Below are 72089 nucleotides of genomic sequence, written 5' to 3'. Positions count from 1 at the left end.
GTTCTCTCGCCCCCAAGCCTCTAAGAATTCATAACCCCAGCCCTTTCCCTTCATGCCCCTGGCATGCAGGATAGCAGCTGATTCCGGCAGTTGCTACATTGCGCTGGATTCAGTGTTCCATTAGCTGTTTAAACAATTCTTTAGATTAAATCCTCTCTCTTAAAACAACTTCCTAGTTTCTGTTTTCCTGATGGAGACCCCGACTGAGAGAATGGTTCAGTGGACGTCTTCCCATACCAATACTCCCCTTCTTCTGCTGAGAGAAGCAGTTACCTGTCCCTGTTTTATAGCAGCCACTTGGTTTGAGTTCCGTTGAGCCCAGATTTCAGTTCCAGGATGATCTGCTTGATCCTGTTAGCATGTCTCATCCCCTAGCTGCAGTTCTTGGCTCAGGAAAGAGGCCTGTGTCCCAACTGGGGACAGAGAGAGTGCCGCCAGGATGGTGTGCTCTGAGGTCTCCAGGGCCACGGGGAGAGACAGGCACTGCTGGGGGCGGGTGCAGCACAGGGGGCAGAGGGCAAGGCTGACGCAGCCGGGTGCAGAGCACGGAGTGGGAGAAAAACCCGGTGCTTGGTCTCCAGGCTGAGCCTCGGAGCGAGTGCAAGCTCTGGCCTCTCCAGCCTTTGTTTAAGTAAGTTGGGTCAGATTTTCTGCTACTTGCAATCAAAAGAATCCTAAGCCTGGGGCGCAGAAAGGAGACCAGTGTTCACTCAGCACACAGCATATGCCCGGCTCTGGGCTGGGCACTTTTGTAGCAGCTGTGTTGTGTAGCCCTCCTTGGCTTACTGTTTCCCTATTACACATGTGGACACTGAGTCACAGAGAGGGGAAGTACTGTGCTCAAAGTCGCAGAGAAAGTGAGTGGCAGAGCCTACATATTTTTTTTCAGGCAACGTTTTGTGATGAGGATAATCATCAACTGTGGTTTGTCTGGCGCAAAGCTGTCCACACGCTCGGCGACGTGGAGGGGCAGGTATTTGAGGAGGGAAGAGTAGAAAAGGAGATTTCATACAGAAAGTCCCAGTCATCCTGACAGAATATTTTCACTGACTTTATTGAGGCCTAATTTATATAACATATATCGCACAGCTCACCCCAAGTTGTCTAGTCCGTTGAGTTTTGACCAGTGTATACACGTTTGTGCATCTGCCGTAACCATCAAGGTATAGACTATTTCCAGTGTCCTAAATAATTTCCCTGTGCCCCTTTTCAGACAGGTCCCCACCCCGACAACCACTAATCTCCTTTCCGTAACTATCCATCAGCTCAGCCTTTTCTAGAATGCCGAATAACTGGGATCATCGCAGCCTGCCGTCTTTCATGTCTGGTTGGCTCTGCTCAGCGCCAGGGCTGTGAGAGTCACCCGTGCTGTCGCACGACTCAGGACAGCTCTCCTTTTCATTGCCCAGTCGTGTTCCGCTGCAGAAATATGCTGCAGCTTCGTGTCCATGGAACAGACAGGATTTTTGAAACCAGCTTCCTGGGAGGCACTTCTTGGGAGTGGGGCTTTTGATCAAGAGGTTTTGGGGTCTGGCACGGTCATTTCTGGGTTGTCCTAAGGATGACTTTGGGGAGGTGAGGCCTGAGGTGGTGGTGGATGGGGTGGGTCTGCTCAGGCAGAAGTGGCCTCTGCAATTTCTCCTCACCTCAGTCCAGTGGCTTCTTTAGACCATCTCGTCTCAGCTTCTGCTTTGTCATTTTTCAGTGCAATCCTGACAATGGACTCGTGAGGTGGGATTGCAGAGAGGACCCAGGGCAAGGATGATCTTGCTGAGTCAGTCAACATCGTGTGGCAGGGCTAAAGCGAGGACCCAGGTTTCTCTCTCCAGGTGCATGACTTTCCCTCTTGTTCCTTTCTCACTGTCCCCTGCAACATTCCTACTTGCACAGGACAAAGTCCCTAATGTGACTGAGCTCAGCTTGTGAGTCAATCCTTGACATTCTTGGCATGGACACTCACTTAAGGAAAAATGCCTTGGATTTGCTTTGGGTGGACAGGGAGGGAGGAGAAAATCATGATGCATTCTTTGAATTACGTCGGAGAAAAGAGGGATTTTTTTTTTTTTTTAAGAACAACTCACGACATATAAAAAAGGGATTTCATCAAAGGGTCTTGAATTAAAAAAAAATCTGTGAGCAGATTTTCTGTTTTATAGCTAAGACACTCAAATATTTTAGCACTAGTAGTATTTTGCTTTGTTTAAAGATGCTGATAGTTAATTTGCATATAGCTGGATAAAAAGTCTGGCTCTTTCAGGGCAATTTCTAGCAGATCTGAAAGCAGCTAGACCCTCTTAACCAAAATACTGCCTGCCAGGTGTGTATTTGGCTTTTTAGATATGTTTGTATGCTGCAAAGGCCAAAATATGTTTCACTCATTTAGGGCAAATGTTGCAGTGCAGTGTGCCAGAGCTTGGAAACACATTTGGATCTACATTCTGTTTCCCAGCTGAATAGCTGACACGTGTCCTTATGGTTCAGTGTACTCTGGCCAGCATCATGTCACTCAGGTTCTCTATTGCAGACGACAGAGGTCCCTCCTTCTAGGGAAAACAGAAGGGAATTTGTTTAAGGATATTAGATAGTTTGCAAACCTCCAGAGAGTTTGGGGAACCAGGCACAATGCAGTTGGGAGAAACAGTCAATCACATCTTAGGACTGTTTATTATAGCAAAAACAGTGCTGCCATTACCACCTGCCCTTCGGCACCTGTGGTTCTGGGGACTCAGCCACAGAGCTGTCCAGGTGAGCCTCTCATCTGCCGGCGGCCCTACCTTCCATTGTTCACTACCGTGTCTGGATCTAGCAATGCATCGGCAGGCTGAAACCAGGTCACACACCTGTTCCCCACTGCAACGTGCATTTTAGCTTTTCATCCCAATAGCACCGTGACGCGAGCTGGGGGCGGCTTGCAAAGGGTGCTGAGGGAGCCGGCTTTCAGTGTCTGCCACAGATTCTCACAGGAATTTGGCAGAGACCATGACATTGGAGGATCAGAGCCAGAGTCAATGTTGCCTCATTGAAGGCAAATGTTCAACGTATGATTTTGAGCCTCTGTTTCCAAATTTGTGAAATACGGCTAAAAATCCTGCATTACAGAGCATGGTGAGTTGCTCGGATCTCCCTGCAGGAGAGAACTTGGCTGTTTCAGTGGGCAGAGTGCACTTAGCTGATAGCCTGTAGCCATCAGAGCCTTTCGGATCCGCCCTCACTTCTGAGCAGAGGCCACGCTCTTTCTAGGCCCCTGTAGCCAGTGCCCAGGCATGGTGGGAATACCAGGACTTCTCTATTTCCACCCAGCGCAGATGCTTGTGATGGGCGTCTTCGCTCCGGAGCTCCCCATCACGCTGGGCGGGCTGTGTCTCCTGCCCCATCTTCACCACTGTCCTCTCCTTGCCCAGTCCTGCGTCCTCGCCTTTCACCCACAGGCACTGCCACCAATAATCCCCTCATATTCCTAATTCTGTCTCAGCATCTGCCTCCCACGGCCCCAACAGCCACGTGGGGCTTTTGTGAGGATGAAATGAGGCAATAATCCATGAAAACGTTGAGCAGAGTGCTGAAACATGATTTCAGTAATTTCCTCTTTGATTCCTCTTTCTATTTTATTTTATGTCTAATCCAATAGAAAATTCCTTCAAAGGATGTATGTTGAATTCGTCTGCTTTTTTACCACCCCCAATGCTACCAGCCCGGTCCAGGGTACCATTGCTTCTGGCCTTGCGGTAGTTTGCTAGGGCTACCGCAGTACTATAGAGTACCATGAGCTGTGGCTTAAGCAATGGCCTTAAGTTCTGGAGGCTGGAAGTCCAAGGTCAAGGCATCAGGTGTCGAGGTGTCGGTAGGACTGGCTCTTTCTCAGGGCTGTGAGAGATAATCGCTCCACGCCTCTCACCTGGCTGCTGGGGTTTGCTGGTCGTCTCCGGCCTTGGCTTGCACGAGCTTTACCCCGTGCCCACGCTCGTCATCACATGTGTTCCCCCTGAGTGTGTGTGTCCCAATTTCCCCTTTTTGTAAGGAAACCAGTTACATGGATCAAGGGCCCACCTTCCTCCAGTATGACCTCATCTGAACTTAGTTAATGCTATATGAAACAATCTTATTCCCATATGAGGTCACATTCTGAGGTATTGGGGGTTGGCACCTCAGCATATGATTTTTGGGGACACCTTTCAACCCATACCAGGCCTGAGCAAAGCAAAGCTTCTTGCTGGTCTTCCTGCTTCCCTCCCTGCTTTACCAGGCAGAACTCAGGGCACGCTTTTACACACTGGAACCTGACCATGCTGCTCCCCTGCTCGGGCTCCTCAGTGGCTTCCCGTCACGTGGGCTACCCTCCAGCCTCCCGCTGCGCCCTCCACGTCCCTGTGCTCAGGCCCGGATGCTTCTCCTCTCTCAGCACGCTTGCTGACTCTTTCCTCACATGTGCCGAGTTCTTTCCCTCCTCAGGGCAAGGGCGCTGGCTGTTTGGCCCTGTCCGGAAATCTCTCTTTTCTGGTCCTTACCTGACTGGCTCCTTCTCTTCATTCAGGTCTCGGCTCAAAAGTCACTTCCTAGGCCGGGCGCGGTGGCTCACGCCTGTAATCCTAGCACTCTGGGAGGCCGAGGCGGGTGGATTGCTCAAGGTCAGGAGTTCGAGACCAGCCTGAGCGAGACCCCGTCTCTACTAAAAAAATAGAAAGACATTATATGGACAACTAAAAATCTATATAGAAAAAATTAGCCGGGCATAGTGGCGCATGCCTGTAGTCCCAGCTACTTGGGAGGCTGAGGCAGTAGGATCGCTTAAGCCCAGGAGTCTGAGGTTGCTGTGAGCTAAGCTGACGCCACGGCACTCACTCTAGCCTGGGCAACAAAGTGAGACTCTGTCTCAACAAAAAAAAAAAAAAAAAAAAAAAAAAAGTCACTTCCTTAAAGAGGTCTCTGCTGACCTCCCCTCCCCACTGACCTCCCCTCCCCACCCCGCAAGTTAAGAAGGTATATCAGTCAGGATTGGTTGCATTATGCTGTGCTAAAAAATGGTCCCCAAATCTCAGTGACTTACAACAATGACGTGTCTATCAATGGTCACCTGAGGCTCCGGTCCATGAAGGCTCCACTCTGGGACCCAGGCTGACGGACAGCCTTCGCCCCAGGCATTGCTGGACTCAGGGTAGAGGGGAGATGGGGGGAGCCGTAAGCCAAGTTTTAAGGCTTCTCCTGGCAATAACAAACGTCACTTCCACCCGCATTTTATCGGCCGAAACACGTCACACGGCCACTCCTGAGTTCCACAGGGGGAGGATGTATACAGTTCCCACGAGGAGTATAAGGTACACACCCCATAGGGAGGGTGAAGTCCCACGGCCAGAGCTGAAGTCAATGAACTGGAGAAGTAGAATTTTCTCAAGGAAAGGCAGCAAGTATTTTGAATAATAATATAATCTACCAGAAAGATCATCCCCAGCCTTTAATATTTTCCCTATTTCCTCTTGTCTGCTTTCTTTCATAGCAAGTATTACAATTGTAAATTGTAAATACATTTACATTTATTTAGAAACAGTGTGTGTGCGTGTGTGTGAATACATCATTGAATGAATGAATACGTGAACTTGAAGGATCGTGGAACGGGCTCAGGCTTTGTAATCAGACAGAATTAGGTGTGAGTCCCAGCCCTGCCTTTTATTAGCATGTGACCTTGGCAAGTTACCAATATTACTGTGCTCCCGTCTCTTCATATTTAAAATGAGGATGACAAAACTTTCATCAGAGACGGCCCATAGAGGGCACTACCAAAACACGGGTTTCCTTCTCACTGTGTTACTTTCAGTTATCACGATTCTTTTGGTGTGTGTTTCATTGTAGCACGTATGTGCAATAATATGACATTTATTATGTTGCAGCAAATACAAAACAACATTTTTACACTGGCTTTGATACAGAAATCCCCCCATGTGGGATGGCTGTGTTTTGCAGTGATTTAACCAAATTAAGACATTTTTAAAATTTGTAAATGAATTAATTTAAAGTAAACTAATTTAATTTAGTGATCTCTTGCTCTGTCCCTGAGTCTCGTATGCTTTAATGAATATATTGAATTTGGCTTTTAAACATGACATCTGTTGATATGTTGACTGCTTTCTTTCAATTTATGAATTTGTTTTTCCTGCCTTTAAGTAGTTTATATATATATATATATGTATTTATAATGATAATGAGTCCTCGTCTCCAGTCAATAAATGTGACTTGGAGAGTTCCCTCTGGCTCTGATACGCAGGGCATCAACATCCTTCCTCCAACGTGTGCAGTGTGGTCTTTGGAGTCAGGCAGGCCTGGATGAGACCTTGGCTCCATCATCGTGTTTGTTCTGTGACTTCGGACAAATTCCTTCCCCTCTTTGAGCCTCCATTTTGTTTTTGGGTAAAATGGAGATTATGATTGTACAATTCCCTCACCCAGGCAGGATGGGTGCAGACTGCTATGTCGTGTCTAAGAATCAGGACCAGTGCAAGCTGGTGGCTTTTACTGGCCCATGGGCTGTGGGGCGTGTCACATCGCAGGGGTGAAAGGGGGGAAGGAATATTGGAGAGAAACCAAAACAAAACCGTGATGGGACTGTCAAAGAAATCTTCAGTCTGAAGGGCCTGCACAGACAGGGTGGCCCTGGGGGAAAGTGTCAGGCACAGGGGACAACAGAGTGCATAGGGATGTCCAGCAAATGCAGCTATTCTTTGTTCAGCAGAATAAATTCGAGATGGTCCCTGGTAGGAAGACAGCTGTAGCTGCTTTTGGTAGAATGCCAGCGTTTCAGTTCTCGCTCTTCGGCAAGAAGAAGCCCCCCTGGATGACTTAGGCTGAGGAGGACTTGCGCGTGAGGATGCGGGGCGCTCCTGGCTGACACGGGAGAGCTGAGCCACCGGCCCTACACGGAGGGTCTGGGAAGCACAGGGCCTTCAACAGCACGAGCTGACAGATCACCACCCCGGGCGGAGGCTGCCCTCTGATGGCTCAGCTCCCACCTCCTTTTCTTTTCACTGGGGTAAAATAATATAAAATTTGCCATGTGAACCATCTTTAAGTGTGCAGTTCAGTGGCACCACGTGCATTCTCGCTGGTGTGCAGCCATCGCCACCGTCCTCCTGCGGAACTCTGCACCTTTGCAAAGCTGAAATTCTGTGCCTTCAAAACAAAAACTTTAGACAATGAAACAGTTTAATTGAGCAAAGAAAGTTCAAAGTGACCGTGGCGCTGGTGTGTGGGTGGAGAGGATTTATGGGCAGAAAAAGGGAAGTGCTGTGCAGAGTACAGAAGTGAGGTAGGGGAACAGCGGGGTGCTGACAGCTCGGGGTCTGCCTGATTTGAATACGGTTGGAACTGTTGGCTGCCTGTGGCCGAAACTCAGTGATCACTACAAGAGTAGGTGACAGTCTGTTTACTCATCCAGTTAGGGGACAGTTTACTGCGAATGGAGAAAACTTTAGGCCAAATTTAGAACATGTAAGGAGGCAGCTTTAGCTTTAGGTTACACTTAAAGCTACTGTTAATTTAATAGTAACCATTAAACAATAACTCCCCCTCCCCCAGCCCCTGAAACCCTCATTCTACTCTCTGTTTCTGTGAATTTGACTACTTTAGGAACCCCATATAAGGAGAGTCATACAGTATTTGTCCTTTTTGTGACTGGCTTATTTTACTTAGATACTGTCTGCAAGGTTCATCCACATTGTGGTGTGTGTCAGAGTTTTCTTTCCCTTCTAAGGCTGAATAATATTCCTTTTTTTTTAGAGACAGGGTCTCCCTCTGTCACCCAGGAGAGAGTGTGCAATGGCATGATCACAGCTCACTGCAGCCTCAGACTCTTGGGCACAAGCCATCCTCCTGCCTCAGCCTCCCAAGTAGCTGGGACTACAGGTGCGAGCCCCCATGCCTGGCTAATATTCTACTGTATGCATATATCACATTTTGTTTATTCATTCATCCATCAGTGGACACTTGAGTTGCTTCAACTTGGCTATCGTTAAAGCAAGTTAATCTGGAGTCCATTGGGCTGAGAACCCAGCACCCTGGTTTCTATGTAAGCAAACTGAAACCCCACTCAGCGTGAATGGTCATAGCCTAGGAAAATAAAACTTAAGCTTAACCATTCAGTAACTGCTAACTAACCTCTAACTAGAGACTTTACCAGTCAGACACCTCCAACTAGTCTCTGACTAGAGATTTCCCACCAGACCAAATGTTTTCTCTGCCTTGCTTTCATGAACGACTTATGAAAGCGTTCCCCTCCTGCCCTCTTGGTGGAGCCCAAACCACGTGTAGTTTGGCACTGCCCACTATGTGAATCACTGTCTGCCTAAATAAACTCTTTACAGTTTTAACGTGCCTAAGTTTGTCTTTTAACACGATTGTGAATAATACTGTCATGAACACGGGTGTATGAATATCTGTTTAAGTTCTTGCTTTCAATTCTTTCAGTTACGTATCTAAAAATGGAATGACTGGATCATATGGCAATTCTATTTTCATTTTTTTTGAGGAACTTCTGTACTGTTTTCCATGGTGGCTGCACCATTTTACATTCCCACCAGCATTGTGAGGATTTCAATTTCTCCACATCCTCACTGACACTTGCTATTCTGTGCTTCTTTGACAGTAGCCATTGTAGTGAGTGTGAGGTGGTATTTCATTGTGGTTTTGTGTGCATTTCCCTAATGACTGTGATATTGAGCATCTTTTCCTGTGCTCATTGGCCATTTGTGTACCTTCTTTAGAGAAATGTCTTTTCAAGTCCTTTGCTCAGTTTTTTTTTTTTTTTTTTTTTTTTAACAGCCATCCCCTTTTAGCCCCGGGGGGACTTTTTTTTTTTTAAATTTTTTTTTTATTCTTATTTCAGCATATTGTGGGGGTACAACATTTAGGTTACGTATACTGCCCTTGCCCCCCCACCCCACTGAGTCAGAGCTTCAAACGTGTCCATCCCCTAGACAGTGCGCATTGCACTCATTATGTATGTACACACCCATGGCCTCCCGCACCCACATCTGCCCGACACCCGATCAATGTTATTCCTAAATGTGCTCTTAGGTGATGATCAGTGACACCAATTTGATGGTGAGTACATGTGGTGCTTATTTTTCCATTCTTGGGATACTTCACTTAGTAGAATGGGTTCCAGCTCTTTCCAGGAAAACACAAGAGGTGCTATATCACCATTGTTTCTTATTGCTGAGTAGAACTCCATGGCATACATATATCACATTTTATTAATCCACTCATGTATTGATATTGCCCAGTTTTTAATTGTTCTTGTTTTTGTTGTTGAGTTGTAGGAGTTCTTTATATATTCAGGATATTAATTCCTTATCAGGTATTTGATTTGCAAATATTTTCTCCCTTTCTATAGGTTGCCTTTTCATTGTGTTGATAATGCCCTTTGGTGCACAAAAGTTTTAAATTTTGATGAAGTCTAATTTCTCTTTTTTCTTTTGTTGCCTGTGTTTTTAGTGTCATAGCAAAGAAATCATTGCCAGATCCAATGCCACGAAGCTTTCTCCTTATGTTTTATAATTTTAGCTCTTCCATTTAGGTCTTTGGTCTATTTTAAGATCGTTTTTATAGTGTGTGAAGAGGGTCTAACTTCATTCTGCAGCATGTAGACATCCAGTTTCCTCCGCACCGTTGTTGAAAAGACAGCTCTGTCCCCTCTTGTCCGGTGTCTCCACTGAAATTTCAGATGCCTGAGGGAGAGTTGGAACCGAGTACCATGGGTCCTGTGCCTGCCTCATGCGGTCAGGGGAGTGGAGGCCCATGATGGGCAGCCACCAGAACTACGTGTCCTGGGGGAGGAAGATGCAGGTGAACAAAAAAGAAATGCCCTCTACAGCCAGGGACGGATTGTAAGTGCGAGCAATCACTGTTTGGAGATGAGGAGCCTGCCAGGTTCATTGGTTTATTTACCTTCTCGTAGCAGAGAGAAGAGATGAGGTTGGATTCCGAGTCTCCTCTATCAACCTCCCACGTATGATAGATGCTGATTTGAATACTCTTCCTAGTGATGATCGTTAGGCATGGACGGTCTTGAGAGATTAAAAGCACATTCTTCAGAGGAGACCCTGAGCCCAGCAGCTCCAGAGAGACTTTTACAGACAACTTCTTAAAGCCTCTTATTTTTGGCTTCTAAATTGGGAACCGCTTTATTCTTAAAATGTTTCCTGCTTCCAACTTTACCTAATTTTTTTTTGCCAAAAGGCTGTACCATTCAGGATTTCATTTCCAAGTGCAGCTGCATCAGCTCTTATCCTTTCTTTTCTTACATTTAAGAGGGTTTCTTTTGCAAGGTTGCACAGAGAATTCCTTTTGCTGGAATTGATCCATAGTTCAAGGTCTAAAGAAATTTAAGACCTAATAAAAAAGCTATATAAAGAAGTAAGAGAACCTAAAGAAAGGAACAAGTGGTGTATAATATTTGCTACCATATCCAGTAACCTCAGGTGGGAACACAGAGGAGGCCATTACGGTGCTGCTTATCTCACTTTACAAAGTTGCTCTGAAAATTAGAGACACATAGTCCATGACCTGACAACTTGTGTCCTTGGCATGTGCCCTGAGGAAGGCTGGGAGGAGGCTGGGGAGGCTGGGTGTGGCAATCCACGGGGGAAGCGTTGAGACCTGGATTAGAACAGTAGCTGTAGAAATGGTGCAAGGGGACCAGATGTCTCCACAAATCCCAGGAGAAGGATGGGCAGGAGTGCATAACTTTGCATGTGGGGCCAGAGGGGGAAGAAACATACCAGGCTTCCACTGTTGTGTCTGGGGGTGACAACGTGTTTTTCACCAAGGGACGACTCACAAGAGGAGGAAGATGGTAAGTTTAATAAAGGATGTTATCAGGATGACCCAATGGAGATGTTGGATGGACAGTTTCAGGGAGGTTGGGGAGGGGGCAGAGATTGGGGCCACGATGACTTGTGGGAGGCATGGAGAGGAAAGCTTTATCCAAGGCCCCCTGAATTCTGTCTGTGGTTGGCCATGCGCTGGGCTCTCCTTGAAATTTTCCATCTCTTGCAAGTTAGAGCCACTAACATATGTGGGGCTGCTGCTTCTGGTTTCTTGGCTTCATGAACACAGTAAGGTCTGTTGGGTAACCTTCAGACCCCATAAATCTCTGAATAAAAGCACACTGACCTGTAAAATCCAAGTGGTTGGATTTTTAGAAGGGCCCTCTTCTTTTTTTTTTTTCCCCCAACCCTGCAACCTTCTGTCTCCCCATCCTTGCTCATCTTCTCTCTCCACGGCACTCCGCATTCTCTGGGTCTTTGTATACATTATTCCCTCTGCCACACATACTTTTCCCTCCTTCTTCATCTATATACATCCTGCTCTTGCTTTAAGATCACATTTGGTGTTATCTCCTCTGTGACGTCTCTGTTGGTCCTCCTATCCACCCTCTGACGCTGGCCTGGGCCCCTCCATTCTTTGCAGGTGCAGCTAATCGGGCAGATCTCAGGGTCCCAAATGTGGGGATTTGGTGCCTGCTGGTGCTGAGGATTCCAAGTGAGACAGCAGGGGTTGCCCACGGGAAACAGGTAATACACTGGGTTGCTCATTTAATCTATGAGACAAGTTTGTTATGGGGAATGAAGTGTGTAAGTGAAATAAGTCACTAGGAAGACCCATCATTGTACAAATTATGTAAGGTCATCTGTTAGCTTGGAAAAAATTTTAGATTTTTTTGTGCTTAATTTTTCCCCTTGCTGGCCAAGCAAGCAAAAATGGTGGCTCTAGTTGATTTAAATCCAAATAAAACACAGAATGTATTTCCTCCTCCCCTCTTCTTCCTTCTCTAACTCCTCCCCCTCCCCCTCTTCTTCTGATCAGATAGAGCTCTCCGGTTGTAACAGAAATTCACTATGGCTAATTTAAGCAAAAGGAAACTCACCTGAAAGGGTGGTGCTGAATGAAGGGGAGGCTGTAGAATCAGGCTTGGGAATGGACAGGGAACAGAGCACCCAGGGATTCTGGGAGCAAGAGTTACACGAATGGTCTCCCAGCAGAAGCATTCTGGTCGGGGTGATGCTGGTGGGATAAATGCCAGTTCGTGCGAATACTTTCAATTTCTCTGTCCTTCTGCTTAAGATTCAAATCTCATGGAGGAAGTTTCCAGTCAACGTCTCTCGGGTCATGTGTCTACCTACCTCCTTAGCTAGAGAGGGGCAGGTCACCTTATCAGACCCCCAGAACAAATTCAAGCAAGAACAAGTAATTCCCCCCAAAGAATCTGAGTTGTTTTCTCTAGAGAAGGTGAAAGGGACGCCAAGCTGGCAAAACCCAATGAATGTATGCTTGACTAACAGCCTTTGCTAAGACAAAATGTGATGCAAGGTAACATTTCCCGATCTGTGCTTACTTACTGGATATTTCTAAGACATGATCTCATTTAATCTTCTCAACAACTTTGCATGGTAAATAGCAGTATTTGCATTTTCAGGGGTGGAAAAAGGAGGCTGGAAGGTGAAGAAACTTGGCGAAGGCCCCATGGCTCAATATTAATGGGACCAAGATTCAAACCCAGGTCTGTGTGACCCAGTGTTCCTTCCACTGCAGCCCCATGCTGGGTTTCGGAAAGGGGTGGCCAAAGCTGGGGGTAAGAGTGAGCAGTGACGATGGTCTAGGGAGGGTGATGACTGAAGCAATAGCAGCGGCGGGCTGACAGGGAAGCCCTTCGTGCATTGACGGTCCTCTCCGGGGTCCTCCAATCACATATTGCCTCGTGGGCCCAAATAGACAGATTAGCAGCTTTTGTTTCTCCACAGAACATTGATTTGCAGCCTCAGGAACCTACTTCAGCACTTTTTTCTCTGTACAGACTTCCCCCTGGGCTTTGTGCTTTCTGTAAACGGCCTAAGGAAGACTCCACCGTGACTTCAGTAGAGTCTATGTTTACATAGTATAAACAATGTTTGTGATGCAGCCTATGTTTTTTCTTAGCTTGGGTTATGATTTGGCTAGTAAGTGCATTCATTTTTTTTCCAACAAAATTGAAACTCATGGCAATTCTATACTGTGTTGTGTTAAAGATATCTATCATTTAGCACTGGAATATAAACTCGATGAGGACAGGCAGGATTCTTTTGGTCACTGCTATAATCCTAGCACCTAGAACAGCACCTGGCCAATAATAGGCACTGAAAAGAAATGCATGATGGCATTCACGACCACTCCATTCCTTCTCAAAGAACTGGCTCTTCCCTCAAGCCCAGGCTGAGCCAAATGGACTCCCTATGTCTCCCAAGACAGAGGGATTTAGATGGGGAAGGTGAGAATACTGGAGCCATGATGACAGGTGGGACTGGGCCAGATTTGGTGCTGTGGCAGGCCAGAGCCATGAGCTGGTGGCAGCTTTGGGGTACAAAAAGCCAGAAGAGAACCAGTACTGCTGCATCAGTCTCCATTTCCCACCCCAAGTTTCCTTGTCTGCATAGATTCCTTTGCCGTTTTAAGTTCAAAATCTAAAAAGTTGAGACTAAAATCTAAAAGTTGAGATTTCTTGATCTCTGTTTCCAGACAGATGGAGTGACAGGAATTGGATTTACCATCCCACCTGAAACAACCAATAAAATGAACAAAATACATGAGATAATGTTTTTCAAGATACTGGACACCAGGCAACAAAGGACAGTGATCCCCAAAAGATGGGAAACCAGCTAAGCCCTACAATCACCAGGCTTACTGCCCCAGGGGAATGTCCAGGCCATGGTGCAGGGAGGGAGGAAACAGGTGGAGTGTGGCAGACACCCTGAGTTGAGGAAACAGAACTGCAAGTCCAGGGAGAGACTGAGGTAGCTAGAGGTCGAACAGATACTGGAGACGGCTACACACAGACACACACACACACACACACACACACACACACAGAGGAAGAGAGCTCCAGAGATCTTCGGAGAGCTCCCTTTGCGTATTCAGTGGAGAACTAACCAGTACCTATGTGTGAGGAGATACAAGTGTGAGAATTAGAAGAAATAGTGTCTGGCACTCACACAGCCCCATGAACAGTGCTTGCTGCCACCAGCCGGACAGGAAAACCTCACACTTCACGGGCCACTGGGTGGAGCTCACTGACACAGGATCTTGCCTCAGTCACACAGAGTAGCCCCAGATTAAACAATGCTCTGGTTCTACTAACAAATCTTACAGGCGGGATTCAGGTCCTTTTGCGGTCCCATGAGCATGGCGATTGGGTTTTCACACTCACGTTAGATGGGCCTCCCTCAGACTTTTGCTCTGCTGTTGGAACATCACTTGTCTGACATGAGAAGAAAGAAAAAAAAAAGGGAGAAAAAAGAAAGAAAAGAAAAGGAAAAAGAGAAAAGGAAAAAATAAAATAAAATAAAATAAGGGGGAAAAAGAAAAGAAAAAGAAAAAAAAAGCGAGACCTGAACCTGAAAACATTAAACTGTTTCGAAGTAACTCAAATGTGTTCAAGAGCGAAGCTCCAGAATATTTTTAAGACTATTAGAAAACTAGCACCCAGGGAGATAAAATTTACAATGTGTGGCATCCAATAAAAAATTAGCAGGCATGAAAAGAATTAGACAAATACAACTCAATAATGAGTAGAAAAATCAACTGAAGTGAGAGAGAGGTTTGAATTAGCAAAAAAGGACATTAAAAGTTACACGTATATTTCTCCTTCTCAGAAAGTTAAGTGGATGTAAAAGTTAAGTGGGCGATGTAAAAGGACACAAAACAAACTTTCAGAGAGGAAAACTACAAAATGTAACATAAATGGGATTAACACTGATTGGGATTAACAAGAAGTTAGACATTGCAGAAGAAAAATATTAAATATATAGCAATAGAAACTACCCAAAATACAATACAGGAGAAAAGAGAGAAGAGAATAAGCATCCGTGAGCTGGAGGCCGACTGCAGCAGTTTAATACATTCTGTAATTAAAGCATCAAAAGGAGAGAAGAAAGGGAAAAAGAGAAAAAAATATTTGAAGGAACAATGGCCAAAATTTTCCATATTTGACAAAAAAAAAAAAAAATAAGCCTACAGATCCAAAAAAATGCAATAAATTCCAGGCACACTAAAGGTTTAAAAACAAACTAATCTAAGGTAGATCTTCATTGAATGACTTGAAACCAGTGATAAAGGAAAAAATCTTAAAAGCAGCCAGAGGGGAAAAAAAGACATGCTATGTACAGAGGCACAAAGATAAGGATAATAGCAGATACCTCACTGGAAACAACGTAAAAAGAAGATGATAGGCCAACATCTGAGAACATTAAAACGAAAAACTGTTAATCAATGACGGCAAAATGAAGACTTTTTTAGAGACACAAAAGCTGAAAGAATCAGCCACCAGCAGAGCTGCACTACAGGTAAAGGTGGCCCTTCCAGCAGAAAGCTGATTCTAGATGGAAATGTGGATCTACATAAAAGAAGGAAGAGCATCAGAGGTGACACCTGGCAAATACATGTTTACTTCTTATTACTTAGAGTTCTTTAAAAGGTAACTGACTTTTTAAGAAGACATGGAGGGATGCTATTGTGATTTTACTAACTGTACATGGAATGGTATAATATCACCTGAAGATAGACTGTGAAAAAGATGTATGATATATATACACACATGCACATATATACAGTATGATGTAAACTCTAAAGCAGCCATGAAAGTAACAAATAATTATAGAAAATAAGCCGATAATAGAGATAAAATGGAATTATAAAAACTATTCAGTTAAGCCTATAAAAGGCAGAAAAAGAGGAAAAGATAAAAAGGGAAGAACAGATGCAGTAACAGAAAACACAATATGCATGTGATACTTCTAACCACTACCAAAAGGAGTATTTGCTGGTTTTTAAATTTTAAAGTATTGACTTTTGAATTGTATAATAACTGTAGGAGAGGTAAATATGACATGGGATTAGGAATTTCAGAGAAGTTATATTTATTGCTTGAAACAAGCATTCTAATTACTTAGTCAAGGTCAGCCAAGCTTTATCTCTTAAAATCAGCTTTAATAATCCTAAAGCCTCTTAAATATATTGTTGACAGTTTAGTTGTTTTATTTATTCTTTTATGAGATTAAGCTCCCCCTTAGATAGCATGCCTTTGTATTCATTGCCTTTTACATACTCCAAATAAAAATTTGTTGAAAAGCATCATTTTAACCTCCCCCTCCTTGCAGTGCATAAATCACAGTAGAGTTTAAAAGACATACCAATTTGGGAAACAAAGGTGCTTTTGTGTTTGGGTTTACATTCCCAGCATGATCTAATGCTAATACCTGCTTGCATTTATACTAGTGTTCTTGCTGTTTGTGGGGGAGATTTTTATAGAACAAAACGGAAGGCTTTGTTTCACCTTAGCTTCAAGATAGAAAAATCAGAAAAACTCCAAACCTCCAGCCAAACTCTAAGTTCCTCTGAAATTCACACTCTGTGCCAAGTGAAACTCCCAGATTTGAGCTACATTTTACTCTTTCCTGTTTGCTCAGCAAAGGATGTTCATAAGCGGGTGGCTTAAGTCTGTTAGCAGGGGGTCTCAGCTGTCTGTCTTAGAGTTACAGAATCATAGAGAAATTGGCCCAACTCTCTTGTTTTGCTGGTGACAGGAAACAAAATTACCTCCCTATTCACCTGTTAGTCACAGGTTCTTCTCTCTTTCTCCACCTGTTCAGGAGGATTTTCTCTTTGCTGCTTTGGTTTCTGGGCCTTTTTTGCATGATGTGATGTCTTAGTCCACTTTCTGCTACTATAACAAAATGCCACAGACTAAGCTGAAAAAAATAAAAGTTGATTTGGTTCATGTTTCTGGAGGTTGGGAAGTCAGAGATGAGGGGCTGTAGCTGGTGAGGGTCTTCTTGCTGCCATAACATGGCAGGAAACAGAGGAAATGGGGTGGGTTAGGAAAGGTAATTTATTATATTACCAGGAGCCCACTCCAGCAATAACTAGCCCACTCAGAAGATAGCGGCATTAACCCATTCCTGAGAGCAGAGCTCTTTGGCCTAATCACCTCTCTAAGGTCCCACCTCATAATATCATTACAATGGCAATTCAATTTCAACATGAGCTTTGACAGAGACGTTCAAAGCACAACATGTGGGTAAGGAGGAAATCTGATGTTCTGACATTGAAAATGGCAGAAATTTACTTGTGGGTGAGAAAAACCTCTTAACCACTACAAAAGTGTTATATGTTGATATGATCACTTAGATCCATCAGGTAAATGAGTTGAAAGAAAAAGACAAAGGTCAATATGGGCTAATTCGAAAAAATTTAGGGGATTTTTCAAGCAAAGTAAGTTTTTTTTTTTTTTTTTTTTTTGAGCAGCTGCTGAGCTTGAGAGAAATAAGGACATGAAGAAATTTGTTATGAATGGCATTTCCTTGCAACAAGGTTTTGGTTAATATTCGAATTTTATATCAAATATTTTTTGACTGTTGAGCTGGTGTTTCCTTGAGTGTGATGACACCTGAGACCCAGGTGTTGTGATGTGGTTGTCATCCTTGTTTTAATTTCAAGAGCCATGGGCGTTGTTGGCTGTAGGAACTGGGGGCACTTCTCAAAGGCAGTCATTGGACAGAAATTTTACTCTCAAATCAGCCTCATCCTCACCTGCAGTCCCTGCTACCTCAATCTTGGGGTGGGGGTTAGTGTGTTCTTTTGGGGTTTCTTCCCCCAGTGACCGAGAAGTAGTTTTCCCCCAATATGGGCTATCCCAGGGAGGAAAAGGATCCCACCCTTTCCTGCTTTCCAAGGTTATTGCTGGATTTCCCTCCCTTGTTTATTTCTGGGTAATTGCAGTGGAAAATGGCAGACAGGGACAATTAGAATGCAAGGTGTTAAAACATTCAGCCTCACATGATTGTCTTAAACCAGAAACATATCCTTTAATTTGTGTTTATTAGTATAAAAGGAAAGAAAGGAAGATGAAACAAAGTCAAGAAGCTGGGAGTGCCTTGAGGAAAATGATCTGGAAGCCATTACGCATGGCTTAAGGTTCTACAGGAATATGGTTCTTGGGGCATGTGTGCTGCAAAAACTGTCAGTCTGCGAGACACTGTGTGTGACAGGGAGGCCATGGGTGGGAGGAGAGAGCTGTGGGCAGAGGCACAGTAAGGTCTATGTCAGCAATGTGGTCCTTGCATCTAAAACCAACGTGCAGCTTGTACGCCAATTAGAGGGAATTATTATTTAGGTTCTGGGTTTTAACAGAGAAAATTCTTGCTCCTGTTGTGGTGCATGGAGATTAGACTATTGGCTTTTAAATGAACCCCTGGGGGTTCCTGCCTTGGAGGGCTGACTAGCTCCCAAGTTTGGTGCCAGTCCCCTGCAAACATCTTCGCATTTAGTGTTCATGACAATCCTGTTATGTCATCACCGTTTTGCAGAGGAAGAAACCAAGCTCAGAGAGGAGAGAGGGCACATGCAGCCCACAGTGGTAGGGTGGGGACAGGAAACCAGGCAGTGTGACTTCAGAGCCCTGTGCTTATTCTCTTCCCACCTTTGTAAGGCACAGGAAGGCAGGCGATTTCTTCATTTAAGGACAATTAGTACAAAGTCTGAGCCGCAGACATTGCCTGGCCCTGGGGCACCAGGGAGGGGCTGGGGGGGTCCTTCACCAAGCCCTCCTGACTCCGGAGGGCTCTTGCCTGTAATTTAGCCCAATAAATAATTATTTTGTGGGCTCCGGAGCTGGAGGTGGTAAGTTGGGCGGGAGTCGGGCAGCCGGCCAGCACTCTCATTAGCCGTGTGACTTTGCAGGTCGCCCACCTTGCTGAGCCTCATATTCCACATGGCGAAGTGCAGATGAGCCGGCCTGCGAGCAAGGACTGTTTTAAGGGGGTGAACGACGTGAGGCGTAAGCCTGGGACACAGGGGCTGCTCAGCAAGGTCCAGGCCTCTCTGCTCCCTTTGAGAGTAAGGCTTGCACCTTGCTTACCTCCTGGCCCCAGTGCTTGGCGCGCACTGGGCACACGGGAGGAAATACCGGTTCAATGAATGCAATGCCAGCCAGAGGAATTTTTCACCCTTGTCAGTTTTTCAGGGTATTTCGAGCAGAGAAGTGCTGAGTGAGATAGATTCTGTCTCCTCTTTCCCAGGCTCTGGCGGTCCTGGACAGGGAGGAGTGAGTCGGGGCGCGGGTACCTGGTGGCTACCGGAGCCGGTGCGAGTGAGGTCGGCACCAGGGAGGCGCAGCCCCGCGCGGGAAGCCGCGGCCGCCGGCAGAGGGCGCCCCGGGCCCACGGAGCGCGGCGCTGGAGCTGGGGCGCTCGCCCGGCGAGGGGCACGGGCTGCAGTCCCGGGTGACCGCGGCCCGGGACGCGCCCGTCACCCGGGTGGAGCGCGAAGTGAGCGCCCCTGGGCACAGCGGCGCGCCCTGGGCCAGACCACCGCTGCACAGCGCCCTGCTTGCTAGCGGTGAGTACGGGCGCCCGCGGGGCACGTCGCATCCCGGTTGGGGGTACTTGGAAACAGCGCGGGTCGGACGCGGGCCGGCTGTTCTAGTGATTGGTGTGTGAGAGTGGGGAGGGTCCCCTCTCGTTTAGGACTTTGGGTCCGGCTGGGGGTTTACCCGAAGAGGCGCTGGATGTCGGGGCGAGCTTGCTTACGGGCGACTCAGGCTTACTTGAGGTCCCACCATCGGGGTCGCCTCGCGGGCCCTGCGCGCGCAGTCCAGGGTTGGGGGGTCGGCGAGGTAACCAGCGAGGCGGGCGCTCACCTGGGCGTCTCCCCCCCTCCCCCGCAGCACCATCCTGGGGAACCACGTGCGGCTGTCGCCCGCAACTCTGCTTGTGAAGCGAGGCCCGCCCCCAGGGCAGGGGAGGGGACACGAGGGCGGGGTGCGCTGTGCCCCGCGGGAGCCGGGCCGGCCCGAGCGCCCGCCGGTGCCAGCTACGCTCTCTGCCTCGCGCTCTCACAGGCTGCTGAGAGGTAGCGGGCAGTGCTGCAGGGAGGAGGGGGCTCTGCCCTGAGGGCCGAAGGCCACCCCAGGGGTGCCCAGGCACTCGGCTCCTGGAGAAAGGAAGCAAAGAAAATAGGCTACCCAAGTAACTGGTCCTGGGAGTGATCTCTCCTAAGAAAGCTCCGAGTGCCCGGGCGTCCTTTGCCTGGGTCTCCGCTTTGAACCATCTCTGGCAGTTGGAGGCAGCAGGGCAGCGCCGCCTCCCTGGGGGCCTGGCCCGGGATCCTTTTCCCAAACCCGCCCGGGCGGTTTTTGCGCGAGCCGAACCGGCTGCGCGGCTGGCTGGCCTCAGGCGTACCTCCTGAGCGTGGTGGAGCCGCTGCTCTGGCGAAGTCCGCATTCTGAGCTCCAGGGGCTATGAGAGAGACAACCCCAAGGCAAGGTAGGTGGCCCGGACAGGCTTGTCCAGCAAATTACTGGGTTGGGCTTGATGTGAGTGAAGATGCGATTTGCTCAAGTCTAGGCGAACGACCCTGTGCTTTCCCTTTGCTTTTTAGGGCGTTTGGAGAGCTGCTGAGGAGCCAGGGGCTTGGAGGAGCGAGGCATGTATTTTCAGCTGCGTCTGAAAAGGGGAGAATTCCCTGTCACCATCAGGGAAGCAGCAGCCCTGAAATGTGATTGCAATTGACTAGCAGGACAGAGGCCTGGGAGTCTCTGGATTGATGGCTTAGAATATGCTAAAAAGCCAATATTTTTCTTGGGGAATTCAGGGGCCAGCTGGTGCCTCCTGTGACCTGGAGCAAGGGAGTCAGAAGACGGTTGTAGAAAGCAAGAGAGACCTTTCTCGGGACTGACTTAGACTACCAACAGGAGGCTCGTGCCACACAATTCCTGTGGTCCTCTCATGGAGTGCTGGTGAGGTCCTCCACCCAGGGGAGCAGTCCGGGCTGTGCAAGGGGCTTCCTGGTGAGGGAGAACTCCCGGAAGTCTGGCTGACCCCTAATCCCTGCTTTGGACTTGAGGGTGTCAGAGCCCTGCATGTGCTTTCCCTCAGGAAGATGAGGACTCTGAACACCTCCACCATGGACCGGGCCGGGCTGGTGGTGCAGAGGGACTTCTCCTTCCGCATCCTCACTGCCTGTTTCCTGTCGCTGCTCATCCTGTCCACTCTCCTGGGGAACACACTGGTCTGTGCTGCTGTTATTAGGTTCCGACACCTGCGTTCCAAGGTGACCAACTTCTTTGTTATATCCTTGGCTGTGTCGGATCTCTTAGTGGCTGTCTTGGTCATGCCCTGGAAAGCAGTGGCTGAGATTGCTGGCTTCTGGCCCTTTGGGTCCTTCTGTAACATCTGGGTGGCCTTTGACATCATGTGCTCCACTGCATCCATTCTCAACCTCTGTGTGATCAGTGTGGACAGGTATTGGGCTATCTCTAGCCCCTTTCGGTATGAGAGGAAGATGACCCCCAAGGCAGCCTTCATCCTGATCAGTGTGGCGTGGACCTTGTCTGTCCTCATCTCCTTCATCCCAGTGCAGCTCAGCTGGCACAAGGCAAAACCCACCAGTCCCTCTGATGGGAATGCCACATCCCTGGGTGAGACCATAGACAACTGTGATTCCAGCCTGAGCAGGACATATGCCATTTCATCCTCCGTAATAAGCTTTTACATCCCTGTGGCCATCATGCTTGTCACCTACACCAGGATCTACAGGATCGCCCAGAAACAAATACGGCGCATCTCTGCCTTGGAGAGGGCAGCAGTCCATGCCAAGAATTGCCAGACCACCACAGGTAATGGGAAACCTGTCGAGTGTTCTCAACCTGAAAGTTCTTTTAAGATGTCCTTCAAAAGGGAAACCAAAGTTCTGAAGACGCTGTCGGTGATCATGGGGGTGTTTGTGTGCTGTTGGCTGCCTTTCTTCATCTTGAACTGCATTTTGCCCTTCTGTGGGTCCGGGGAGACCCAGCCCTTCTGCATCGATTCCATCACCTTTGACGTGTTTGTGTGGTTTGGGTGGGCCAATTCCTCCTTGAACCCCATCATTTATGCCTTTAATGCTGATTTTCGGAAGGCATTTTCGACCCTCTTAGGATGCTACAGACTTTGCCCTACAACGAATAATGCCATAGAGACGGTTAGCATCAATAACAACGGGGCTGTAGTGTTTTCCAGCCATCATGAGCCACGAGGCTCCATCTCCAAGGAGTGCAATCTGGTTTACCTGATCCCACATGCCGTAGGCTCCTCCGAGGACCTGAAAAAGGAGGAGGCAGGTGGAATAGCCAAACCCTTGGAGAAGCTGTCCCCGGCCCTATCAGTCATATTGGACTATGACACTGACGTCTCTCTAGAGAAGATCCAACCCATCACACAGAATGGACAGCACCCAACCTGAGCTCCTGGATGACTCCTGCCTCACATGCTCACCCCCAAACCGAGAAGAGATTTGTCTGGGGCTTGCTGTTAAGAAACTAAGGTATGGTGAGACTCTGGGGTGTCAGGAGAGCCTTCGGCTGCTTTCCAACACACAACTATTTGCAAATACATTCTAGTGGATTTTTTGTGTTGTTCATAGTCAAGCAAACAGGGACACTACAAATGTGGGAAGCTACAAGGGACATGTCTTTGGCTCCTAAATTGTTTTTAGAAATTTATTCTTATCTTAGGACTTTAAAGATAGGGCAAAGAATCAGCAATGAACAGCTTCACTTGAAAATCAAACCTCTCCAGGAAGGAAATGAGAAGGGTTGAGTTTGCTGTATACAAGCAGGTGCTAACACTATTCCAAGCAAAGTTTTCAGATTGTAAAGGTAGGTGCATGCCTTCATAAATTATTTCTAAAGAGTAATTGAGGCTTCCAGTAGGAATGGGAATTTTTTTTCAGAATTGACAGATGCTTTGTTGATATTGGTTTTATTTATTTCTTGTATCATATGGATATTTTTAATTTATTATAATAAATATATATTTATCATATTTAATAGATAAACTAATGAGTTATCTGAGACCTTACGGCCACATTTTTGTCCATGTAACGAGCACTTTATAAGCCAATGAAACAAACACACGGCCTCTGAGAGATTTTAGATGATCGTGTGTAACTTCTAGAAACATAGCAAAGACTGATCCCTTAAAATTTACTGACACAAACAAATATGAGGTGAGAATTGATGAAGCTGTGAATGCTTTTTCTTTCTAAAAAGATTTTGAAAAATTTTAAAAAGGTTGGTTAATATGAAGTTCAAAACTTTTTAAATGGCAACGACTTTCCCAGAGGAATTTGCAGTTCTGTAAATATCTTAAATAAAAGCCAGCTAAAAAGAGTCCAACTTTAAATTTATGATCTTAGGTGGCAATGAAAAGTATATGCAACTTTGTATTTATGTAAAATAATTGGCCCTCCTCTGTCGTTTCTCATTTCATGTGTCAGATAGCTTTTCTGAACCAAGCAAATGGCTTTGCTGGATAGAGATGTGGGTCGTAGCAGCCCCACTGACGGGCAGAGCTCAAACCCTGCACCTCCATCTCACCAGGTCAAAACAAGCCACTCAGTGGGGCTACTTTTTGTAGTGCTTTAATCTGGACTTAGAACTGATTTTTTTAAAAAAGTCTTCAAATGCTAGTGGCATATTAATTAATGAATAGTGCCTCACTAGCATCCTTGAGTAAGACACTTCTCTTGGTGGAAGAAACAGGAGAACCCTTCTCTTTGGGTGTGTTAAGCACCCCAAAGCCATCAGCATCTCTTTTGACAAATGCTATTCCTTTCTCTGTGCTTTGGATTCAAGTTCCTGTGTCATTGCCCAGACTGTAAAAAGTAGTATAAGCCTCCTTTGTAAGCCTCCTTTGCCAGATGCTAACTCTCCTGGGGCATTTCAAGAGTTTCTTTGAAATGTCTACAAAATATTCTTCTTGATAAGCAACTTAGTTAACATTCAGATGAAATCAGTAAAAAGAAAAAAAAAATCTGAAAAATATCTCCTGCATCAGGTCTGTGTTATTTATGTATTGTGAATGTTTTCTTAATTTTATTGGCTGTATGCTTTCTTACATATAATAAAAATATTTTGTGAACTCAAATCAACCCTGAATGAGCTCTGTTGCATTTACTAAATGTGTTTTAAAAACTAGGGTGTTTCAGATCTGTAAGAAAGAAAACATGGGGATTTTCAAGTATACATTCCTTTTTTTTAAAAAATGGAAATTTCTTCTGTTGTGTATGCCATGGGCTGCCTTTGACTATTTAAACAGAAAATGTTTTCTGATTTGGGCTATATACTCTCTTTTCTCTTCTGTCTTAACATTTTTTTTTTGAAAAAGAAATCTTTCTTCACTTGAGGAATTACTCTACTCTTCATTTCATGATTTGAAAACTTTCTAATGTCTCTGCTTTTTCTTTCAAAGAACCTATTTCAAATAAAATAAAAATTTCAGAAAAGACTGTGGCTTGCTGTGGGGTTGTGGGACTTACAGCTGATGGCAGCTATTGTACATGTGGTGTTCATTTAAAAAATCAAATAAAACAGGATTTTTTTTTTCTTGGAGAGAATCTGCAGGTTGTGCTGCTGGGCTTATCAAAATGTCCAGCAAGGCACATCCTAGGTCCTGTGGAAGCTACTTAGTTAATGTACTGTACCAAGTCATTTTTTTCTCACCCTGGTGAAAGAGAATGACTGAACAGCAGGTGATGGAGAAATTAAGGGTGAAGTTTATAACTTGGAAGATCACACAACAGATGGTGTCTTTTTAAACTCCATATTTGCCTTCCCTGGGCTGTGGCATATAATGAACATATCTAGAACGAGCACCCATGAAGCATGATGCCTTTTCTTTCTGTTTCGTAACTTTCTGGATATCTTTATTCTTTGAAGTCTAATTTTGTTCACAAATTGGAATCTCAGCAACACAAGCTACAATGCTCAGTCAGGTTTGTCATTGCCTTACTAATAAAACATGACACAAAACTTTTGCCATTTGTTTTAGTGGCAAAAGAATAAAAAATGAATGATATGTCTAGAAATTGTATTAAATAATTGTAAAATTCAATACACTTTGAATGAGACTGTACTTCGGGATTCCTGGCATATTGGATTGATAAAAGGGGTCTTATGGAATGTTAATTTTACTGAATCTTTCAGAGAATTTGATATTACAACTATAAAAGCAAAATTACAATGAGACTTTCATTTCATTTTTAACTATAGTAATGAGCCTTAATAATGCTAAATATATGTGAAACACTGTACAAAGAGACAATTTAAAAGAGATGTTCTTTTCTCTTCTCCATCTGAGAAGGTACCTTTCCCAATCAAATATATACACAGCTTACTGGTGACTGACATAGCAGAAATCCTGTGGGAGGGGACTGGGCACTGGGCTCCAATCAGTAGCTTCTGGGTTTATTTAGGAAAGTCACTGCTTTCTCTTGGGACCTAAGCAAGTCGTACTCTCTGAGTCTCAGTTGTCCTGGTCCATTAAATGGGAAGAGCAAAACCTCTGCATCAATTTCATCAGTGGAGGGGTCACCCCCCAAAGCGAATCTATGTGTCATCGAACTTCAGCCACTCTCTGAAGTCTCCACTCTCTGGGTCCGCGTCATGCTTTCTCCCCAGGCCTGCTCCAGGGCCACCTCAGCCCATTTCCCCCACTTCCCCAAGAGCCGCTCCACAACCGGGGGCCTGCTTGGAATGCAGACAGCTCAGGCTTTGTTTCAGAGAGAGGAAGGCTCACATTGCAGCTAAGGCTTTCAGCTTGTGTGAGCATAAACAAATGTCTTTACCTCTCGTCTGTGAAATGGAAACAAACATGCAGGTTCTTGTGAGGGTTAAAATGAAGCTAATGTCTGTAAGAGCACTGAGCAAGGAGATGTGGGGCTCACCGATCCTTGGCAAGATCTCTAGTTTGAAGGGGTAATCAGTTAATATTTGTTGCATTAGTAACAATGGATTTGCTACTTATTTGACTGTCGCATGTTTGATTGAAGCAAATGGAAATGACTTATAGAGGACATGTGGTTTGAGATGGTCCCAGACACCATTGTCTTTTGCTGCGGTTATCTGGCATTCTCGAAGCAAGTGGCTTTTTATATCTGTGTTGTTAAAACAATTGCCTTAAGTTACCACTAGATATTGCCTAAAAACATCTGTCCACATATTTTATTCTATAATATCTCCTTGTCTTATGTAATTTGTTTCAGGAATAATGGGTCGGTGGCCTGCCAGCTCTGGGCTGTTAAATTTAGCACCAGGTGCTCTGCACGATCTGGTTGCTGTGGTCAGTGGAAGGAGGGAAGCCGGTGGGCGACGAGAGTGCAGTGCTATGTGGATCAGGTGCACCTGTACGGCTTTGTTTGGGATTTCCTGGACAGAAAAGATGACAAACCAACCTGTTTATTTTGTGGAGGGTTGAGAGGCTGGTGAGCATTATACCACAGACAAAACCTCTATAATTTTGTTACCAGGCCAATCTATTACATTGCCTTCTGTCGCATTAAGTAACTGCCATGTGATATATAGAATTTAAAAAGCAGCATTTGGATTTTAGTCTGTTACATCATTCAAGATTTGGGAGTTGTAATTTAAATAGTATTAGAAGCTCAAGAGTAATCTCTGATTTAAAAGGGTTTAACTTTCTAATCACTATGAGAACATGTACAAAACCAGTTGGAATTTTTCTCGTGCTTACAGAATAGAGACTGTACCAGCTCTCAGAATTGGCAAGTGCTTCCAGCTATTGACAAGACCTTCGGAGCTGCGTCCCCAGAAGTGAGACAACCTCTCATGCTTCTGCTGGCAGAAGGGCTGGCAGAGTGGCAGTGGTGGCAGGACCTAGGAAGACGGAATTGTATGGCAGGATGTTTCATCTCATTTTAAAAAAGGACAGGCTACTTCACAGAAATAAGGGATTTTTGGTGTGTCTACAATAAGGGATGTTATATGGGATGCGTTCTAAGATATTTTCTGCCTTGAAAATATGATGTATGGAACCCATGACAGGTAAAATATGACTCTGATAGGTTCCCCCGATAGGTTTCCTGAACCCCCATTCTCTTCGCTAGTGGAATGCCATCAGATTGATATTCTTAAAATGCAAATTTGATGGCTTATGCCCTTGTTTAACATTCTTCAATGGCTCCCAATTACTTTCAGGAAGAAAAAATCAAGCTCATTCAAAGGCCTTCATGATCTGGCCCCTGGTGGCCTCTGCAGGCTTATCTATTCCCAGTGCCTCACCAGCACTGTCCTGTGGGCATTCTGGATTTTGAACACTTTTTGGTGTCCTTTCTCGTTTTCATGCCTTTGCACATACTGTTCTCTCTGCCTGAAACACCCTTCCCTGTTGCTTGTGCCCGCTCCTGCTCACCCTTTAAGATGCAGCCAGGCACAGTTGCCAGGGCCTTCCTTGGCACTGTCTTCCTGCCTTTGTGCCCTTCTTTCTTTCCAAGCTGCCATGAAGTAATCTCCTTCTTTTCTTATCATTTTCCCTGGATTATGAACGTACTGAGAGCAAAAGCTGTTTTACTTTTTCTTCCCTCTCTTTATACATCCCTAAGTGTCCAGGACACTGCCTGGCATTTAAGAGCTCTCATTAAATCTTTGTTGAATGAATGAAAGAATGAATAAGTCAAAATAGGGAACGTTGGAGTCACAATTTTAGTGCAGTCTGTTTGGGGGATGCTTGATTATTTGTGGAGGTCTGCTAGGCTCTCTCTAAAGTCGCTGGGTAGAATCTCCACATGACTTTGAGGCCTGCAGTTTTCTGGAGTGTGATGTGGTTGTGTAGAGGTAATTGCGTATACATGCCCCCACACATACACACACATACGCATACATGTATGTACACACACGTGTGTGTGTATATATAATTTGATACAATTTGCATTTAATAACCTTCCAAGAGCACCTTTTAGGATTCACAACATGTGCTGGATGCCAGGGACACAGAAACAGATTGGACACTCTCCTAGTCTTAGAGGAGGAAGACAAATAAACCATCATCAAAAAACATTTGGAAAGTCTGATGTAGAGAAAAGGAAATTTTTTTCTCCAGGTAATGCCAATAATTCCATTTTATCGAGCCTCAGAAACCACGTGCTGGCCTTGTGCCAAGTGGCATCCATTCACTATCTCATTCCGTTCTCGGAGCCATCCTACGAGGTAGGCACAGTTATCCTTATCCCCATCTTACAGATCAAAATAATTAATAGAGAGGGCACGTAATGGGTCCAAGGTCACACAGCTGGTAAATGATGGGGGCAGGTTTGAATCTAGGACTCTATGACTTCAGAACCTATTCTTTTTCAAGTGATCCTCCCGCCTCAGCCTCCTAGCCAGAACATATTCTTTTCATCATAAATCTGTTGTTTACTAGGAAATAGCCCTCACCAAACAAGGACTGCTTAAGGGGGTTCCAAATACTTCAAATATTGATGCATGAAAGAAAATACTTTTTGACATTTTCAAGCATAGACCCAAAGTAGAGAGAATGATACAATAAACTCCTGTGCACCCATCCCATGACCCAGCTTTGAACTTTAGCAAGATTATGGTTGAAAGTCTTTGAAAGGGCTAAGTGAGCAATGGCAACAGGAAGCATGTGTCTTTGGGCAGAGTAAAGTTCAAGCTAAGAAGAGTTTTAAAACATTTGCATTTCAAAAACATGACTTTGTGGAGTTCAAAGATAAGGGAACAGGGAGATTGCTCATTCAAAGGCTTAAATATGCTTATGTTTGTAGATCACTTTGATCTGGACACACAGTTTATTTCAGCAAGCATTTGCGTATACCTGCCTGCTGCTCAGCTTTGGGAGGGGGATGGGGTGACAGGAGGACAAGGTAGACTGGGGAGAGAGTGCTGTGGTGGGGCATGGTACCTGGGCACAGGGTGGGAAGGAGGTGGCATTGGAGGTGGGCTTGAAGGGTGGACCAGGCTCTGACAGGCGGAAAGAGACAGGAGTGCAGAGATCAATTTTCTGGATATAGGACGTGGTATCCAGATGAATTTAAACTTCTTAGAAGATTCGGTCCAAATGGGGCCCACAGGCTGTCACGTCAGTTGCTTTGGGGTGGTCTCCTCCTCTGCAGGAACCTCTTTTCAGTACACCTGGATAATTAACCAGACGGTCACATGATACCCACTGGAGTGAGCGTACCCCTTCCTTCCTCACACCCTCTCCAGCTGTGCTCCCCTGTCTACTGCTCTCAAGTACACTCTACTCTGGTGGCACCTCTTTGTTTTTCTTCCAGTTGGGACACTCTTCCTCCTTGTCATCCTCATCTGAGGCTCAACTCAGGTGTGAGCCTCAGGTGGAACCCATCCCTGGCCCTTCCCTTCACGGTCTGGCAGCCCCCTGTGGGGCATCCATCCTGTCTCGTGCTGTCTGGGTCCCTGTTCTCCAGTGAGTGAGGGAGCCCTTGGAGGGCACAGGGGGTCCTTTTCAACACTGTATTTCCAGTGCCCAGCATAGCCCGGCATACAGTAGGCACCCAAGGTAATATTTCAGTTCATTACATGAATGAGTGAATTCATAACTTTACAAAAGGTTTAGGTAGGTGCTTGTGCACATGCCTTAATTTTCACCATGTGGTTGACTCTCTGTTGAGATTATAAGGGCTGATCTACTCTGCTAAGTTAGGTTTCTCCATCACTGACACAATCACAGGAAAGTAATTGAGATAGTATTCAGATGGCAAACGAGGGCTCTCTCTCACGTGGATGTGCCTGGATAGCAATCAACTCTTTTACCCAGGAGAGAGAGGAAATGTCAACCAAATGTCACAAATGTGTTCCCAGATTATCTAGCCACATGCCTGCTGTTTCGAGACTGAGTTTTTAGGACAGATGTATTTAGCATTATAAACATGTTGACTGTAATTAAGATAATGGTCAGCCCCATTTGTAAGATGCTTCTGTAATGCACACTGCTGTTTGCTGTTAAACGGGGGGAGAGAGGGGTGCTATACACAATTCTGCCAAAACAGCTGTGGGTTTTTGCCAGGTTGGTGGTGGGGCCATTGTAAAACAGCATGCTCCTGACTGGCATAGGGGAGGATTAAAGAGGATCCACTCCAGGGACAATAAAGTGATGGCTCTAGCATGTTTAAAAAGCCTGGTCATAATACTTTCAAGACAAGATCAAACAGTAATGCCATTTTTAGAAAGCATTCATTGGCACCGATATTGAAATAAAAGCTTATTTGCTTGCTCATGGGGCTGTAAAATTTAGAATGTCACACTTGGATGAAGCTCCATCCAATAGCAGAACCTCTGGTTTGGGGACAAGAAACAGATGCTTTCCTGCCCTGTTTACAGTGGTGCAAATTGATATGGCTAAATGGAAAAGGGGAATTTGGCAGGAACAACCAAACTTTAAAGCATGGACACAATTTAACCCAGCAATTCCACTTACACAAATCTGCTTTACACACATCCTCACTTATGTGCTCAGAGATGCATGTGTAAAGGATGCAGGCTACAGCCAATAGGAGACAACTTAAATGTCCAGTAATAGGTTGGATTGCCTGCTGCACAGATGTCTTCTCAGCCAATACACTGAGACAACAGGGGTTGCAGCAGAGAAAGAGTTTAATGTCACACGGTGCCAAGTGAGAAGATAGAATTTTTTCAAATCTGCCTCTCCAAGAATTTGGAGACTAGAGTTTTTAAGGATGGTTTGGGGACCAGAGAGCTAGGGAATCAGTACTGCTGATAGGTTGGGGTGGGGTTGAAGTCATAGGGGTGTAGAACTTGTCTTCTTGTGCTGAGTCAGTTCCTGGGAGGGGGGAACAAGACTAGTTGAGTCAGTTCCATAGTATGGGCCACTGGTCTGGTTGGGTCAGTTGTCCCACTGGAATACAGGGTCTGGACAATATCTCAAAGACGAGCCTTAGGTCTCACGAGGGTGATGTTACCTATGGGAGCAATTAAGAAAGCTAAGACTCTTACGCTCATCAGTTCTGTGACTCCTGAGTAGTAAGCAATTATAGGAAAGCAAGCTAGGGAACAATGGCTGGTTATTTTTCTAGCTACACCTATACCTTTGCAGAGTTCGGGCTCCTACCACAGTTTCCACCTTGTGGATATTTAATTTTTCAAAGGGAGGTTTCATGAATAACTAAAATGTGAGATGTCTGTAGTACATGGTGGTTAAAAAGAAGATGTCCGTAGTATGTGGTTGTTATAAAGAAAAGTAGATCCATAAGCACTGTTATGGAAGGATTTTCATTATATATTATGAAGGGAAAAAACAAGGTTGACACACAATATGGACAATATGATTCCTTTTATTTAAAAATGTATAAGAAGTATGTATTTTTTAATGTAAATACATAGAAAAAGATGTAGGAAAATGCCCACCCACTTGAATTGAAACAAGTAAGCAAATGAACAAACAAACAAATAAATAAATGTGGGGGAATAGACAAACCTCCCATGCAGAAGAATTCCAAATAATCAAGGTAGGTCAATTGCATTCCTTAAGTGTGGGCTGCACACAATGACTGTGCACCTCTGTGTCTCTTTGGGGAAGAGAATGAGCTTTGGGGAGAACCAGGGGAATGGGGAAGGCTTTCGTATTTTACTTTGTATATTTCTTGGTTTTTACAAGAAGCTTGTGTTTATGTATTTTACATGTGTAATTAAAACCAGATTTTAAAAGAAGCATGCTAAACTGGGTGTTAGGCTGGAAAAGCTCTAGCTGTGGTTGCTTTGCTGGTGGGGGGTGAGGGTGGCGGATGTAGGCATGACCTTGAAAGACTGTACGGTAGTTTAGAGCCTTATGTTTTCCTGAGCTCATCTGGGAACATCTCTGGCTCGATCATCAGTGCCTGGTTTGGCTGAGGCTGGGCGAGCTTGGGGACTGGCTTGCAGATGCTCAGCTGGTCAGCAGAGCAGAGCGGGGACACGGGGCAGAGCACAGGGCCTGCCTAGCTCCAAAGCCCCTCCCCTGAAAGCCCGAGGCATGACCTTCACCACTACATGGGGGTCGTGGTTTCTTCACACAAAGGGTCTTTGTTTACTGAGCTTCCATAGAGTCCATATTTGGAATACTTTTTTGATCAAATGCATCTCATTTAGAAAATAATACACAGGGTGGCCTTTTTATAGGTTAAAGCATTTTCTCTTCAGCTTTTGGGAAATGATAAAAGCACTCACAGGTGGTCCTTGGGGACCACAGCTTGGGGGTCACCAGCGAGAGCCAGTCTGAAATCACTGAAGCCAACACAGAGCGACCCTCTCAGCCTGCCCTGGTTTGAGGCTGTTACAGACCTCGCCTGTTCCTGCTTTTGGTGCCCCAAAGCCCATCAGGTCAAACGTGTGAGAATGCTCCCACCTCCCTGCCAAAACAGAAGGATTTTGACATGTTGTTTGTGAAATTGTTCTTAATTTCAATTTTGCAGTTACTTTGTTATTCTCTGGAGTCGATACATTTTTCCCCTATCAAGTCTTAAACATTTTTGGGTACTTTTGAAAAGCTCAGAGCCCAGGAGACTTCTAGCACGTTGGCTCTGAACAAACCACAGCAAGAATTTTCTCTAAGTTTTGAGGACAAAGGTGCCAAGTGCTCTTAGGCACGGCAAGAGTGCCCAGCACCGTTTTCCCTGTTGGATTCTCTCCTGTTCTCTAGCTGTTGAGTCACTGCTCACAGGCGAGGCCTCTTCTAGAACGCAGCGTGCACTGTGATAGAAGCCACTTCTGATTATTTCCAAATTGAAAAACACTCCCGCGTTTATCCCTAGGTTTAACCTTTCGGGAGGTTTTCAAATTCTATTTTTCTCGTCACTGACATAGATAGTAAAGGTTTCAGTAATATTTTTATGTTAAATGCTCTCATAGGCTCATTTTAGAAGGTTCCAGAGGATAGCAATGAAGGCTTCAAGTGGTAAATCCAAGGTTTGAGGATAAAATCATTTAGGGCAGTGTTGAAGGAAAAGACAGCTTTCATTATCTGATGTTTTGTTCTAAGAGGAGGAAGAAATTTAAGTTTGAAGCATAAGATTCTGTAACCAGTGAGAGACCAGAAGAATAAGCCTAATGCAGAAGGGTCTCCGGGCCAGATGCTAATGGCGGATAGTGAATACTTAGCTTACTCTGCGTGGGAGATGTGTCTGCTCTCCCATGTTTGCTGGTTTGTTTATTCATTATTTATTTATATCTGTGTGGATCACGGACACTTGTTTTCCTGCGAGTTATAATCCAATGCTACATTATTTTGTTGCTCAAATTGTTTCACCTTTGCCTGTTGGGAGCTCTGTTAGTTGGCAGTCAGTTGTAGAAAGAGGTTGTTAAATCAAGGCTGTAAAGTGATTTCAAACACAAGTTCCCATAGGAGGGATCTTTGGGGACTCTTTACAGCATCAGTTCGTGAATGGCTGGTGACTTTGGAGAGGCCACGTTTGCAGTCACGGGCCCTCTGCTCAGACTCCCTCTAACTTTACAGTGACAGGCAGTAAAGACTCAGCCAACAGCTTGATTATTCTTGTTCTTCTCCCTGACAGTCATTAAACTACTGATGCACATTTAACAGAGATTCCAAATTCAACAGAAGAAGGAGGTGGGTATGGAGGAGGAGAGAGCTTGTGGTTTGTGGAGAAATAAGGGCTACCATCTCACATCGTTAAAAGCAAATTTTATTTTAGAATAGTTTTATATAGACAGAAAAATTGCAAAGATGGTACCAAGTTCCCATATATACCACACCCAGTTTCCTCTATTATTAACATCTTACATTAGTCTGGTCTCAGTTAGTGAACTAATCTTGACAGATTATTATTAACTAAAATCCATACTTTGTTCGATTTCTTCAGTTTTCCCCTGAAGTCCCTTTTCCATTCCAGGATGCCATCCAGCATACCCTGTTACGTTTAGTCACCATGTATTCTCAGGCTCCTCTGGGCTGTGACAATTTCTCAGACTTTACTTATTTTTGAAGACCTGACAGTTTCGAGGTGCACTGGTCAGCTGTTTTGTAGACTGTCCCTCTATTGTGATTGTCTGATATTTTTCTCATAGTTAGACTGATGTTGTAGAGTTTTGACGTGAAGAGCACAGAGGTAAAGTGTCATTTTTATCACATTGTATCAAGGGCATATGCTGTCAACATGACTGATTACCTTGATCATCTGGCTGAGGCAGTGTGTCAGAGTTCTCTACTGTAAAGTTACCCCCAGACTAATTTCCACACCTAATTTCCATGTCATTATGTGCAGCTTAAGGAGTGATCATTTACATGAGTTATTTGAAATTATTGTGCATGGGAGATGTGTTTATTCTCCCATGTTTGTTTGTTTGTTTATTCAATTATTTATTTGTATCTGGATGGATCATGAATACCTGTCTTACTTTGAGTTATATATAATCTAGTACTGCATTATTTTGTTGCCTATTGGGAGCTCTGTTAGTTGGCTCCTGTGTCCCTTTGAATACACATTTCATTGTGGGTTTCTTTTTCCCCCTACTTTCTGTCACTGTAAGTTGCTCCAGGCTCATCTTGTAGGTTTCCTGCCCCAGCCCTAGAATTAGCCATTTCTCCAGGGAACTCTGGTTCCTTTTGTTGAAGAATAGACTCAGAAACCAAGATCTGGGTGTTTGGGTGTGCTCATTGCTACCAAAGTGTCATTGCTTCTAGGTCCTTTTAGCTGACAGAGCACGGAAATATACTAACCCACGTAGATACAAATGTCTGTAACTATTTTTATGTGTAATCATTTGAATCTTGATGCCTCCAGCTTGAATCCATCACCACGTGGGCCTTTCTAGTATCTCATCTCCTTGCTTATCTGCAACTCCTGTTTTAACCATGAGGGGCCTGGCTCCTACTGTCAATCATCCATTTACTGAAATTTTATTGTTTCATCCCAGTATACATGTATGGTGGTTTCAGAATTGTTAACTCATACCCCAGTGGGAATCAACTGTATCAAGTATTTAGGTGCAATTTTTTTCCCGTTACTCTTATAGACTCCATCATTTCCAAAGTTGCTTAGGTCACTCTTTTTTCACCACTGCCTTTGATGAAGTTATTGCATATATTTATGATATAGTTAGACCTTTTTTGTCATAGTCTGTGTTCCATCCTGGGATCCTCTGTCCTTCCAAATGATTTTTTTTTAAAATCCACACATTAAAGTAGACTCCTTGTGCTGTGAAGTTCAGTGGGATTTGAGAAATACATAATGTCATGTATCCAGCATTACAGTGTCATGTAGAATAGTTTCACTGCCCTAAAAAACCTCCTGTGCTTTGTCTATTCAATCTCCCCACTGCCAAGCCCCTGGCAACCACTAATCTGTTTATTTTTTTCCGCAATGTCATATAAATGGATTCATACAGTATGTTTTTAGACTGGCTTCTTTCACTTAGTAATACGCATTTAAGATTCATCCATGTCTCTGTGTGGCTTTCTCATTTCTTTTCATTGCTCAGTGGTATTACATTATATGGTTGTATCACAGTTTGTTTATTCATTCACCTATGGAAGTGCATCTTGGTTCCTTACAGTTTTTGTTGATTATTTAAAAAGCTGCTATAAATATTTGCACACAAAGTTTGTGTAGATATAACTTTTTAAACCAGTTGGGTAAATATGTAGGAGTGCCATTTCTAGATCATATGGTAGTACTGTTTAGTTTTGTAAAAATCCACCAAATTGGCTTCCGAAGTGCTTGTACCATTTTCCATTCCCACCAGCAATAAATAAGAGTTCTTGTTTCTTCACATCCTCCCCAGAAATCTATATTGGCATTTGTGTAGTAGTGTCTCGTTGTTTTCACTTGCAGTTCCCTAATGACAAATGATGTTGAAATCCTTCTTATACTTATTGGTCATCTGTATATCTTCCTTGGTGAAGTGTCTGTTCAGATCTTTGCTCATTTAAATATTGGGCAAAAAATTTCTTGTTGTTGAGTTTCAGGTGCTGTTTGTATATTTTGGATACAATTTATTTATTAAATATATGTTTTGCAAACATTTTCTCCTAGTCTGTGCCTTGTCTTTTAATTCTCTTAACAGTGCTTTCACAGAGCAGAAGTTTCTAATTTTAATAAAGCCCAACTTATCCATGTTTTTTTCTTCATGGATTGAACTTTTGATGTTCTATCTAAAAATGCACCACCAAAACCAATGGCATATATATTTTCTCCTATGTTTTCTCATAGATATTTTATAGTTTTACATTTCACATTGCTCTATGATCCACTTGAGTTAATTTTTGTGTAAGATGTAAGGTCTGTATCTAGGTTTATTTGTTTACATCTAGACATCTAATTATTCCAGCATCATTTGTTGAAAAGACAAATGAAACAAATTGTTTTTACTTCTTTGTCAAAGATCAGTTGACTACATTTACATGGGTCTATTTCTGTGGTCTTTATTCTGTTCCATTGATTTATGTCTGTTCTTTTTACCAATATCACATTCTTTTGTTTATTGTATTCTATAGTTAAGTCTTGAAATTGGGTAGTGTGAGTCCTTTAGCTTTATTCTTTTTAAAAATTATTTTGGCTATTCTAGTTCCCTGTATTTCCATAAAAACTTTGGAATTAGTTTGTTGATATCTAAAAAATGGCTTTCTGGGATTTTGATTTTGATTACATTGAATCTATAGAGCAAGTAGGGAAGAACTGGCATCTCAACAATATTGAATCTTTAAATCCTTCAACATGGAATATCTCACTATTTATTTATGTCTTTGTTTTCTTTCATCACTGCTTTGTAGTTTTCTACATATGTACTCAGTACACATTTTATTAGATTTATAACTATTTCATTTTTTGTGTTATTGTAAATAAAATTTAAAAAATTAAATTCTAGTTATTCATTGCTGGCATATAGGAAAGTAACTGACTTTTGTATATTGCCCCTGTATCTTGTAATCTTGCTATACTGACTTTAGTTCCAGAAGTTTTTTTTGTGTGTATGTGGATTCTGTGAGGTTTCTTAAATAGACAATCATATCATCTATGTAAAATGTCAGTTTTATTTCTTTCTTTCCAATCTGTATACTTTGTATTTACTTTTCTTATTGCATTATCTAGAATTTCTAGCATGATGTCAAATAGGAGTGGTGAAAGAGGAAATATTTTCCTTGTTCCTTATCTTAGGGGGAAAGCATCTAGTTTCCCACCATTAAATATGATGTTTTTGAATGTGTAAATAGCCTTGCATATCTGGAATAAATACCACATAGTCATCCTGTAAAATTCTTTCTATGTATTGTTGGATTTAATTTGCTAGCTAGCATATTGTTGAGTATTTTTGTGCCTATGTTCATGAGAGATATTGGCCTACAGTTTTCCTTTCTTATAATGTCTTCTAATGTCTTTATCTGGTTTTGGTATTGGGGTAATGCTGGCCTCATAGAATAGGTTAGAGATTTTTCCCTCTGCTTCCATTTCCTGGAAGAGACTATATGGAATTGATATTATTTCTTCCTTAAATCCCTAAATGTTTGGTAGAAATCACCTGTGAAATTCCCTGGGCCTGGTGCTTTCTTTTTGGAAGATTATTAATTATTGATTTGACTTTTTGGTAAATATAGGAATATTCAGGTTATTTTTTTCTCTTTGTGTGAGTTTGATAGTTTGTGTCTTTCAAGAAACTGTCTTTCATTTCATCTAGGTTATCAAACTTTTTGGGCATAGAGCAGTTCATAGTATTCCTTTATTATCCTTTTGATGTCCATGGACTCTGTTGTAAAGATCTTTGTTTTTTTTTTTTCAGGTCTGATATTATAAATTGTGTTTTCTCTCTTTTTTCTTAATTTGTCAATGTTTATCAAGTTTATTGATCCTTTCTAAGAACCAGCTTAATGTTTAAAAAAGTTAATTTGTTGATTTTCTTTATTGTTTTTCTGTTTTCAATTTTATTTACTTCTGCTCTAATTTTTTTAGTATTGTTTTCTTTAGACTTAATTTACTCTTGCTTTTCTAGTTTCTTAAGGTGGAAGCCTAGGTTATTGATTTTAGATCTTTCTTTTTCTTATATGCACTTAATGTTACAAATTTACCTTGAAGTATTATTTTTGCTGTATCCTACCTATTTTGATAATCATATTTTCATTTGGTTTGAAATAAGTTTGAACTTTGCTTGAGATTTCTTCTTTGACTCATGATACTCAGAAATGTGCTGTTTAATTTATAAATGTTTGGGGGCTTTTTATTATTGATTTCTAGTTTAATTCTATTGTGGTCTGAGAACATAATTTTTATGTTTGTTTATATCTGTTTAAATTTGTTAAAATGTGTCCTATGGCCCTGAATGTGGTCTATCTTGGTGAATGTTTTCTGTGAGTTTGAGAAGAGTGTGCATTCTATTCTTGTTTGATGGAGTATTCTGAAAGTAAAAACAGGCTAAGTGGCATAAACAGATTCAGAGCCAGGTCTGTCTGTCTTGGCGCAGTAATTTCACGTTGCCTTGCACCTGTAAGTCAGGCTTTGCCCAGCAGAATTTTCGTAGGTTATTTGCAAACCTTTTACCAACCACATGGGTTAGGGTACTACAGATAAACAAACTGAGACTTCCAAAAGTAAAATTACTTGTCTGAGGTCTTTCTGCTTTTAAGTGTCATGTCCCAGGACTGACAGCAGTGTTCCTCCTCTTTCTACCAAATACCATCACACCAAATTGCTCAGGTTCTAAAATGATTGATTAATTGGAGTTTTATGGAAGAAGAGCTAGTCCTCTTTTTCAATCTAGCTGAATTAATCAGTGTAGGAGGAAGCAAGACTTATACAGGTGAAAAGAAAAGTCATCTTTAACATGAACAAAAGGAATGTAGGAGGAACTAGGCAAGAATGGATTAGTAATGAGGTATGGGCTAAAGAATGTGACATTTGAAGTCAATGGCAATTAGTAAAGAAGTATTAGTTTCAAAGAAAATTAAGTAGTTTGAAGTAGGGGGAGAGAGCTGAAGTTTACTGCCGCTTTTATGTGTCAGGCACTGTGCTGGGCACTTTTGCATCCATTTCCTCATTTAATACCCAGAACAAGCCTATGAAATGTCCCCACAGCCCCGGTTCTCCCTCCTCCCAGGAAGAAAGAAGAGGGGGATCCCAGGAAATAAAGTGGTAGGAAATTTGGAAAGAATTATGAAATGATAACTGGGTATCTTGGACTGAGGGAGATGCGCTGTTATCAGTCTTTAGGAAGACATAAGGCAAGAGACTGGGCATTCCAACTACCAGTCACTGGGGCAGGGAGTGGATGGGGGCTGGGATGGGGGAGGGCAGGACTTCCTCTAGATCAGAAAGGGTGTGTGTGGAGGTCAAGCTGAGTTCTGAGGGTGGATGATCCCCTTGGTCTATGAGGCACCACTGGGCCCAATGCCCTGACCCACCCACCTCCTTGTAAAAGCTTTCCAATAATTTAGGGCAGGACCAGTTCTAGGCATAACACATGGTGTGATAACTGAATTCTTAATCACATAGACTCCCTGGATCATAAATGATGCATGGAAGTGTGGGTGTGTGGTATGTGTTGAGAGAATTGAGTCCCCAGAGAGCTTCACTATGGAAGGTAGAAGTTTGGTGCAGCAACCACAACTGAGCAAGACACTTGGGAAGAGGAGATTGTTTATCCCCCACTCTCTTGCCCTCTTAATTCCACACCTGGAGAAAATAGTACGTGTACTATTCAGCAATGGGGACGCACATCCCAGGCAGACATAGTCTTGATGGTGTTATGAATTCTCAGAGTTGCAGTAGTGTGGCCCCATCAGCCACAAAAGCTAGGTAGCCTAAGTTGCCCAGGGCAACAATTGAGCCAAGCAGGGCTTTATGTGCTCTGTGCTTATGATGATGACTCTCAGGCCTGTCTCTTTAGACTGCATTGACCCTGCAGGTACTTGGGACCACTCTAGGAGAGAAAGGAGACATTCTCCTGATAGGCAGCATGTTAGTCTGTTTTGGGTGCTATGATTAAATATCATAGACTAGATTGCTATGAATAGCATAAATTTATTTGTCACAGTTCTGGAGGCTCGGAAGTCCAAGACCAAGCAGATTCAGTGTGGGAGTCTGTTTCCTAGTTCATAAACTGCGCTTTCTCGCTGTGTCCTCACAGCTGCGCCCTCGTGGCAGAAAGGGAAAGGCAGTTCTCTGGGGCTTCTTTCACAAGGGCACTAATTTCATGAGCTCTCATGGTCTAATCACCTCTCAAAGACCCCACTTCCTAAAACCATCCCATTGGTGATTGGGTTTCAACATACGAATTTTGGGAGAACACAAACATTCAGACAATAACAGGTAGGATGGGATATTGGAATTGTCTCACTTGATATGAAAACATATGTGTATATATATATAAAAATATCTCAAGCTAGAAAAGTTGGATGTCTCAGCTATACAAATAACAAGTCCATTTTTCTTGGATGCAAATTGAGAAATTTCTCATGATTAATCCTTTTCCCATTGTGGGGGGGGGGCGGGGGGGAGGGGGTGGTGGGCACAGAGGGTAAATGATAAATGTTGAGACCTGTCAGATGACTTTTATGTTCCTCTAGCACCTAGTACAGAACTCAATCAGCAATTCAGCTTGGCATTATTTTAAAGATTTTGGAGGTTTTGCTAGAAAGGACAAAGACTATGATCTATGTACATATTTGCTGATGGGTGGGTGAGTGGGTGAATAGGTGGATAGATGGACGGGTGGGTGGATGGATAGATGGGAGGATGGAACAGTGTCATTAGAATTTCTGAGCCTGAGTTTTAGTAGCAGCATTGGGCACAACCAGGCTATTGTGTGTGTCTAGCTGTCAGCAACCCGTTCACACTGTGCTATGGTGATAGCACTTCTGAATTTTTCCCTGTGGGGCATTATTCACCTGGTCTATGAAACTTGAAGGCAAATGTGGGCACAGTACCTGTCAGCCGGAGGTGAGGGGGTGCAGAAGAGGGACCACAGGCTACCCTTAGCTAGACCAGGGCTAGATTCAATTCTTCCAGCCACTTCCCCAGGCACGGTCACTTTATTGCTCTGAGCCTCAGTTTCCTCATCTCCCAGAAGAAGATGAGAGCCTCTATCTCACAGAGTGGGTGTGAGGATTAAAAATACAGAAGCAATAATTATGGTTAATTCTTAAAGAGAGAGAGAGCTCTTACCATGCGCCAAGACCTGCTTTTCCCACTCCGCATACACCGACTCACAATGTCCAATGAGGTAGGTGCTCTTACAGCCCTCATTGCACACAGGAGAAACTGAGGCACAGAGAGGTTAAGAGACCTGGCCAAGGCTGCCAGCTAGTAGGGTAGATCTAGGCTTCAAACCCAGACAGGCTGTTCCAGAGTGTGTACGTTTAGCCCTTCAGCTGTGCATCCTTTCGAAGGCTAAGTGCTTGGCACAGCCCCTGCCACGTGGTGGGCCTTCAGTACAGTGGCAGTGCTTTTCCTTTTGGTTCATTGGTTGCTCTGAGATGGCCGTGGTGGCCTGTCCCATGTGGCCAGAGCTGACAGGAGACTGGAGAGATAGCTGGGGAGCTCAGTCTTGGCCAGCCATGCAAAGCCGCTCAACAAGGGCTTTTCTTTTGATGCTGTAAGCCTAATTCTTAACAAGTGAAAGACATGGATTTTAAGACCCTTAGTCTTTTTATAGAACAAGAAGCACATTTACTTCCAAATGTGTTTTAAGACAATTCTGTGAACTCCTCTGCAATTTTGGTGCACAGGCACTTTAGAACAAAGTGATAAGATTGCTTTTTTAAAAGCATGCCAAGGGTTACACTTACTACAACTGTTACTATTATTTTTATTATTTGTTGTGTGTATATAGGTGGGGTAATGGGTCACTGGTCAACTTTAGATTCTTTCCTGCTGTAATTCAGGCTGATATATGATTATGAGAAGATCGCTCAGCCATACAGAGTCAGAAATAGAAAGTGCGATCAATCCAGGCAGGCATGACGCTGCCAGGACGGAGTGGGCAGCGCGTCCCCACGATTACGACCATTGTCTTGGGCTGCTGCGTGCAAACCTTGCTTCCACTCCTTGCCGTGTGACCCTAGTTAGTCATTGCCCCTGTCTGAGCCTCAGCCCCTTTGCCTGAAAAATGGCAATGGTTTTGCAGATAGTTGCGGTAGTGATTAAACAAGATCATTCTATTACTATAGAGCTGAAGCGCTGGATAAACGTGGGGAATATTGCTCATTTGTGGAAAGCCTGGGGCTTCGGTCACACAGATCAGGCACTTCCTTGCTGAGTCTTTATTTTCTCTTCTTCAAAATTGGGATAGTAATACCCATATAACAAGATCTTTCTTTTAAGGGTTCAATGAAATTAATACATTAATGTGCATAAAATGTTTGGCACAGTGCCCGGGACACAGTAAGGGTTCGCCCAGTTTTAGTGATTATAGTTTGGTGAAGATAGGACATGGAAAGAAATAAAGAAATGCCTCATACTACCGAGTCCTCAATTGAGTGTTCTTTGTATTTCTTCTTGCGCGTTTGTGTTTACGTTTTTTGTGTGTGTGTGCTTGAGCATGGTTAAGGACAAATTTCCATGCTGAGAACTGATGAGTCGCAGAATCAAGTTAGTCCTTACGGCACTTGAAAACACCACGAAACATGTTCCCCTTCTGGAGGCCACGCGCACTCCTGGCTGACTCCGGCCCGATTCTCTGCCCTCCAGATATTGTGAGCACTTGCCAGGTAGTTCAGCAGGTCACCTAGGAAGAGGTGCTTGTTCTTAGTCAGAGGGATGCAGTTCCTGGGTAATGGGACCCTTCCCTGATGTAGGATGTGCTGTCAACACCTGCAGTTCCCACTGGGCTGGATGTCGGCTAGCAGGGGAATGTGGAAGAAACACTTTAGGTTCCTTTTCTTTCTTCTACCCAAGGGGAAGTCATTTGAATGTTCCTACCTGGGCCATGCATGCACCACATCTCGCCTGGGGTACCGCACATCTTCCTCACGGGTCTGCTGGCCTCTAGTCTCATTCTTTGCAGTTGTGGTTCACGTTACAGTCATGTCCACAGTTTACAGACCCCATCTGATCATGGCAATTCCCCGCTGAAAACCTACCACTGCTTCCCATCGCTCTCAGGATGGGGTCCTGGCTGCTTTGCACAATTAACAGACTTTCCCTGGGTTGGTCTCAGTTTGTCTTCAGGTCATGTTCTTGCATGCCCTACTGTGCTGCAATCATCTGGCATTTGCTTATCCCACTAATCTGTGTTCATCTCATGAGTAAAAACTGTCTGATTCCTCTATGAACCCCTGGTAACTGGCAAATGGATGGTGCTCAGTAACTGTTGTCTAGACACAGTTCACCCTAGTGTTTAAGAAGTCAGCTATGGAGTTAGGGAGATCTGAGCTTGACTCTTAGATTCACCACTTTATTGATCCACAGCTTAGTGTGAGTGGCTAAGATGGCTTAGTTCCTTAGCTTAGAAGTCTTAGTTTCACAGTCTGTGTGAAGAGGCAATGGCACTTAACTCATGGGAATATTGCGAGAATTAGATGAAAGATTGCAAAGGGCTTGGCAGAAGGACTGGCGTGTATTAAGAACTTAGATATTAGTTTTTATTATTGATAAATGCTTGTTGAATACCTGTAATAGCATGATCTATGGAAAAACATAATCATAATATAAATCATAAAAGGAACACTGAGTAATAGTTTTTTGATTCTAGAAACCCCAGGGACACAGGATGGAAGATGCTGTCCATCCAAGAAGGTGTGCTGGTGGTGGTTGGTGTCTTTTCCTCTCTGTGTTTGCTTTCTGTTGTGCCAGCATCATCCTGAGACTATTCTGTTTTTAGTTGTAGTTGCAGTAGGGCTGTCAGAATCTTCTGGGATTTGATGATCATGTCAAGGGAGAGGGACAGGGTGGCCCTTAGAAGCTCTCCCAGAAGAATGAAACCTTGCTTTCTTAAAGCCACCAGCTCACATCTTTCACAATCTCACTGGCCCTGAATGAATCACATGCCCATCAATGAACCAAGGGACAGTGGTCAGGGAATGAGGTTGTGCTAACTGGTGTGGCTTGAGCCACCTGTCCCATCCCCAGAACCAAGGCACGTGGTCTGTAGTGATGGAACAAGAAAACCCAAGTATTGAGAGAGAGGACAGGGTGCTGGGAATCAAGCTATTTTCTGAGTGTTTGGAAGAATCAGCAGCTCGCACTCTTCCTGGGCAGATTTCACACAATGGCAGACATGTCTCTATACTTTTACTGCCTTTTCAGCCAGGTATTTTAAAAACTACTTTTCAGTATCTTTTGTTTCACCAATCGCCACCACTAACAGCACAATGAAAGAAGTATAATAATAATGTTCTCATTTTTGGAGGTGCCTACTATTTGCATTACTAGATACTGTCCAGTTTTAATTCTCTGAAGATGTTCTTTCCAATAACGCTCTAAGTGTTACTAGATCCTCTTTATAGATCAAGGATGCAAACTGAAGCTCAGAGAGGTCAATTAAAGGTTTTCAAATTCACACAGAAATTGGTGGCAGATCCAGGATTTGATCCAGACTGGTCTGATTCCAAAGCTCACGTTTGTTCCAAGACTCCATGCCACCTTCTTATTCCAGAAGCAAGGTAGACTTGCTTAATATGCTCTTCTTCTCTTCCTGGAAACCATCCAAAGCAATAAGGAGAACAGAAAACAAAAATTCACACTTCTTTTTCAGTAAAGCTAGGAGACAGACAGAAAAATGTTTTGTAAGGGCTGCCAAGAGCACACAGGAGCTGTGTGAGAGCAAGTAGCCAACAGCAGAGAAGAGAGCTCAGTAAAGCATTGGACCAACAGATAAACTTCCTGAAGCTGAGGGAACCATTTTGGAGGAGAAGAGTTATATCTTTTGATTGAAAAAGAGGGTAAGTTGAGAGGTGGATGAAGTCCCGGGAAACTTGATTAAGTTCAGAGAAATGAGGAGGCTGGAAATGCCAGTCCTCTTTTGCTACGTAACAAACACCCTCAAACCCAAGAAACATTGATTCTTGCTCGTGTGTCTCCAGGGTGGCTGAGGTTGGTGTATCTAGGTTGGCCTAAGGTGGGTTTGACCCCAGTGTGAGAGCTGGGTGCTGGTCTGCTCCACATGCATCTCAACCTCCTTAAATCAATGGCTACTTGAGGCATGTTCTTCTCATGATGAAAAGCAAGGGTCTAGAAAATATACTCAACTGCACAAGCACATTTCATGCCTTTCTTTGATCACAGCCACTAAGAGCTCATTAGTGGAAGCAAGTTGTGTGGTCAAGTCCAAAGTCAAGGGAAAAGGAAGTGCAATCCGTCCAATGGTAAGGCCATGGCAAAAGTGTAAACATGAAATTACTGCACAGGATGAAGAAGTGAGAATAAAAATTCAACCTGCCACACCAAGTTATAACTAGGAGCATGTTAGACAATCCACATTGTAAGAAGCTGTCTCACTGTGTAGCAAGTGAAGAGAAGAGAGCCTCTGAGTTGTGAAAACTGACTTGATTATAATTCACCCTGGCCTCTCTCTACCTACAGAAACCTTGTCAAATACTTGGCCCAGACAATCCTGATGCATTTAAAAATAAGTGATAAGAACCAACTATTATTAGTGCTGTATTTTTACAAAAGTAAGAAAAGAGAAAAGGAGCAGCAAAATTTATGAATAAAAAACATTCAGTAGTAAAATGGCCTTGGAACAGATTAAAATTGTGAACAAACATTCTACCATGAATTACACATCACAATGAAGCAATAACCTCTAAGAATAACCATTGTGCAGTAGCTCAGCGATGAGACTGCAAGGCAGCAGAAGATGAAATTCATCTCACAAAACTTAGAAAACAAGGAGAAGAAAAAATAAAACTATGATAAAAATGAAGACAAAATTTCAAGAGCACAAATGTTAATAAGCACTACAGGCCGGGCGCGGTGGCTCACGCCTGTAATCCTAGCACTCTGGGAGGCCGAGGCGGGTGGATCGCTCAAGGTCAGGAGTTCGAGACCAGCCTGAGCAATGAGCGAGATCCCGTCTCTACTAAAAATAGAAAGAAATTATCTGGCCAACTAAAATATATATAGAAAAAAAAAAAAATTAGCCGGGCATGGTGGCGCATGCCTGTAGTCCCAGCTACTCGGGAGGCTGAGGCAGTAGGATTGCTTAAGCCCAGGCGTTTGAGGTTGCTGTGAGCTAGGCTGACGCCACGGCACTCACTCTAGCCTGGGCAACAAAGCGACACTCTGTCTCAAAAAAAAAAAAAAAAAAAAATAACCACTACAACAATCACAATAAAAACATAGAAAATAGAAATGAGAAAGGTGAACAAAATGAAATGTCAGTAAAGAGAGAGCTGAGGATTAGATAGCAATAGATTCAGAAGATAGGCAAAGGAGATTAAATATCTGCATAATTGGCCATTTTCAACGGGAAAACAAACAAAAAATGAAACAGAACAAATATTAAAGGTATCAATCAAGAAAACTTTTCTAAAATAAATAACACTTGAATCTACCTATTACAAAGAACACATTGTGTGCTTGAGAAAGTTGATCCCGAACTAGTTTATTCTAATAAAGTTAGTTGCCTCTGAAGATAAAGATTCCTGATACTCTCCTTAATACAGAACTTTATTTCCTGTGTCCCCAGCTGGCTTCAGATTTCTCCAGAACAACATTCAATTCCAGACTACAATAGGACAACGCTTAAACAATATTTAAGAAAAGAGCATGAATCAACAATTTTATACCCAGTCAAAAGTTCTTTAAATAGAAAAGCTATAGAAATATAGTTCTAAAAACACAAGAGCTCAGAGAATGCATTCTTATGAGCCCTCCTTGAGGAAGATAAAAACAGCAAACTTTAGCTGACCAAGACATTTTTCAAGGAGCTATGTACAAGGACTGGCAGTGAGCACTTAATACATATTTGATAGCATAAATAGAATAAGACTAATGTTAATGTGGGTATTCAATTGGCAGCATAGAACATAAATGTTATTTATTGTAAAAATTATAGAAATGAAAGAACTTACAAAAACTGGGGGAGGACAAGGTAAAAAAATATATAAGGAAAAGAAAATACATTGATTATTTTATATAACAGCTGCGAGTAAAAAGATACTATTTAACATTGACAAAGCAGTAAAAATGCAAACCATGATGGCCAGCTTTTGCTATATAACAACCACCCAACCTCACAAGCCAGTGGTTTGCAGAAGCATCAACAATAACATTCATTCTTACACTCCTCTGTCCTCAGTTTGACTGAGGTTTGGGCTGATCTGAAGTAGAACTGTCCGGTAGCCCTGCTTAAGGCTGTGAGCCTCCCAGATTTGCTCCAGCCTATGGGTTCAGTTCAGATCTCTACTGATGCTCTACTAATGTCCAGGTGAAAGGGCAGCAGCTACCCATAGGGAGATCTTATGGTATACCACAGGGGCGTAACAGGCCTAGCCAGTCCATGAACCACAACTGCAGGCCTCTGCTCACATTGTGTCTGCTAAAATCCAAAGCAAGTCACATGTCTAAACTCATGATCAGTGGGGTGGGAATAATATAATGCCCTGGAGTGAGGAATTTAAGACAATAAACCAACCTATCATGGTATATTAAAGTACAAATATAAACAGTAAAAGAGATAATATTGACTAAAATTCGATGATAAAGAACTAAGAGATAAATAAAAGAAATAGAGGACTAGGGGTATTATGTAAAATTACAATTTGCCAGTTAATCAGTAGAATAAAATGTGAACCTTTCTAAATATCAAAAGAACTATCTGCAGGAAGCAAAGAAAATAGATCACAAAGCAAAGAAAACCCAATAATATGTCAGAACTCGGCCCAACATATTGGTCATGTTATGAAAGGTAAAGGGCTAAACTCACTGTGGTAAGAAGAATAATGCATCTCCTTCCACCCTATCCCAAAGATGTATATGACTCAATCCCTGGAAACTGTGAATTTGTTATGTTTTGGAAGTGTTGCAGATGAAATTGAAGTTGCTAATCAGCTAATCTTAAAATAGAAGGTTGTCCTGGATTATCTGTGCAATCACAAGAATTTTTTAAAGAGGCAGAGGGAGATTTGACTCTAGAAGAGGAGTTTACAGTGATGCAATCTGAGGGGGACTAATCCCACCATTGCTAGCTTTGAAGATGGAGAAAAGGACCACAAGAAAAGAAACATGGATAGCCTCTGGAAGCTGGAAAAGGCAAGGAATCAGATTCTCCCCTAGAACCTCCAGAAGAAACACAGACAGGTTAGCATGTTGATTTTAGCTCAGTAACATGAATTTTGGATTTTTGACCTCCAGAAATATAGGATATTGAATTTATGTTGTTTTAAGCCATTAAATTTGTGATAATTTGTTACAGCAGCAATAGGAAACTAATACACTCAATTATTAATAGAAGAATAAATTCAGGTTGGGTCACAAATGAAAATTTGTGATGTTTATAAGACACATAAAATTGAGGAATTCAATAAACTGAGAAACAAACAATGGACAAAAAGTGCAACTTCCAATGGTAAGCTAAATAAAAGTATCAGCATTGACTGAAGTGAAAACTACAAGAATTACCGGGAGAAAAAACCAGATACATAACAGAAGTACAGTAATATTAAGGAACTTTAATTCAACTTTCTTAGTTAATGACAGACCAAGTAGACCTAAGTATTATAATTAATTGGGAATGCAGATATAATTAGCATATAGAAAACTTTGTACCTTGAAAACAGTGAATAGAGTTTCTTTACATGTGCCTATGGAGGAGGTGCAAAATTTGACTGCATATTAGCCCACAAAGAAAATCCCAATAAACTTCCAAAAGTAGAATAGTACAGGCAACATTCCTTAATTTTAATGCAGTAAAGATAAGAATTAAAAACAAAATCAGAAGAAAAACTCATATCTTCAGAGCAAAAACAACCAAACCAAAAAACAAACAAACAAACAAACAAAAAAACCACCAAACTCTCTTAAGAAAAAGAAAAAATTTCAAGCAAAATTAGATCATGTAAGGAAAATAATAAGAAAGAAAACTCTGTGTATCAGAACCTACAAATATTGTTAGAAGAAAATCCATGGCTTAAAAGACAATAAATAAGAAGAGATAAACACAAATTAAGCAACCATCTTAAGTTATAGTAGGAATAAAAAAAAATCAAAAGAAAACAAAAGAAGCAAAAATAATATCATAAAAGAGGGGGGTATTACTAAAAACTTCAGAGATTGTAAAAGTTAATAAGAGAATACTATAAACAACTCTATGCACATAAATTTGGCAATTTAGTAAAATAAGCCAATTTCTTGAAAGTTATAAACTACCAAAAGTCACTGAAGAAAAATGTAGATAACCTGAATTTCCCTAAGTCTATTTTTAAAATTGAATTTGTAGATAAAATCCTTCCAAGAAAGAAATTTTCAGGTCCAGGTGATCTCATTGATCAGTCCTACACAAACGTTTAAAGAAGAAATAACACCAATTCTATACAACCTCTTCCAGAAAAGAGAAGAGGAGGGGATGCTTCCCAATTCACTTTGTGAGGTTTACATTATCCTGATTCCAAAATCAGACAAAGACAATATGGGAAAAGAAAACTACAGACAAATATCTCTCATGAGCACTAATGTAGAAGTTCTTAAGAAAATATAAACAAATCAAACTCAGCAACAGATAAGATCAGACTGAGGTCTAAGGTCAGAACCAAACTAAGTAACTAAGGCAGAACTAAATGAAATCAATAATAATTTTACAGAAGATTAATGAAACAAAAACTTAGATCTTTGAAAAGATAAACAAAATTGATAGACCTCTTGCTAGTTTAACTAGAAATAGAAAAGACTCAAATAAGCTCAATCAGAAATGAAAAAGGAGATATTACCACTGATACCACAGAAATACAAAATATCATCTCTGAATACTGTAAAAATCTCTACATATATAAACATGAAAATGTTGAGGAAATGGACAAATTCTTGGAAACATTCAACCTCCCAAGGCTCAATCAGGAAGAAATAGAACTCCTGAACAGACCAATTCTGAGCAACAAAATTAAAGCTGCAATCAAAAATCTTCCAACAAAAAAGTCCCAGATCAGATGGTTTTATTTTATCAGACCTACAGAATATTATTCGGCATTAAAGGAAACAGACTACTGATACATCCGACAACATAGATGGATCTCAAAGGCATTTGGCTGAGTGAAAGAAGACAGTCTCAAGAGATTACATGCTGTATGTTTCCATTTATCTGACAAGCTGAAGCAGGCGAAACTATAGGGACGGAGAACAGATCAGCAGTTGTTGGGGGTTAGGGACAGGGGCAGGGGGGACTACAAGGGCCAGCATGAGAAAATTTGGAGAGTTATGGGAGGTTTGAAAGAGCTACCATCCCACCCATAAGGAAACTGCCATAAGGTTTCTAAGGGAATTTTATCAAATTATTAAAAGACAGACATTCCTTATAGTGGAGAACCTGGCAAACACCACCTTAATCAAATGATCAAGGCTAACATCACCTGTAACGGGACAAACGTGGACGTGCTCCTGACATAACGCAGTGGGAGGGACATAACGTCACCTCCCTGGTATTTCTGACAAGAAAATGTGTAACCTGAATTCAGGAAAACTACAATTGAGGATGTTACACAAAATACACAGCCTGCACTCCTTAAACACATCAAGGTTATGAAAGACAAAGACTGAGGAATTGCCCCAGCTTGCAAGAGAATGGAGGGCTGTGACAGTGTGACATGTGTGATGCTAGATTAGACCCTAAACCAGAAAAAAAAAATCGAAAGATATTTTCTATGAGAAGATATTACTGGCAAAACTAATACAATTTCAATAAGATTTGTGGATTAGATAGCAGTACTATCAATGTTAATTTCCTGATTTTGATAATTGGATTGTGGTTATGTAAGGGTGTGCCCTTGTTTTTAGAAAATATACACTAAAGTATTTAGGATTAAAGAAATATTAATATAAATATTAATATATCTACAACTTTCAAACACTTGAGAAAATTGAAAAAAATATATATGTATACATACATACACATCCAGGGAAGCTAAGTCTATTACAATTTTTGTACTTTTTAAATAATCTTCTGTAAATCTGTAATTCTGCAAAACAAAATATTAGATAATAAACAACTGATAATTCTAATTATGTTTAAACTAATCTAGAGCAAAGGAAAAGGAAAATTTATCCATTTTTTTTTTTACATAGAATAACTGTAATAAAAACTGACAGAGAGACAAAAAGAAAACCGCAGACCACAGTCGCTTACAGATATCAATAGAAAATTTTAAATAAAGTCTTAGAAACCAGATTGCGTCATCACATCCATGTTTGACTTATCCCTTGACCAATGGAGTGTTTTAAAACCATGTCGCTTAATTTCCAAACATTTCTGGTTAAAAATAGCATGAATAATACCACAAGGCCAAGTGGAGTTTATTTCAGGAATTCAAGGATGATTTAATATTAGGAAGTTGATTAATATAAATTATATTAATAGTTTAAAGAGAAAAATTACATGATTACCTCTATGATTATTGGAAAGGCATTTGACACAATTCAATGCTTTTTAATAAAATAGGAATCAACCAATTCTTCCTCAATGTGATAAAATATATTTGTCTCACTCCAAAGCCAGCACTAGATTGAATGGGGAAACGCCAGCAACATCCCAACACAAGCGAGAGGGAAGTCTGCCATTTGTCGCTGGCTTATTCCATGAAGATGCTTTCTATATAAGACTTTATTTAAGCCTTCATTTTATTTAATTTATTTCTACTCTTTATCATTTCCTTTCTTCTACATCATTTGGATTTAATTTGCTCCTCGTTTTCTACCTTCTTGTGATAGATTCATAACATTGCTTTTCAAACTTTCTTCCATTTAAATAAATGCATTTATTTTTCATAGTCCTTTCATACTTTATTATTATTATTTTTTAATTTCAGCTTATTATGGGGGTACAAAAGTTCAGGTTATATATATTGCCCATGCCCCCTCCCATCCCCCCGAGTCTGAGCTTCAAGTGTGTCCATTCCCCAGACAGTGAGATTCGCACTCATCATGTAGGTATACACCCATCCCCTCTCCCCCACCCCACCTCTGTCCGATACCCAATTGGTGTTATTCCCAAATGTGCACTGAGGTGATGATCAGGGAAACCAATTTGCTGGTGAGTACATGTGGTGCTTAAATAAATGCATTTAAAGTTACACATTTCCTTCTAAGCACAGTTTTAGCCATGACCCACAACCATGTAATATTTTCATTATCATTCAGCTCAAGGTAATTTCTAATGTCCATTTTTTACTTATTCCTTGACCAGTGGGTGTTTAAAAGCATGTTGTTCAATTTCCAAATATTTCTGGTTAAAAAATCTTGTTATTGGTAACTACCTTAATTCCACTGTGGTCAGAAAACATATTCAGAATAATTCCTGTAGGACCTGGGATAGAAAGCAAACCCCGGCCATCTGCCTGGCCCTCCCTGGACCTTGAGGCTTGGGTGGGATTGTCTCACTCTCCTGGTTGTGTTGCCGCCGAGTTCTTCTGTTCTAGGCGCACCTGCTTGGGCCCACCTGCTGCTCCTCTGTGTGTTCACCTTCCTTTGCCCCCTCTTTGATGCAAACCTAAGCCTCTTCGCTTCTTCCCACGAGACATACACTCATGCGGAAGACTTCGGGTGTGTTTGCAGAATTCCTTGAAGATTTGCAGGTTGGGGGCGTCTTGATGTCCCATGGGCCTCCAGTGCTGCTGGCTGTGCCCCGGCCTTTCTTTCCCATGCGACCCTTTCTTTCAGAACAGTTAAGCTCTCACCACACCACAGGGGCTCACCTTCTACCCAAAGCACTTTCTCCACACAATCACCCTTTCCTTCCTACGAGCAGTTGGGGTGCCAGTTGTGAATGTTCCTTTATCACCTGTGACTGTGGCCTAAAGAACCATGTGAAAACATGGGGCCAAGTGATCCCTGAAGGCTCAGGAGGTGCAAGAGCCCTGACAGAAGAGGAAGTGGTGTTGCCATGCTGTGTTCTGTACGCTCTTCCTCTGGAGGCTTAGTGCCTCCCCCCACAGGCCTGATAATTCCACCTGTCATTACAGGGAAGAAAGGCCCTAAATAGACCGAGATAGACTCGTCCTAGAGCGAGACCCTGCATTCCCAACAGAGGCCATGTTGCTCCCAAGGGAGAAAATTTGGGTTCTTGGGCAGGGGAGGGCAAAAATCCTCTTACTCTCTCTGCATAAAGCATGAATATATATCAGTGCATAAATAGATAACCAGTACCTCTACCGTATTAAAACTTTATGGGTGCTCAATTAAGAAAATAATGTCTAAAAAGGCTCCAGGTTGAGGGAGCCTGATAATTCAAAAGAAAAAGGTTGAGGAACCCGGATCTAGATGACTTCCTGACTTGGGGCAGTTTCAGTAGGTGGCAGCACACAAGCTACTCAGGCCAGAAATCTAGGTGGCATCCTTGACTGTGCCTTTGCTCCAATGTCTCAAGTGCTCCAAAAATATATCCCCAATTTAATTCCCTCTCCAGTCTCATGCCCAAACCACCATCTCCTCTCCCCATCACTCCTAGTGCCTGCACCCATCTCTGTCCTGGGAACAGTCAGAGCACTTGAATTTCTTTGCTTGTGGCCTCTTCTGCCTCCAGATCAGGGGCCCACAAACTATGGCAGCTTGTCAAGTGTTACTGGAACACAGTCTTACCCTTTCCTTCACCTATCGTCTCTGGCTGCATTTGGGCTACAATGGCAGGGCTGAGTATGTTAGGTTCTCACTTCCCGTCATCCATAGGTTCTTAGAAACTGCAACTGTAAGCGAAATGACACTAAAGGAAACCAATTTTCCTGGAGGACAAGAGTTAAAGTTCCTGTGGCATATTTCTGGCTGCAAAAACATCACCAAACTTCTAAATAAAGACCCCAAACACTTCTAATATTAAACATTGAATTAAATGTGAGCTAAACACATTTGCAAAAGGTTAATAGAAACAAGTAAGAATTATTTACCCAATTTTCGGTGAATCGGTGAGTGACAGCGGTCATAGTGATGGTGGGTTAAATCAAGGAATAAATGTTTGCAAAGTGAAAATTATCAGGAACACTTCCTGCCACCACGCAGCTCAAAACCAATCAGAATATGGCGGGCTCACTGAGCGCTTTTGTACCTCATCATTTATTGATTTTTTTTCTCATTAATGTTATGTAGAAATGACGTTGAATGAAATGACAGTATTCAAGGACCTGCTGTAGTGGCAACAGAAATGATATGGCTGTAAAGCCTAAAATATTTACTATCTGGCCCTTTATTGAAACAGTTTGTGAGCGCTGGCTGTAGACTATGAACTAGTAGGGCAAGAGATGGGTCTTATTTAACTCTGTGTCCCTGGAGCCCAGCCCAGAGGCTGGTAAATAGTAGTCAGTGTTGAAAGATAAGTAACTGAGTGGACGGGTAATGAATGCAATGCACGCTCATTTGGTAGAAAGGGACTCACACAGTGTGAAAACCAGAAAGCCACTGACTTTTCTCCAAAATGCACAGGATCAAGTTCAAATCCAGCAAAACTTCCTTCCCCTCTGCTCCTGCCCTCATTTATGCCATGCCGTCTTTTGATAAGGCAGAACCTTTTCTTGTGCAGCTCAAATGATTAAAAATGAATTCTCTGAGTACTGCTCTCCTCTGGGAATCTTGAACAGAGCTAATGGCGGTAAGGAAAAAAAAATCCCTGGTTTAATGTTGATCTTCAGAAAGGGGAAGCATTTGCTCCATGATGAAAAATTCCACCTGCTGCAGACACATCTGGAGCCTGTCCTGCTGGATTTAATTATGATCTTGCTTTGAAGGACTCATTACTGGGCTTTTTTAGACCTATGAAACTTTGCAGCACTATAAATAACAGTAATAGTAGCTAACAGGAGTCGAGTGCTTGCTGTATTCCAGGTACTTGGCTTGCAACTGACGTGTGTACAAAAATCCTGAGGCTCAGAGAGGGAAGTGACTTGCTTAAGTTCGCACTCTGCCAAGTGGCAGAGCACGGATTTGACAAGGTCTGTTGAGCTACAAATTCTATGTTGTTTCTACTTAATCAGGAGAGTAATAACAATAATAGACTTTTTTTGTTAGAAGCCAGATTCTAAAGACCAGCCTCCTTTAGAATGAACAAAGAGAATAAGGAAGTTTCCTGAAACTAGGACATGTGATTCCAGGATTTCAATGAGGTGAAATGGAAATGAATTGGCTTTTAGGGTAGTGCCCCAGCAAGACCATGGCATGCTGGTCTTCATGCCACCTGTTGGGTCTGGATGTCACTTGGCCATCTTGCTTTCCTTCCCCTCCGTCCTGCCTTCTTACTGGACACAGCCTGACCACTACTCTGTCTCTCCCGGGTCCCTCCTGGTTGTCTTTCTACTCCCTCCCTTCCTTCTGTCCTCACGCTACTGCCCAAGCTCAGGCTGGAAACCGGGTCTTTCTACCCCACCACTTCAAGAACTTTGAAAACTCTGTCTCCCTGACAGCCCTCAATTCCACTTGTGTCTTGATCACCACTTTGCTTTGATCACATGCTGTTCTGCCTCCCAGAGAACATTCCCTTCTCTGGTGACAGCCCATCATGCCCTTTTGGAGAGCCGCATTCTCCCGCTGTCACCCAGGGTGTTCCGGTGGCTCTGATGCTGCCCAAGTTCTGGGGCTGAGCCCAGCTCAGGCACGTCTGGTTGTCCCTCATCTACAGTGAGTGGTTCACAGATGGGCCATGACCCAGGACAGACCCATGGGACTCAGTTCTGAGACTTTTGTTGCAGCAGTTGGAACACTTCTCTTTTGTTCATTGGAGCTTCTAGAAGTATCATTGAGGTAAATCTGAATCCAAATAAAGCCAACTTAGAGGAAAACTGAGCCGCGGAGTTGAGAGAGCCCCCAGATCCAGCTATTCTCAAGGCTGACACACTCCCCAGACTGCCAAATACCAGCACCGATAAATCCCCTTAACTCAGTTTGAATTGTGTTTCTGCCCATTTATTAGCTATGGCGAATATGGAAATTGAATAGAACAACATTCCCTCTCTCGATTTCAGTTTCTTTGACAAGGACAAAAAAATTACAGTTCTTTGGCCAATGAGTTAAAATGCTGAAAGTATAAGATTAAAATCAAAACAATTTTGTAAAATTATCCAAATTCATGTTTACATACTCCTATATAAATACATATAATATCTATTCTTACAAAGTAACCCAGAGATAGATGTATTTATATATTCACATGTTTACACATTCATGTATATGAGTTATGTATTCACGTGTTCACGTAGTTTGGCTTCTGCCCTCTGCCGTTCTTTCCTCGTTCGCTCCTCCCTGCTTCCGCCGAGCGCTGTGCGTCCCAAGCAGTGTCAGGTCAGGCCTGGGATGAGCCGACGAGTACACGCCGCTCCGGCCGGCCGCGAGGAGCCCTTCGTCCAACGTGGAACCCAGGCCAGAAAGGTGCCTCCCAGGGTGATGGGTGCTGTGCTGGGGGTCTGAACTAGACTGAGGTGATGGTGGAGGGAGGAGGTAGAAGGCTGTCTAAGGGAGGGGGATTCTTTCCGAGGATGAGGAAGAGAAATCCAGTTGGTGGGAACAGCAGGCACCAAGGACAGCATGGTGGAAAGCAGAACAAGTCCCTCAGTATAGCTGCAGCTGCTGCCTTGGTTGCAGCAGTTGCCAGGTCGCCCCGTGACAGAGACATCCCTAGGCCTATTGCTTGGACCACAAGGAGACCAATGGATGTGCTTTAATAGTTCACTCTTGTCAAAATGATGCTCTATGGCAACACTGAATTTTGAAAATGTCCACCCCCAGTAGTGTCAATTCACCCAAAGCCCAGCCTAAGAATTTATATCTGACACATAGATGCTTCACAAATATTTGTTGAGTGATGAAAGCTAAGAATATGTTCAAAAATTGTTCTAAAATTAAACTTCACTTAAAATCCGTATCTACTAGCTAGTAGCTCCCTCACGCCATCCAGTCTTTCTTTCTCCCTAAGGTGCACACATCCGTGAGACTGGAAGGGGACTACGACTAGTTATTCAGGTCTTGAACTCCCCTTTCCCGAATATCTGACCTTCAGAGCAGATGAAGAATGTTGGATAAAGTAAAGAGGAGAATAAAAAAATCTTCTACTTACTAGGCACTACCATTTGCCAATCTATGGACATGGTTATATTTAACCCTCCTCACTGCCCTGGAGGTAGGTAGAGTTCTCCTGGAATTATAGGCAGAGACACGGAGGGGGTCAGGGACAGAGGTGGCAAGCGGAGGGCTTGCATTTAAACTCTGATTCACTGAACTCAAACCTTCTTTTCTCTAACCCCTGGGAATTAAAATGTAACCCCAAATTCTCCGAATAGGTACTTACAAATAGGATTGGCATTCAACTTTGATCACCTTAACTCGCCGATTCAACCATTTTCATTCACTCGCTGAAGTTGGCGTCTGTATTGGGATACAAAGTTCGCCTTTCTCAGAGCCCCTCGACTGCCTCCCTTCTTTCTTCCTCTATTGACACCTCATTCATGTCGGGTCACCTCTCCGCTTGTGGATTCGGATGGGACACTACCCCACAGGGTGTGGACGCCAGCGTCGGGCTTGTCTCCCTGCAGAGGAGCCCCGGCCCGGGGCTGGAGACAGGCAAGTCTCACCTCCTCCTCCTCTCGGAGGTGCAGGCCCTCCTTTCTCAGCCCTGCTTGATCTGAGCTTCGGAGCATGCGCCCTCTTGGCTCTGTCAACTGAAAACGAGCCAGGTGACTCACCGCGTTCCCTTTCCCTCGCCTCCCTGTTTCCCTCATCGTCAGTGCCCTGGCTTGCATTCACCTGAATCCTTACCTTTCTAGAAGACCTGCTCAAACAAAGTGGGGAAAGCTCCAATTCACGCTGGACGATAATGTTGAAAAGGCTTCTCAACTTGCCCTAGTCCAAACGGTGCAGGGGAGAGGCACGTTTCTCCCCATAACATCATATATTCTTAAATATGAGGTAACTCTTTCCCCTGTGATGGCTGATTTTATGTGTCCACTTGGCTAGGCTATGTGGCCCGTGTTTTGTGAAATGCCAGTCTAGACATCACTGTGAAGGCGTTTTTTAGATACGTGAACATTCCAATCAGTAGACTAGGAGTAGAGCAGACTGCTCTCCGTGAGTGGGTGGGCCTCATCCCATCAGTTGAAGGGCCTCAGAGAAAGAGACTGAGGTTTTCTGGAAGAAGAAGAAATCCTGCTTGGGAGGGCCAGGTCTCCAGACTCTGTGGAAGCCGTGCTCAGGATTGCGACACTAGCTCTTCCCCGAGCCAGCGGCCTGCTGACCTGCCCTACGGATGCCACACTGGCAGCCCCCACAGCTTCATGAACCAGCTTCTTAAAATCTCTCTGCCATACATGTTCTGTTTCTCTGCAGAACCTAACTCATGTTCCCCCAAAATATCAGACAGGATAATAAAAAATATGTAATTTAGAGTCCTCTCAGAGTTATTTTAAGCAAAATAAAAGACTATTGAGAGAAATATATTTACCTGAAACAACCTCAGCCAATGCTACCACTGCTATTTTGGATGCCTACAGAAGTCACTGCCAGCATCTGCGGATGAGGGAAGCAGATAAATTATCCCTCAGTCACTTGTATGACGTTAGAGATTCAGGTAAACTGATGTTGGTGTCAGATAGAAATAATATTCTGTGATCTTCCAGGCTCATTTACCATTTCTTTGGGTAGCAGAATCGATGAAAAGGGCATTTGCCAAGCTCTTACTATGTGCCAGGCATTGCACTAGGTGTTGGGAATACAGTGGTGACAAAACAAAGGCCCTGTCCTAGAGCTCATGTGGCCTCGCGGGCCCAAAAGACATCCATAGAGAGCACAAATTGTTGAACAAGTGCAGCTCATGCCATATTAAAACACGATCTTTTTTTCTTTTTAATTTCTGCTGCTCCTTTAAAAATCTTCAATGAGAGTTATTTTCCTCTGCCTCTGAATAAAAATTCTGACAGGTGCCATGGCCTTTCTGCTTACTCTAAAGTGATGGTTCTATAGTCACTTTGAGGTGGAAATACAGTTTCAATGCAACACTTAGGAAGTTTAGTTCAGGATACTAATCTCAGTTCTGAACGTGATTTGGCTTTAAATCCTCGCTGCCTGAGGCCAGCAGCAGCAGAGGCTCCTCTCCCCACCACTCTGCCCTTCTCTCCTCCCCACCCCAGTGCAGCCCAGTCTGACCCCTCAGGCTCTGAAGGGGAGAAGATTCCCGAGGGAGGGAGACTGCTTCTGTCTTGCGTGAGAGACACGAGCCTTCTCTGACTTGGCCTGCGCTTACAGACGCTCTTTCTCGTGGCTGCTTTCGCGCACTTGTCAGAAGGTCTCTCTGCAGATCCTCTGCTCCATCTTTATTTTGGGCAGCAGTCGGGGCTCCTTTCTCCAACCTCTGAAACTTCGATCCAGCTCTTCCCTGCTAGGGTCCCTTGGTCCCTCTCAGCTGCCCCATTTGACAGGATGTAATCCAAGCCCACTCAGACCCTGTCTCCTGCACAGCCTTATTTGGTCCCTGGGAAGCACTCAGACATCCTTGGCCCGGACAGCCCATCTCCCCTTCATCTCCCTGGTGGGAGTCGAACTCCAGCCTATCAGCTGTGCTCCCCTTGTGGGGGTCACATTTGAGCTGAGCAGCCCTGGGGAAGGAACCCCTTACCAGGCGGGAGAGAAGGTGGGACTTCGGCACAGCTGTCTCCACAATGAGCCAGCTCACAAAATTCTCCCTCCTCCATTTTTTGACCCTTTGGTATTATCCAAGTGGGGGAGGGGGCCCAGAAATGGTTCTTCAGGCTTTCTTTCCTTCAAGCATCTGCAGCAGTTCCTCAGTTTAGAAATGTCACGTCTATCGTTTCTTGATGCCTGGATAAACATTCGATTCCATTGCCTTGTTATACACATAAATAAAATGGTGCAATAGAACACACAATATATAATATTAATATATTATGTCAGCTGAATCCTGTCTCTATCATTTACTGTGTGTTCTTCAGCTGCTACTTAAACTCTGGGCTTCAATTTGCTTCTCTGAAAATTGGGAGTAATATCATTGACCTCACAAGATTATTGTAAGGGTTAGAGGTAATGCAAAGTTCCAGCCCTGTGCCTAGCACATCCTAGGCGCTTAAGAATTTGAGCTGTGATTCTCCATTATGTGGCAACAAACCGTTAAGAAGTGACCCTGTGGGAGGACTCCTGCCTCATTCTAAAGAAAGACGTGGAAAACAAAAAAGGACCGAAGTATTTGCACCTGGTTTCTTTTTCTTATTTAAAAACCTCACAAACATAAAAATTAGCTTCTCTATTTAAAAAAAATACAGTTTAATTAGGAAGATTTTTAAAATATGAAAAAAGAACAAAAACACATAATCCCAACATAAAGGTTAACATTTGGAAGTTCTTCTATGTATATTTTTACATTGTAATCATACTGCATATAAAATTTTGTACCCTGACATTTTTCCCACAGATATTGCATTGTAGACATTTTTCTATTTTATTATACATCCTAATAACTGTAATTTTTAATGACAGCATAATATTTCTTTGAAGGAATAAACTATAATTTACTTTGTTACTTTCTAATTCTTTGACATTTGGGTGGTTTCTATTTTCTTCTACTTTCATAAATTGAGTCAATTAGGGTTCTTTGTTGGCAAGTAACAGAAACCAACTCTGGCTGGCTTAGGCAGAAAGGAATTTACTTGAAGGACATAGATGAGCTCACAGGGTTCACAAGGGGGTTGAAGTACCAGGTGAAAAATAAGACCAGGTTTCAGTCAAAAGGCCAGACTTAAGGACCCAGAAGTCCACATGTGGCCTTAAGGTCGCAGGTTCCCTATCCCTGGGCCAGAATTTGGGAAAGTTCTGGGGGTCTGAGTATCAGAAGCTACTTGACAGTCTGGTTATAGCTCTGCTGTGTATATGTGTGTCTGTGTGTATACACACACACACACACACACACACACACACACATATATGTATATATATGTATGCGTGAATAAATGCCAACTGTGGCTTCCTGCCCTTGTATTATTCCACTACGGACACAAAGTCCCTAGAGAGAGGACGGGATTGAATTAGCCCAAGTCACGTGCCCAGCTCCAGGACAGATGAAGTCTGAATGCCTAGATTCACAGCAGGACCCAAACTGTGCAAGGTGGGGGCAGGGACATAAACCCCTCAAGGAAGTTAAGGCCGTTGGTATTAGGTGTTGGTATAACACCAACTTTCCACTATATAAATACTCCATCTTTGCACATACAGCTCTTTCCAGATTTTGGAATTATTTCCTTAGATGAAATTTCCCTAAGTGGAATGACTGGGTTGGAGGCTAGAACTTTTGGGGCAGTTCATAATGTCCATTGTCAAATATGTATACGGAAGTACAGGAGGAACCTTATTAGAAGTAATTGGGATTGGCAGTCAGTTAAAATGGGAAATCAAGGATTATACAAACTTATGCTAAGCATTTTGTTCTACCTAGGTCTGCATCTAAATCTATCATGTTGCTAATCTTTTGATACAGGGCCACAGCCTTTGTGTATGTGTCCTGTGTTTGGAGTTTTGTATTGTCTTTCTTGCACACACATTACTCACAACGTATTAATTGTCCAAAATTTTCAGCTGAGGATTCTGTAAAGGGAGCAAGAACATAAGAGTTCTTTGTAAAATCGTGTGAACACGGCACCCTTCTGGAGTTTTAAGATTCCTACCTCCCCTGAATGTTTCCCTGTTGGCTCGCCCACACCTAATTCGACATTGATAATTTTGCATGAGTGATTTGCTTTTTTTGAGCCTTTCCAAAGCCTTTAATTTAGTTTTCATTGAAACAGCAACTGTCTTGTTTATCCCACTCCTATTTAATTGGTTTTTGTGATATTTATTTTAATTGCATATTCAGAGGACGGAACAGGCTGGAGAACAGATACAGCTCACTCTGAGTGAGCAGACAACGCAGCTGGCGGGAGCTCTGGGCACAGCACAGGGAGCAGCTCCCGGCAGTGAGTGGCGGTGACCTAGTCGCGTCGGTCCGTCTGTTTCACACAGAAAATGGTGAACTGGCTGACAGGGGTTGTTTAGGAGAGACACTTCTGTGCGGGCTAAAATGAACCCTCTTCACATCTTACATAACAATAGTGCAATATCAAAACCATGAATTGACATTGGCACTGTGTGTGTGTTTAGGTTTATGTCCTGTATGGCTTTGTGTAGCTACAACAGTCAAGGTATAGAACTATTGTGTTTCAGCACTACAAAGATCTCCCCTGTGCTACCCATGTAGGCTCACACCCATCCCTTTCTCCTCCACCATCCTTAACGCTTGGCAACAACTAATCCACTTTCCTTTTTTATAATTTTGTCATTTTGAACATATTATTTAAATGGAATAATATAGTGCTTGCCCTTTTGAAACTGGCTTTTATCACTCTGCTGCTTTTATTGGTAATGCCTTTAAGATCCACCCAAGTTGGTGCATGTGCCAATAATTTGTTCCTTTCTGTTGCTGAGTCGTATTCCAGGGTGTGGTTCCACCACTATTTGTTTAGCCAGTCACTGTTGAAGGATATTTTCGTTGTTTTCGGTTTTGGGCTGTTACCAGCAAAGCTGATATGAGCAATCTTGTGCAGAATTCTGTGTGGACACATGTCTATATTTCTTTGGAATAAATGCCCAGAAGTGCAAATGCTGGGTGGTGTGGTAAGTGTGTGTTTAGTTTTCTAAGGAATTACCAGCTGTTTTCCTTAGGAAACAGTTGAGTGGCTGTACAGTTTACATTCCACCAGTAATATAGGAGATATCTTATTTCTCCACTTTCTCACTAGCATTTGATATTGTCAATATTATTGATTTTAGCTGTACCAGTAGGTGCATGGTGACATATTATCACGGTCTTAATCTGTATTTCCCTAAATGGCTAGTGATATAAAACGTCTTTCCCCATATTTTTGTACTGGAAGTTGGAGGGATGTGTGGCTGATCAAGGGAAAAAACATGACCAGGAGAGGCAGTGACACACAGCAAGCTTTATCAGGTGACACTTGGACAAGCTTTATGAGAGGGGAAGTCTCTCACAGCAGGAGTCTGTGCAGAGGCTACAGTGTGGTGCACCGGCTCCCCACTCAGAGGGGGGAGGGGGATGACAGAGGGGGCTCACATGTTTAGGGGAGCATGTCATTCAGCAGCACAGCAGGGAGTCTCTGTGTCACAGAACTCTGAAGGGCCACAGTAGTTTGAGGTCTTATAACCACAAGGCTCTAGCTTATCAATGGTCGGCAGATGTGTGTGAGATTTTGCTGGGTGTGTAAAGCAGTCAAAGCTCTAAATGGCTAAAATTCTGCGTGTTTGGGCTGTGTTTAAAACAACTAGATGTGTAAAAAATTTGAGTTTGGTGCCAGCAGGATTTTGACTATTGGGTCTCAGCCTGCAGTGAAGAAATAAACAACCTGGGGCCAACACACAGAGGCCATCTCTGGCTCATCTGTGTAACAGTCTGCCATCTGCTATTCTCTTCTGTGTGATGTCTCTTCGTGTCTTTTGCCCATTTTTGAATCAGATTGATTTTTTAGAAAAAATGTTTCATTTCAGGAGGACTTTGTATGTTCTAGATATGAATTTTTGTTAGATAAGTGGTTTGTAAATATTTCCTCCTAGTCTGTAGCTTTTCATTGTCTTTTCATTGTCTCATCAGGATCTTTCACAAAGCAAAAGCTTTTAATTTTGATGATGTCCAGTGTCTTGATTTTTTTCCCTTATGGATCATGTTTTTGCTCTCATATGTCAGAACTCTCCACCAAGCCCCAGGTCTTGAAGTTTTTCTCTGTTTTATAGTTTTATGTTTTACATTTAAATCTATGGCCAATTTGGAGTTAATTTTTGTATAAGGTATGAGACTTAGGTTGAGGTTTATTTATTATTTGTTTTGCCTATGGATATCCAATTGTTCCTGCACTATTTAAAAACATTTTTTATTGGTATATAATATCTTTATATGGTACATGTGATATTTTGTTGCATGCATAGAATGTGTAATGATCAAGTCAGGGTATTTGGGGTGTCCCTCACCTTGAGCATTTATCATTTCAATGTGTTGATAATATTTCAAGTTCTCTCTTCTAGCTATTTTGAAATTTATAATACATTGTTATTCGCTCTAGTCACCCTACTCTATATTGAACATTTGAACTTATTCCTTCTGTCTAACTGTACCCATTAACCCATCTTCCTTCATTCCCCCTCCCCACGACACCATGCTCTTCCCAGCTTGTGGTAACCATGATCCTACTCTCCACCTCATGAGATCAACTTTTTAGCTACCACATTTGAGTGAGCATGTGCGATATTTGTCTTTCTGTGCCTGGGGCTTATTTCACTTAAAATAATGACATCCAGTTCCATCCATGTTGCTGCATTTGACATGATTTAATTCTTTCTAATGGCCTTTTTTATTCCATTCCATAAATATATCACATTTGCCCTATACATTCATCTGTCGATGGACACTTAGGTTGATTCCGTATCTTTGCTATTGCGAATAGTCCAGCACCTTTTCTTTTTGAAAAGACTATGCTTTCTCCATCGAATAGCTTTTACTATTGTCAAAACTGGTTGTCTGTACTTGTGTGGGGCCATTTCTGGGCTCTCTCTATTCTGTTACTTTGATCTGTGTGTCTGTCCCTCCACCATACCACACAGTCTGGATTCCTGTGGCTACATAATGAGAGAATGTCTTGAAACCAGGTAGAATGATTCCTGCCACTTTATTCTTTTGCAAAATTGTTTTAGTTATTCTAGTTCTTTGCCTTTCTACATACATTTTAGAATAATCTTATCTTTATCCACAAAATCTTGATAGGAATTGCATTAAACCTGTACATCAATTTAAGAAGAATTGACATCTTTACTGTGTTGAGTCTTCCAATTCATGAAAAGGGCATGCTGTGAATTTATTTAGATCTTCTTTGATTTTTTTCCATCAGTGTTTTATAGTCTTCAGAATATAAGTTCTGCACATGTTTTGGAAGATCCAAATCTAAGTGTTTCATTTTTCTGAACGATTATAAATGAAATTTTAAAATTTCACTGTCTACATGCTTATTGGTAGTATTAAAAATAGAATTGACTTTTGTAGGTTTATCTTGCATCCTGTGACTTTGCCAAACTCACTTATTAGTTCTAGGGTTCTGTGGTTTGTTTTTCGTGGGTTCCTTGTTGTTTTCTATGCAGACAATCATTAGTCGTGTCATTTGCACATAGGTACAGTACTTTTATTTTGATTTATATGCCTTTATTTCCTTTTGTTGCTTTATTGTGCTGGCTAAAATTTCCAGTACTACGTTGAATAGCAGTGGTGAGAGTGTACATCCTTGCCTTATATTCAGTCTTAGAGAAAAAGCATTCAGTGTTTCACCACTAACTATGATGTCAGCTGTAGCTTTTCTTTTTGGTAGATGTTCTTTATCAAGTTGAAGATAAAGAATCTATATAGATGTAGATAGATGAGGATCCTTTTCCTAATTTTCTGGAAGATCTCTTAAAGTTATGAGTGAATGTTGAATTTTGTTGAATATCAATTGATATGATCATGTGGTTTTCCTTCTTTAACCTGTAATGTGGTGGACTACACTGATTGATTTTCAGACAGTGAACCACTGTTGCATTCCTGCAATAAACTCCACTAGGTCATGTTGTATAATTTATTTATCGCTGAGTTCTCTTTGCTAGTATTTTGTGAAGAATTTTTGCATCTGTATTAATGAAGAGTATTGGTCTGTAGCTTTGTTTTCTTTCTTGGTACTATCTTTGGTTGTGGAATTCAGGGCAATACTGGCTTCATAGACTAAGCTGAGAAATATTCCCTCTTTTCTCTTCTGGAATAGACTGCATAGAATTTGTATTAATTCTTCTTTAAATGTTTAAACTCCTCTATGTCTGGAGGTTTCTTTTTGGGAGAGATTTTTGTGAATTCAAATTCTTTACTAGTGATGTTCAGATGATCTTTTTGTGTTGGGTGAGTTAGGATAGTATTTGTTGAGTAATTGGTCCATGTCATCTAAGTTGTCCAATTTGTGTGTGCAAAGTTGTTCACTGCATACTTTATTACCTTTTCAGGGTCTGTAGTGATATCCTCTGCTTTATTCCTGATATTAATAATTTGTGTATGTTTTTTTCCTTTGATAGTCTTGCTGGAGGTTTGCCAATTTCATTGATATTTTCAAAAACTAGCTCTTTTATTGATTTTCTCCACTTTTTTCTGTTTTCTATTTCATTGATTTCTGTACCTTTATTATTTCCTTCCTTTTGCTTGCTTTGGGTTTAGTTTGATCTTCTAAAAATTTCTTTGGGTAGGAGCTTAGAGTATTGATTTGAGCCTTTTATTCTTCGATAATGTATGCATTGACTGTCATAAATTTCCCTCTCAGCACTGTTTTAGCTCTGTCCCACACATTTTGATTGTATTTTTATTTTTATTGGATTCAATGGATTTTTAAAAATTTTACTTGGAATTCTTCTTTGACCCATGGATTATTTAGAAGTGTGTTGCTTAGTTTTCAATGTTTGGAGACTTTTTTGTTGTTGTTATTGATTTCTAATTTGATTTTATTGTGGTCAAACAACACACTCTATATGATTTTAATTCTTTTAAATCTGTTGAGGTTTGTTTTATGGCCCAGATAGTGGTATATCTTCATATTTGTTCCATAGGTACCTGAAAAGAATGTATACTGTTCTCTTGTTGGGTGGGGTGTTCTATGAATGTTGATTAGATCCTATTGTTTGTTGGTGGTGTTGAGTTTTTCTCAATCCTGGCTAATTTCCTGTTTAGTTATATCAATTGTTGAAAAGAGGGTGTTGAAATCTATAACTATAATTGTGAGTTTGTCTATTTTGCCTTTCAGTTCTTTTGATTTTGCTTCATATAGTTTGAATTTCTGCTGTTTGGCAACTACAATCTCCCTTTACATCCCCTTGATCTTTCCTAGTTATAATGTAATTGCTTTAAATATAACCTCTACATAGAAATATATTAGACAATGTTAAAAGTTTTACTTCAACTGTCAAACATAATTTAGAAAACTCAAGAGGAGAAGGAAAGTCTATTGTATTTACCCACATTTTTGCTGTGTGTTCTTTCTTAATCCTTGAAGTTCTGAGATTCCTCCTTTTATCGTTTACTAGGTTTAGAGAAATTCTTTTAGCCCTTTTTTTAGAGTAGGTGTACTTGCAACACATTTTCTTAATTTTTCTTTTTCTGTGAATGTCTTGATTTTCCTTCATTCCTGAAGGATATTTTTACTGGATATAGAATTCTAATCAATAGGTTTCCTTTCAACATGTGAAAAATCTGCCCTCCATGGTTTCTGATAAGAAATTCACTGTCATGCTAATTGTTTCCCACTATGGGTAATATCTTTTCTTGCTGTTTTCAAGATCTTTCTGTCTTCAGTTTTCAGAAGTTTAGCTATGATGTGTTTTACCATGAATTTCTTTGGGATTGTGTAGCTTCTTGAAACCTGTAGATTTATTTTTATTTTTTGGTCAAATTGGGAAATTTTTAGCCATTATTTCTTCGAATATATTTTCAGCCCTATTCTCTGTTCTCCTTGTGAGACTCTGATGACATGAATGTTGGATCTTTTCTTATAGGCCCATATGTTCCTGTCATTTTGTTCATTATTTTTCAGTCTATTTTCTCTCAGGTTTTCCAAATTAGGTAATTTCTATTGTTCTATCTGCACGGTCACTGATTCTTTGCTCTATCCTTTCTTTTTTGATTTTGAGGCCATATAGTGAGTTTTGAAATTTTGATGATTGTACTTTTTAGTTCTAAAATTTCCATTTGGTTCTCCTTTATATCTTCTATCTCTGTGCTAATACTTTCTTTGCTCAACTTTCTACTTGCTCATTTGTTTCAAGTATGTTTGGAATTGCTTGCTGAAGCATTTTTATTTTTATTTTATTTTATTTTTTTTGAGACAGAGTCTCGCTTTGTTGCCCGGGCTAGAGTGAGTGCCGTGGCGTCAGCCTAGCTCACAGCAACCTCAAACTCCCGGGCTCAAGCGATCCTCCTGCCTCAGCCTCCCGAGTAGCTGGGACTACAGGCATGCGCCACCATGCCCGGCTAATTTTTTCTATATATATTTTAGTTGGCCAGATAATTTCTTTCTATTTTTAGTAGAGACGGGGTCTCGCTCTTGCTCTGGCTAGTCTCGAACTCCTGACCTTGAGCGATCCACCCTCCTCGGCCTCCCAGAGTGCTAGGATTACAGGCGTGAGCCACCGCGCCCGGCCTTGAAGCATTTTTAAAATGAGTGCTTTAAAATCCTCATCAGATAATTTTAACATCTGCACCATGTCAATATTGGGATCTCTTGATTGATTTTTTTTTTAGTTTAGCTTGAGAGCCCCCTGGTTCATATTATGATGAGTGATTTTTGTTGTTGAATTCTGGATATTTTAGGTATTATTTTATAAGACTCTTGATTTTATTTCAATTTTGTTTTAGCATATTTTCTCTGACATTGCTCTGGCAGGTAAAAGAGGGAGGGTACCATCTCATTATTGGCTGGGGAGGATAGAAGTCCAGGTTCTTCACTTGGCTTTTGTCTACACTGAGAGTAGGAGGACGGGAGCCCCTTGTTAGTGCTGGGTGGAATTGGGAGTTCAGGCTGCTCACTAGGATGTCACATATACCACTCTTGCTGGGAAGAGGAGGGGACACCTCATTTCTGTTCCCCATGTAAACTCCACTGAGACCATGGAAGCGGGGGTAGCCTTTTTACTGCTGAGCAGTGGTGCAAGTTCTGACTCTTCACTAGGCTTTTTCTGATGCTCCCCCAGTGAGGAGAAGGAAGAGTATTTCATTACCAACAGGGGGAGGTGGTTTCCAGTGACCTGTGGGGTTCAGGTGGCGACAGTCCATTACTGACATCTGAACAGGGCTGTGTGTTTGAGATGTCTTGTTACACTGCGGTAAGTGTAGGAGCCTGGGCTCTGCATTTGGCCTTTGTTGGCAGAGTGGAGATACGGCTGAATGTTCCCCACCCCCGTTCTCCATGGTGTTTAGCTGGAGTAGAGCAGCTACTGTCTAAAAGTTTTCTGTTTTTTTTTTTTTTTTCATTTCAGCATATTATGGGGGTACAAAAATTTAGGTTGTGTATATTGCCCTTGCCCCCTGCCTCAGTCAGAGCTTTAAACGTGTCCCTCCCCTAGACGGAGCACATCACACTCATTATGCATGTATACACCCATCCCCTCCCCCACAACATCTGCCCAACACCCGATTAATGTCATTCCTAAATGTGCTCATAGGTTTTCTGTTTTGCTAGGCTGATTCTTTCCTAGTCCTTTGGCTAGAAAGAGTAGGCTTTTCTTGTTTTTGTTTTGTTTTGTTTCTCTGTGGCCATTGGCATTTCCAGATTGCTAGCTTTTCTAGTATGTGTTCTGAGATGTATGAGGCAGAAAGAAAATCCAGGGAACTCACCGCAGTGCTATTTCTTGGGTTCCCAGGTCTCTAGCCCAACTGCCTTCTCCTCTCCACTTTTCAGTGGCTTTTTCTGTTTGTGCTATACATACCATCCAGAATTCTTAGTTGTGCTTAGCAGGGAAAATGGGGAAAAGAATATCTGCTCCACCTTCCTAGAAGTGAATTCTGTCTCCAGTACTTTTTGTTTGTCACTAATTTAATAGGTGTACATCAGAACCACAGTATTGTCTGAATTTGCATTTTTGACTAAAAGAGAACAAAGCTGTTTGTTTACCAGTTTTAGCTCCCCTTTTTTATGAATTAACTACCACAGATTTTACCTATTTATGTAAAGACATATTATTTGTATTTAAAAAAATTCTATTTTACCAACTCATTGTAGCTCTGTGTTTAATAAATATATTAATTCATTAATCTCCAGGGGATGAGACTGTGTGTTATTTTAATTTTCTTATTTAGTCTGATCATAACACAATTTTTTGAAAAATTAATGAGGCAGACTAACATACTGAAAAATTAACTAGGTCATGTTTTCTAGGAGAGAGTCTCATCATGGAAGAGAAAAAATAATTTTTCCTTTCACTTCTCAATGGGGCTTTGTGTCCTTGAAGCCTGGGCTACTTTGTACTTCCTGGAGAGAGCTGACAGCCTTTGTTCATGAAATCTTAGCCCATGGAAGAGATCAGGCTGTGCTGCCCTGTGCTGCACAACAGGGCTGCGGTCGTGTGATCCAGTGGGTGCAGTTGGAGTGGTTTGGTTCTGAAAGAGCCTTCTTAAATACTGAGGAGGGGAACAGGCTTCTTGGCTTGGTGGAGATTAATCCTCCCTAGGATTGTTTCCAGAAGTTGTAAGACCTTGTAGGGGCAATGGTGGGACAGGTTAATGGAGACACCAGAATGCTATGTGTCTTTACTTGGCAACCTCAGTGAAGATTCCCTTGACGGCACCGCAGTATGTGGAGAGGACAGTTGTGAGAACGTGTCTCTCTGATTCACTCATAGCAGCAGGGCGCGGGAGATGGTGGGAAAGGGTCAGTGCTCTACAGGGTCATCTTTATAGCAGAAAGAGCAAGAGGACAAGGGAAGCCACCATGAATTAAAATCCGGAGTTTGCTACTATTTTCTTAAGACTGTGATCCCTGAGGTGGTTGTACAACACAACGGAGGGGGAGGGGCTCTTAATAGGATGTCTTTTGGATTTCATACTCTCCTAGGCTTGGGAGAACCTACAGTCAGAGTCAGTTTAATTTAGAAAATTTAGAAAATGTGACATGTCATTCTCCTTTCTTTCTGTGGAGAAATTATACCTATAACATACTTTTCTATATTTTTTTCCAAGTTTTATACAATGAGCATGCATCCATTTTAAAATTAGGAAGTAAAAAAATGTTACAAGCATTAACCCTTTGTGTGTTAAATACGCTTAGATTTTTTTTAAGCAATCCGATTTTTAAATTTTCGTTTAGGTAAGCATATTTTTGATGAACAGAAGTTTGGAATGTTGTTTATTTCATAAAATCTGCCCACATTAAACAAACAAAAAAATTCTTCTACGCTTAAAATGCTAGTAGTTCTTTCTACTACTCAGGCTTTTGAATAAATATTCTGTTTCATTTTGTCCTGATTTTTCCATGGATATATATTACAGCATTAACATGGGACCTTTGCCTCAATTTGAGTTGAGGCACGAAGGCAATAAGTATCTTATTCCAGATTGAGACTCCCGTGCAGACATTTTAAAGTAGAGGACCTAAAACTATTAGACGATTTTAAATCCTCAAAGACAAAAAATTAGAGATAATGGAGATTTGGAGAAAAGATTTTTCTGCCTGTAAACATCTAAAGAATTTACAGAGTAGTCTTTAGTAGTAGTTTGAAGGACTGGTTTAGAAAGAAACTGCATTCTCAGAGTTTCCTTGGTCTGAGAAAGTGTGGGTGCGTCCTGGGGATTGGATGTGGGCAGCACATGGGTGGGGGAGATGTGGTCTCCGTAGACTCCAAGGACAGGCTATAAGATAAATTACTAGGTTAACCATTTTCTGGTAGTATGCTTTCAGAGCATGATGTGTGCTATGATGTCATAAGTTATAGTTAGCTGTGAACTTTCCTACTCCTCTTATCCCTTCTTACTGCTTTTGTTCATCTCTGGAGAGATTACAGACTATGGTTAGCAAATTTGCAGAGAAAGTGGAAGGTGGGGAAGTTAAAAAGCTGAATGCACCTCTTATCTGTAGACTTACTGCCACCCAAGTCCTGAGCTATGGAAAGAGGGAGAAATACTATTTATATATCAAGTGAAGGATTTTTTTAAAATTACAACATTATGACACAGGACTAGATGTTTAAATTAGTGAACAAAGTGTTTTGAGACTTAAAGAAAACTGGGATTTGAAGTTCCCAAAGAGCTATTTGTATTACTAAGAAGAAAAGTCATGGGACTGTCCAATTATAGGGAGAGAATTCCTCTGTGACTTACACCACTGACTGCCACTTTGCAAGCAGCTCCTGCTGGAGACATCATTTAGAGGGCCAAGAATTTACATTTCATGGCTTTACAAATCTTCAACAAGAATAATAATTAATCTTTCTGATTCAGGCATTTAATCTTCATAACTATCTCCAAGTCCCACGTTGGTTGCTTGGTGGCTTATTTCTGTCCAGTCTTCCAAAGATGAAATAGTAATCCCTTCTTATTCCTCTTGAAC

The 72089-nt window shown here is 42.4% G+C and overlaps 1 protein-coding gene, 1 non-coding gene and 1 pseudogene across 2 annotated transcripts; all 3 read left to right on the top strand.

Moving 5' to 3' along the window:
* The first annotated feature begins 14180 nt into the window (after positions 1–14180).
* LOC138388644 (small nucleolar RNA U13) lies at positions 14181–14284 on the top strand. The gene has a single exon (XR_011234173.1). It is a non-coding gene; the product is annotated as a small nucleolar RNA U13 (small nucleolar RNA).
* A 6671-nt stretch (positions 14285–20955) lies between these two features.
* Positions 20956–22296, top strand: DRD1 (dopamine receptor D1). The gene has a single exon (XM_069473900.1). The coding sequence runs from the start codon at positions 20956–20958 to the stop codon at positions 22294–22296; it is 1341 nt and encodes a 446-aa protein (XP_069330001.1).
* A 5657-nt stretch (positions 22297–27953) lies between these two features.
* Positions 27954–52810, top strand: LOC138385867 (uncharacterized; annotated as a pseudogene).
* Positions 52811–72089: the final 19279 nt, after the last annotated feature.

The sequence above is a fragment of the Eulemur rufifrons genome, chromosome 7, assembly GCF_041146395.1.
Source record: "Eulemur rufifrons isolate Redbay chromosome 7, OSU_ERuf_1, whole genome shotgun sequence".
NCBI lineage: Eukaryota > Metazoa > Chordata > Mammalia > Primates > Lemuridae > Eulemur > Eulemur rufifrons.
The sequence above is the reverse complement of the archived record's forward strand: the minus strand, read 5'-3'. Positions and strand labels throughout refer to the sequence as shown.

Excerpts from the sequence above, each read along its gene's own strand:
- DRD1 (XM_069473900.1), top strand. The coding sequence starts at position 20,956 with ATGAGGACTCTGAACACCTCCACCATGGACCGGGCCGGGCTGGTGGTG.